The sequence below is a fragment of the Cibotium barometz genome, chromosome 5 (assembly GCF_041138505.1).
Source record: "Cibotium barometz isolate CiBa-2024 chromosome 5, ASM4113850v1, whole genome shotgun sequence".
NCBI classification, from domain to species: Eukaryota; Viridiplantae; Streptophyta; class Polypodiopsida; order Cyatheales; family Cibotiaceae; genus Cibotium; species Cibotium barometz.
In genome coordinates, this window is record NC_141050.1 from 32,654,962 (window position 1) to 32,727,050 (window position 72,089).

At 40.2% G+C, this 72,089-nt stretch overlaps 1 protein-coding gene across 1 annotated transcript; it reads left to right on the forward strand.

Moving 5' to 3' along the window:
• The first annotated feature begins 18,045 nt into the window (after window positions 1-18,045).
• Window positions 18,046-41,691, forward strand: LOC147638369 (sodium/pyruvate cotransporter BASS2, chloroplastic-like). The gene is made up of 13 exons (XM_086798299.1): window positions 18,046-18,280; window positions 18,536-18,626; window positions 18,816-18,948; window positions 19,097-19,138; window positions 19,942-20,055; window positions 20,221-20,283; window positions 20,374-20,501; window positions 39,729-39,810; window positions 39,924-39,975; window positions 40,230-40,327; window positions 40,756-40,917; window positions 41,065-41,154; window positions 41,250-41,691. The coding sequence occupies exons 1-13, from the start codon at window positions 18,160-18,162 to the stop codon at window positions 41,325-41,327; spliced, it is 1,254 nt and encodes a 417-aa protein (XP_086654425.1). The 5' UTR covers window positions 18,046-18,159; the 3' UTR covers window positions 41,328-41,691.
• Window positions 41,692-72,089: the final 30,398 nt, after the last annotated feature.

The following is a 72,089-nucleotide window of genomic DNA, read 5'->3' on the forward strand; positions in this document are numbered from 1 at the left end:
ATCATGGCATATTCTTACTTTTTCTTAACCTCCTAAGTGGTATTTTAATTTGTAGCTTTATTTAAAAATTTGATCATGACATATTCTTACTTTTTCTTAACCTCCTAAGTGGTATTTTAATTTGTTGCATACTTACTCTTATCAATGTTATCATTTGTAGAATGTCATCTAAATACATCTTCTCTCCCCTTCATGTACCTCTGCTTTTTGTGTGAGTTACATTGAAATTAAACATTGGAAACAAACATCATCCTTCGGCCTTTGCCTAGATCATTTTGTTTCCACTACTTGCCTCAAGTGTTGGAAACAAGCATCGTCCTCAGCCTTTTGTTTTGCCAATATTTGTGGGCGACACTCACGGATCAAGGGGAGACTCCTTTCTTTATGAGTGTCCTATTCTCTCTACATAAATCACTTGATAAAGTGAGTGAGCCACACTCTACATAAATCACTTGATAAAGTGAGTGAGCCACACTCTACATAAATCACTTGATAAAGTGAGTGAGCCACATACCTCTACCATAAGGTCCAGACAACAAGGTAAAGAGAATTTCTAAGGGAAATTTAGAACCCTAAAAGAGAAAACAACAACTTATGATAGCTCCATCTCTTGAAAATCTAAAGGACATGTCATCACTGCTAAAATTCAACAACAAGAACAAAGGACAATAAAGGCCGAAGTAGGTGGATTTTCCCCAACAAGTGGTTCAAATGAGGTCTCGAGTCTATTGGAATTAAGAATGACAAGGACATCACCAAGGGAGCAAAGCTTCTCAATTCTTTGGCAATCTTAAAAAAAGGAAACTAACCTCTAGATCTCAAAGGAGCTTGAGCCTCACATACACAAAACTTAAACACAAAGGAGCTAAGTTGGTAAAGCTAAGAGCCACATGCAAAGCACGGAAATGCGCAATGCTCTTTGGTAAAGGCTCTTTGGTTTGGTAAAGATAAGAGCCATATACAAATTTAGGAGCCAGGAAACGAGCAATGCACTTTGGAAGTTGTGCCCTCATTAAAGAATTTACAAATATGAAGCCTATCAGCCCTCAACATCATGGTGTTGCAAATGTATTAGGCTTCAATGAGCCCGTATATCATAGGTTTTTTTATCTCTTTTGTTTATGAATATATTGAGCCTTCTTGTGGTCTATGCGGTGTATTTGGTTCCATATGCCATATTAGGCCTCTAAGGATGTTTATATATATACGCACACCCACACATAAATACATACATATGTACCTCTCTCTCTCTCTCTCTCTCTCTCTCTCTCTCTCTCTCTCTCTCTCTCTCTCTCTCTCTCTCTCTCTCTCATAGCATTTGCGTGCAAAGATGATTAACTTTATTATTATAAAATATTAAAATTTTTAGACTAAGAATATAGATAAACATATGAATCAAGAGCCAAGTGTTAGTGGGAAGAACCACAATAACATTATCATTAGAACTTTGGTTAAGCATATTTTTTGTTTGAAAAGAGCCACAACACTATCATTAGAACTTTGTTAAGCATATTTTTTGTTTTAAAAGAGCCACCACACTATCATTAGAACTTTGGTTAAGCATATTTTTTGTTTAAAAAGAGTCACAACACTATCATTAGAACTTTGGTTAAGCATATTTTTTTTGTTTAAAAAGAGCCACAAAATTATCATTAGAACTTTGGTTAAGCATATTTTTTGTTTGAAAAGAGCCACAACACTATCATTAGGACTTTGGTTAAGAATACGTTTTGTTTAAAAGAACCACAACACTATCATTAGAAATTTGTTTTAAAAAATGTTTGATTGCATTTTAGAGCTTTTAAGTTGCAATGTTGAACAATATAAATGCTAAGGGTGAAATAACTCATAACATCCTTTTAGTGAGAGTGAGAGGTGAGGGTGAGGGTGAGGGTGAGGGTGGGAGTGGGAGTGGGAGTGGGAGTGATAGTGATAATGAGAGTAAGTCGAAACATCCAGCGAGGACTGCATTTGAGCGAGCCTAGAGTTCGAGCAATGCTTTTGAGAAATGTTGTGTAAAACTCTATTTACAATTGATTTTTACATATTGTCTTCACATAAACGAAAACATAGGATGATCATTGGTCCTTTCCATTCACTCATGGAAGTTTTGAATACGTATTCAATAAAGATTAATCCTCAAAATGAACAGGAGCAAGTCATTATGGGATAGACCATTTACTCAATATAATAACACTCCATGCTAGTTCTAGCTCATTATTCCATGTACTCGATATTCCAAAAGATTGAAACATCCTTAAAACACCTCAACCACCACTGTCTTCACACTCGTCATCCACTATTAGACTAGGAATGCATGAATGTCCCTTACTATGTTGATCTTATCGCTTGTGTCTCACCATGGCTCTAGCCATTCCTTCTGCATACATAGGCAAAACACTACAAGCGACAAAAATCAAAGAAGAATAAGTTCATATTGGGAATCGAGGAATACAATGACCAAGAATATAATGATGTTAAGTTGACCATTCTCTTATACCGCAATCACAAGGAAAATCAAACATCTAGGTTTAGGGGAAAAAATGCCATGACAAGAGCCATTTTTTAATCAAACATAAATAAAGCATGTCACTAGACAATGTACATAGTACTGCAAAATGAAAGTAAAGTGTCTCACTAGTCATCAAAGGGATTAGAAGTGGGATTTGCTGAATAATCATCCTCCCCAACCTCTTTGTTATCCCTACGAGTTCTCTTGCCAACGGATGCTTTCACTAGTGCTAACACATGCGTATCCACTATAAGTGCTTCCACATCAAATGAATAACAAGATCTACCACTAGCCTGACATGACCTCATGAGAGGGAATGTGCCACAATCCATTTCCAGGACGACCTCTCGACACACATAGAAAACTCAAAATCATAGAAACAAAACCACATGAGTGCTCTAGTGCGCCCCTAGCACCCTAAAGTGGTGCACTCATAGATGAGATCCCATGAATCCGTTGCACCTCCGGCATGTAGTGGGTCCACATGTCATCGCTCGCTCGCACCCAATGCATCTCAAATAGTGAAAGGCTCTCGGCCACCATGAATATGGGTGACGTGGCTCCATTGTGACATGCAAACACCAACATAGAAGTACGAAGCTGTACAAGAGCAAACACTTCATGTAACACTAAAATCTATTCCAATAGAAACAATTTTCAATAATAGAGATGAAGCGGATGTACGTACACCGACATGTCCTCCCCATAATGTTTAACAAAGCCATGCTCGTTCTTGTCCAACACCACCACTCTTCTCACCACGTGGAGGTCCTGGACTTTGACGTACCTCTCGATCCATGTCAAGCAAGGACCTGGCAATGTGGCGCAGTATTTAAAATCATCATATAAATCAAGAAAAGAGGCATACACTTATCAATTAGCATATGAATATCCTACATTACCTGCAATGGGGCAAAGCATGGCAAGCCATCTACTATCTCCTGAACTAGAAGCAGTTGTGGCTAAACCATATTTGACATGGTCCTCTAAAAGCAAGTTCCAAGGAGGCAATGCAGAGCCGACACCCCAACTTCTCCCCAGTGGGAAATTCCAAGAAAATGAAATCTGCTGCCCATCAAACTACTCTCCTCTTCTTCTTGTACTCCCTAGTAGGGTCACATGCTAGCAAAAAAAAAATCATATATTGTGGCATACATGTCATTTTTTTTGCCACGAGAAAAGTCATGACCCATGGAGATATAGTCGCCTACTGAGCATCCAAATATGGAGATATAGTTGCCTACTAAGCATCCAAATATGGCCAATCCTCCATGGCCTAGTGTCCTATCCAGTGAGGGTGGTGACGTAATAGATAAAGGGAGTGACAACTTTCACTACCCTTTTAGCTGATTAAAAACCCAATGTGACTGCATTCAATGAAATATTCACAACAATCCATCAATAAACATATACATCTACCAAACTACCTATGTATATCACATCCAATTCAAATCTCATGACATAAAATGAGTAGTTAAATTACCATCACCGCCATCATGAATATCAAGAGTGGAATCCCCAGGTAGCGCAGATGGTTCCACTCCACATCCACCACTATCAGAGCAAGAACAAAAAAGAAAGGTTAAACACCATATAATCATACTTCTTTTGGTATACTGCACTCCATGAGCATGTTGCAAACACTGAACAAAAACCAACCTTCTTTGTAGTCCTTCTTATCCTTGTTCCGTGATCTTGACCTTCCAAGAGTATCTTGACCCTTGGGTGGATCATTGGTCTTCTTGGTGGTAGAATACCGTAGAATACCGTTTATAGAGATCAAGCTCTCATGTCAGCACATTTCCACCAGAAAAACCCAACCACCAAGGTCAATTGGCCAACTCCCACTAGGAGCAGCCATGCATGGAGGCTGGATACATGAATGTTGCAGGGGTTGCAATGTCTGTCCACCCCTTGTAATGTCGAGGAAGGTCATCAATCTTGCCTTCACTGTTCAAGTATGTGAGATATCTAGGTCATTCCAACCGAAAGAAACTATTAAATTTATGCATGGCATAATGATAATGAAACTTAAATGGACATTAGCAAAAAGAATGAATGAAGTGCTTACCTAAAGACAACCCTATGTGCTACCTGATCGAGCTCTGTCTTCTTGGCAGCTAAATTCTCAGCCTTCCCAACACCTCTTAATTCACTACTCTCTCTTATCTTCAAAGAGGTGAACAGATACTTTCTCCCCTCCAACTTGATATCTTCATAATAGTGAGTGAGAGTGTAGTCTAGAGGTAGAGTAAAAAACCACCCTATATTTGCTACAGTCTTGACCTTTGCAAGAGCGTGATTTTCTATCTTTCCCAAAAAAATCTCTTTAGCCAACCACCTTTAGTTGCAATAAAGAAATGCATCAGAAGATTGAATTTAACATAAACAATATTTTCAATGTAAAACAAAGACACCAAATACAAAGCTCACCCTCTATAAGGAATATCTGTTGAAGGCATGTAATACATATTCATCATGATAACACTAGCCTCCAACAAAGAGAGCTATCGAATTTTTTTCCCCACCTTAAGGGGAGCAAGTGCAATGCACTTAATTTTCTCTAGAGTGATGACATTATCTACAGTCTCAAAATTCAAGGAAAATAATTTCGATTTCTAGACATCTCCAAGCTGTGAGTCAAGGTAATTTAAGACCTACACAACATTAACTCAAGAGTAAGAAGACTCAAATTTCTCACACTCAACACCACTTACGAATGTCAAACATAGAGTGTAGATACTATACCTTGCCCATCCGATCATATATTTTCCATTGCACTACATCAATCTCCTTCTTCTCTGCAGTTGCTCTCTCCTGCATGGGAACTGCAGCCTTTATCCTCTCTAGTGCTTTCTTAATGTCTACATTAAACTCAACCTGCAACACATTGACAAAGTAAATAGAATGTACCTCCAAAAAATATGAGAATATACCCTAAACAAACAAGAGGCAAGAAAAGGGACGTTGCTCTCACATGAAATACAAGCCTTGCTAAGTACCCTCTACTTAAAGGGTACCAGCCTACAATTCCTTTCACCTCCTTGGTTCTTGCATTGTTTATGACCTGATGCTCTTGGGGCAGGGAGCTCATGAAAACTTGAGCGTCGCACTCACAAATGTTATTAGCATTCGTGAGTCCATCCCTCAAGCTTGGTTTAATCACCGTGTGCTCATTCAATCTACAAACATAAATTTTTAAAATTAAATAAATCAATAAGATAAAAGTAGACACAAACAAGAAAGGCAAAATAGAAAAAGGCTTACGACGAGTTCATCCTTTGTAAACCTATAAGCACCACAATTTCACTTGTCTTCCATGGGTCTATCAAAGTGCACATGACCCGAATATGCCGTGCTCAAGACTCCGCAATCACGGACATCCAAGCCATGGTTCTATGGTTACCCTCCCACACATAGGACATCTTCCCAGAAAGGTATTAGAACTCCGTCTTAACTTCTAACTCCTTCTCGAATAGTTCATCCACCTCCCTCCACATGGATGACCAAGACTCCCTCAATGTTGTCGTAACCTGGGTCTCCTCCCCACTGCTTGTGCAGATAAAAATTATAAATGCACCCTTTTTTGGGAGGTATCCCTCATACTAGAATGCACTCTTAAGTGCAGCAACATCACTTCTCAATCCCCTTACTCTAGCATAGGTAATGAGTCTACACAAGGGGATTCTAGGGCACTCATCTGAACTGAGTATCCTACATCTAGAAATGATGTCACCCCCTCCCACAAGATCCAAGCTAATGTCCTCAATGAAAGACTCTGTCTCATCTCCCCCTCCATCTAAATCATGGACATCTGTAGATGTGTCCTTTGTGCATGTAGGAGTCTCCATCTCGGATCTATCCCCACCATGATCACCCTCCTTAGTGTTTGCACGAATTGGAGGCTTTCTCTTTCTCCCAATCTTCTTTGGAGGTGTTGAGGCTTTGCCTTTGCCCCTCCCTTTAGTCTTTAAAGGAAGAGTTGTACTTTCACCCATATGCATCTGTAGAATTACATACGAAAAAAAGCCTTCATTTTTTTCCCTTCAAAGGGCTCAAACAATGCCTCAATTATGCCCTAATATTTTTCATCAATCCTATGTAAGCCTCTTTAAAGGAAGAGTTGTACTTTCACCCATATGCATCTGTAGAAAAGAATTACATACGAAAAAAAGCCTTCATTTTTTTCCCTTCAAAGGGCTCGAACAATGCCTCAATTATGCCCTAATATTTTTCATCAATCCTATGTAAGCCTCTTTGAATGGCCCTAAAAAATGAGCAAAGGGGCCTCTCAACAAGAGGCCCCTTTGCTCATTTTTTATGGCCATTCAAAGAGGCTAAGAATTTTATACTTGATGCTTAAGTTAAGCCCCATGAAGGTTTTAAAAAATGGGCAGAGGGGGCTCCCAAGAGGCTACGATATCGTGGCCTCCTGGGAGCCCCCTCTGCCCATGTTTTTTTACCTTCTCAATGGGCTAAGAGAAGACAAGGTTGCCAAGGATTTGAAGGTAAAGTGGGTGAGAGAGTGGGTGCTTATGAGAGCGTTATTGAGAGATAGCTAGCACCACCTTCACCTCCTCTTGGTTGCGCCTCATGACTCGACTACATGTTCTTCATTTTCTTGGCTGAGTTATGTCACCATGTGCTTATGAGAGCGTTATTGAGAGATAGCTAGCACCACCTTCACCTCCTCTTGGTTGCGCCTCATGACTCGATTGCATGTTCTTCATTTTCTTGACTGAGCTATGTCAGCATGCTATAGTGTTGCATGGTGACATAGCTCAGCCAAGAAAATGAAGAGCAGCCATTGTAGCATGCTGTAGTGCTGCATGCAACAATGGACATATGGTGCCATGTCAGCCAGTGTCTACTGTTAAGCTTGGCATGAGTCACCTTCTTCTCTCTTATATTGGCATAGCAAAGCCATGCCTTGACAAAGTTGGCCCTAACTCACTTAGCCATGATGGCCCACCTCCACCTTGCTTAGCCACGATGGCCATCACTTCTTTGAAGGGCCCTAAGAAATGAGCAAAGGGGGCTCCTGAGAGGCCGCCATATCGCTCATTTCTTAGGGCCCTTCAAAGAAGTGATGGCCACTATTGAAGTGAAGCGTAGCCAGACATCACTTCAGACAATATTGAAGTGAAGGGGATTGTTACTAGCCGACTAGTGTTCCTCAAATATATATAGCCCCCTTAATGTGGAAAGTAGTGTTCCTCAAATATATATAACCCCCTTAATGTGGAAAGGAGATCATGTAATCACATCTTAAGGTGCATATCGCGGCCTCGTGGGAGCCCTCTCTGGCCCATGAAAGGACAAGGTTAAGCACCTTAAGGTTTTTTAAAAATGGGCAGAGAGTGCTCCCAGGAGGCCGCGATATCGCGGCCTCCTAGGAGCCCTCTCTACCCTTTTTTGGCACATTGTAATTCAGAAAAAAGGTTGGAGTTGGAGAAGACTAACCTAGAGGATGTGCGACCCGGACCCGCTCTGTTGGAGGGCACCGTGTGACCCGCCCAGATATCTTGCGATCCGCGACCCTTGCTGCTGCTGCTGTTGGAGGATATCGTGGTGCGACCCACTCTACTAGAGAAGTAAGGGGAGTGGAGGAGTTAGGGGCGAAGATGGGGAGGAGTAAGGGAGGGTATAGAGCAGTAAGGGGAGTGGAGGAGTAAATAAAATGATGGGAGGCTGAAGACTAAGGGGAGGGAGGAGTAAAGACTAACTAAACTAAACTAAACTACTAACTAAAGACTAAAGACTAACTAAACTAGAAGTAAAACTAAACTACTAAACTAGACTAAAGACTAACTACTAAAACTACTAACTACTATTACTAACCTATATTACTACTAAAGAGACTAACTTACAAGTACTAACTAGAATCAGCTAGAATCTAACAAGTAGTAAACTTATGTGACATATGGTACAACATTATTCACAAAGATCCGATGTGATCTATATTGGGTTAGTGGCAATTAACAGGCCATAAAATGGCAACGCCATTCTATGGTCCCCAATAATCCATTTAGTATAGCCACCATAAATGGTAATTAACGGGCCATAAATGGTAAAGCCATTCTATCCCTTTTTGAGGGGTTGAGGAAATCCTTTCTCGTCCACTAAAATATTCCATGACTTACAGAATTAATAAACGTTATGGAGCACAATCTCCTCACAATGCTCATTGCATTAGATGACGCATACTAAAACATAATTGTTTATGCCTGCAAATTATATGTGAGCCAGATAGCCACCACTTCTTGATGGAGCATTCAATTCAGAATATGGCATTTGTTATCATTATTTGGCCACCATATCCGTTTGTGACATTCAAGTTGGACTATGCCATATCAGCACTTCTGGATACTATCTCTCTTTCTTGGTTTCGTTTGTGACATTCAATTCAGAATATCTGTTTGTGACGTTCAAGTTGGACTATGCCATATCAGCACTTCTGGATACTATCTCTCTTTCTTGGTTTCTCTTCATTGTGTTTCTTTCTCCTAGCCATCCTTGCCTTAGCATTGTTCTTCTCTGTCTCCCTGACATTCCTCATCTTTTTGGATTTCTCATTACTCAGCTCATAATGTCGTCCTTCCTTGTAATCAACCATGGTGCTCAGACTTTGGAAATTAGATACGACAGAACTGTTTGTGAGGTTTCACTGCTATAACTCACTCATTTCTTTAGTTTACAAAGTAGCAACATCGTCCTCCAAGAGGAGATAGGACTTCAAGATGTAGGGATCATTCATCAACCACTTGAGCTGGAAGCTAGAGAATTCGGATTCAAGGTGGAGCCAAGGTATGGTTGTGTGTTCTCTATAGTAACGACACGAGAGGCTACACCTTCTGCCGAATCAAGGGACATTGTGAGTGTGATCAACTTGCTTGAAATGCTCCCACTTAATAGCTCATTTCATGTTGCTTTCTTGAGTGCCACCACTATAGAGCAAGTTTCAGAGTTGCCACGACACTATAATGTCTATATTGTGTTTGAGCTTCCACCATCTCCTCTGGGGTCTGGAATGTTTGGGATGGATCAAAAGTCTGATGGTCAGGTCTGGATGCTATACTCTACAAGCTTGCAAGGCTCTTTCAATGGAATGGTTTGAATACGTAGGTGTGCGGGCTACTTGAGGTTTTGCAATTTAGATTGTCCTTATATCGATCAGACAAAACTATGGAACGAAATGCAATGGAAAGGAAATTTGAGAAAAACATGTCAAGTGGGTCCAATTGATAAAGAGTGTGGTTCCCTGGTATGCATTCATTGTGGTGAGACACTAATATGTGTTGTACAATGTAAAGCTTTCATTTACTACTGCATTCCGCATGATCATGAACATACTTCAAGATGTGCAGTGCATGTGGGAGTTCATGAGCATCCTGTTGATGAGGGGAGCATTGGAGGTAAAAAGAAAGAAAGTAGATGAAATGGTATCAGACCATGCAAGAAAGAACCCTTTCATGTCCTACAAAAATATCGAAGTTAGTGTTGCCAAAGATATTGTCATGGACATGTTGATTGTTGGTAAAGAGGAAGCCACCCACTGAGGAGTTGGTGAGCTTGGTGTTCAGCAGGTTCTTGAGACAATCACACCATTGACATAAAGAAGGAGGATTCAAATATCCGTGCAGTCAGCTAGATATGGATTAGGAGTGGACTGTGGGCTTGATTCATTACTAGATTTGAAACATCAGTGCAGATATCCATTTCTATAGAGTATCCTTTTTCATGGACAGCTCTCAGATGATCAGCAACCTTACGTCTTCAGCATGTCTACTATTGGTCTAGGTTCAGGGCTTGACTCGGTGAATAGAATGAGGCCAAGTGCTAGCTTGGGGCAACAATGGTTGCACTTTGACCATGTCCACCGGGTTAAGGGATGGTCTACCATGGGCATGTGTATGACCCTTTCATCAGAGAGATTCTCACAATTGCTACATGTGAATTTAATCTCGAAGACATTGGTGCACAAATTAAGTTATGACAACTCATTAATGATCAAATATTAAAAAATAGATTCCCTTTGCCATAATTTAGAGGCTTTATGGCAGATGGAGCAGGTGCAAATTGTCTTATAGTTAGAACAGTGTATAATGGTGGATCTGATAATGTGATGGAGGGTAAAGAGAGAACATGTGGTTTTCATTGGGAAATGAGCATGATAGAGAATACAAGGAAATGCATTAGGCCTCCTTTTCAAGAAGAGCATAAGCAGCTGTGTAGAAACTAGAAGAGAGTGACATTGGACGCTAGTGCAGAGATTTGTAAGATGCTTTAAAGAAGTGGTGGACACCTATGGATGTAAAAGATGGTGAGTTGTCTGCCCTTGAGACATGGTTGGCATGGTGGGATATATGGGTTTCCCAATGAGGGGATCATTCATGCAACAACATAAGGACACATGATTTGTTCCTTCTGTGAATTTATCAGAGTAGGGTTGCTCATGGATATGCTAAACACATAAGCTTATATGAGGCCACTACTTCAGACCTGGCATTGTCTGTGCTTCAAAGTACACACTATAATGGCTACACGAATGCCTACATGTCTAGCAAACATTTGGGAATAGGACCTACTTAGGACAAACTAAGGGAGAGGATTATGACAAGAGATTCAAGCAATGTGTTGATAAAGAGACTAGCTGATGTTGCCCATAGTGTTATAGAAGAGGCTGGTGGGCTTGAGACACCTGAAATGCAAAGGCCATCAATGGAGCAAACCCAAATTAGAAGGAGAAGAGGCTCTACCACTCCTGCTGCAGTGATGGAGCATGACAGTCATAGGTCGGAGTTCATTTATGTTACAGGTAAGCGACGAGTTGGTGGGAGGAGACCTACCTCTTCAAATGTACATGAAGAGGAGATTCTATGTAAGGAGAGTGTTGTTCATGACACTGATTGGGCCATCAAAAGAACAAAGCCACGTAGTGTGGTGACATGTTTTGGGTTCATTGCTGCCACAAAGGCTAGATGTGGAGCACTCATAAATACATTAGGTCGAAGTGCAACTTAGGGTGTCCATGCACCTTGCTTCAAAGGGAGAAGACAACATCCTAATGGTATTAAAGAATAGTTTGTGTGGTCTATAGCCCATACATAGAGTGTGACTAGTCTATCCTTGGTGTGCCTGGCCATTCCCCTAGGGTGTGGAAGGTTTCTGTTGGGACTTCCATAAAAAAACATGAAAAGGAGCAATTGTAGCATGCAGGTTTTATGCTTGAGGAGGATGAGAATTTGCATGTGCAAGGACCAAACATGTAGAGGAGTGCAGCAGCATTCAGTCATGTTCAGGCTAGTCGAAGGTATAATAGGATCGTGAAGTGGAGATCCAAGCTAAGTAAAGATTTTCAAGAGAGGATTCAAAAGGCTCAATGTTTGAATGTTGAAGTAGTGCAAGAGAAGATAATAAGTCCAAATGAAATGCATCTTTTCTATGTGCGTACAGAAAGTTCTTTTACAAAGGGTCTGACATACACAGTGACAATATCAGAGTTTCTATGCTGCTCCTACAAGGACTTCATGCAGCGAGATGCAAAGAAAGGGATGTATATTCCATGCAAACACATCTACTTTATCTTCATTGGTGTTTTGGGATTGAGTGATAAAGTGCACGAGTTTATGCACCAATTAGCTCTTACAAAGGTAGAATTGTTCCAAGCACTAGCTAAGGGGAGACTCCTTTCTTTATGAGTGTCCTATGCTCTCTACATAAATCACTTGATAAAGCGAGTGAGCCACGTCTCTACATAAATCACTTGATAAAGTAAGTGAGCCACGTACCTGTAGCATAAGGTCCAAATGTTGTAATAAGAGAATCATGCATTTAAGGAATAGCTTTGTATTCAAGGACAACAAGGTAGAGAGAATTTCTAAGGGAAATTTAGAACCCTAAAAGAGAAAATAACAACCTAGGCTAGCTCCATCTCTTGAAAATCTAAAGGACATGTCATCACTGCTAAAATTCAAGAACAAGAACAAAGGGCACTAAAGATCAAAGTGGGTGGATTGCCCCCAAGAAGTGGTTCAAATGAGGTCTCGAGTCTATTGGAATTAAGAATGAGGTCTCGAGTCTATTGGAATTAAGAATGAGGTCTCAAAGTGGGTGGATTTCCCCCAACAAGTGGTTCAAATGAGGTCTCGAGTCTATTGGAATTAAGAATGACAAAGACGTCATCGAGGGAGCAAACCTTCTCAATTCTTTGGCAATCTTAAAAAAAGGAAACTAACCTCTAGATCTAAAAGGAGTTTGAGCCTCACATAGACATAATTCAAACACAAAGGAGCTAAGCCGGTAAAGCTAAGAGCCACATGCAAAGCACGGAAATGGGCAATGCTCTTTGGTAAAGGCTCTTTGGTTTGGTAAAGCTAATAGCCATATACAAATTTAGGAGCAAGGAAACGAGCAATGCACTTTGGAAGGTGTGCCCTCATTAAAGAATTTACAAATATGAAGCCTCCCTCGACATCATGGTGTTGCAAATGTATTTGGCTTGAATGAGCCCGTATATCATAGGTTTTTTTATCTCTTTTGTTTATGAATATATTGAGCCTTCTTGTGGTCTATGCAATGTATTTGGTTCCATATGCCATATTTAGCCTCTGGCCATGTTTATATACACACACACACACACACACATAAATAAATACATATACCCCCCCCTCTCTCCCTCTCTCTCTCTCTCTCTCTCTCTCTCTCTCTCTCTCTCTCTCTCTCTCTCTCTCTCTCTCTCTCTCTCTCTCTCTCTCTCTCTCTCTCTCTTGTCTATGAATATATTGAGCCTTCTTGTGGTCTATGCGATGTATTTGGTTCCATATGCCATATTTAGCCTCTGACCATGTTTATATACACACACACACACACACACATAAATAAATACATATACCCCCCCCCCTCTCTCTCTCTCTCTCTCTCTCTCTCTCTCTCTCTCTCTCCCTCTCTCTCTCTCTCTCTCTCTCTCTCTCTCTCTCTCCCACATAGCATTCGTGTGCAAAGATGATCAAATTTATTATTATAAAATATTCAAACATTTCTATTTTAGACTAAGAATATAAATAAACACATGAATCAAGAGCCAAGTGTTGGTGGGCTTTTTTGTGTTTTAAAAGAACTACAACAACATTATCATTAGAGCTTTTGTTAAGCATATTTTTTGTTTGAAAAGAGCCACAACGCTATCATTAGAACGTTGGTTAACCATATTTTTTGTTTTAAAAGAGCCACAACACTATCATTAGAACTTTGGTTAAAGTATATTTTTCTTTTGAAAAGAGCCACAACATTGTCATTAGAGCTTTCGTTAAGCATATTTTTTTGTTTACAAAGAGCCACAATATTATCATTAGAACTTTGGTTAAGCATATTTTTTGTTTGAAAAGAGCCACAACACTATCATTAGGACTTTGGTGAAGAATATTTTTTGTTTAAAAAGAGCCACAACACTATCATTAGAAATTTGTTTTAGAAAATGTTTGATTATATTTTAGAGCTTTAAAGAACCATGGCATCAAATCATACTCTCGATCCTTTAAACCAAAGATTTATAGCATTCTAGAGAACTGTGCTTAACAAATGTCCAACCATTGGTAAATTTTATCATTGGCCCTTTCCATAATTAAAAGTTGTTATATCACTTCCTATAAACTAGTTTTACATTTATGATGGTTTTTCCTCCTTTAAATTAGCTTTAGTTTTTTTCTTTAGTGTGAAGCATCTCTTAACACAAAAGCAAGGAGAGGGAGGGAGGGTTTGAGTTAGCTAGTTACATTGAATCAATGCTCCTCCATTTGAATGTTTCATTCACTCTAGGTGAAAAGGTCGAGTGCTTAAGAATATGCATAATTTTACCTTTCTTCGAATGAAATTTAAATAAATATAGAAACAAGGTAGTATTTTAAGAAATTTGAAAATCTAGAATCACTTGTTTGAAAATTCTTTAAGAAGAAATAGTATTTTAAGTGATTCCAAAATCTGGAATCACATGTTTGAAGATTATTTTTAAGAAGATATCCGAAAGATCAATGCAACCTAGGGGGGGACAAATAAAGCATTGTTTTTATCAAGATTTTTTTTCTTTAAAGTTTGCTTATAATGACTAAATTGAGGACAATGACGTGTTAACAAATCCTATTATTGTTAATGATTGGTTCTTTTGGAAATATCGCTACACTAATAGCAAATGAGAGGTTTGAGAAGCTCTTTACTAATAAAAATACGAGAGGCTAGATTAAGAGTCAAACTACTACATAAATACTCATTATCTAAGCTATAGATCAAGACCCTCGTGATTTCCTTAACAAAACCATCACACAATTTTAAAAAACCATTCTTAGCAAATAATCTAAATGAAATTTTGTGAACCTTACATTACTTAAAAGTTTAAGAAGTGCAAGTATTTTTGGTAGAATGTATAAGAAACCAAATCCTTTAAAGGAGTTTCAACAACAACAAATTAAAGTAAACATCACTTGCCATGACCCTCTTTCTTTGAAACTTTGTGCTTATTGATGTGATGTTGCATATAGGGAGCATGGTGGTTAGAAAGGTAAGGTTAAGCTGGCAATACAATAATGGTAGGAAAGGTGTCAGGGACACATATTCAATGCACTTATATTTGAGAGTGTAAAAAGTTATTTTACAAAAAGTTTAAAGGCACCGAAATTTTGTTAAAAGCCATAATTATAGAAAGCCTTTGTATAAAATTTTCTCTAGACTTATTGTGTCATGTTTGACTTAGGAGTAAGGACATATCCATGAGATGAGCATTGTAAAGTGACAAGGGGAAAAAAACATCGAATATAACATGATTTGATAGATGAGTGCGTTGTATAATTTCAAAGGTAGACAAGTGATGCTTTCATGGGGCCTATTAGATCATATAAACCTATATGGCCAATCAACAACTTACACAGGGAAAGGAAATGGGAAACTAGAAATGAAAAACCCAAAATGACGTTTTGACCTTTTAAAAAAATGTTTATGCCATTCTCTCACAATCCCATCTTTAAAGTTTAAAACTATGCTCATATTTGTTACCAAACACAATTCTCGTTGAAAAGGTATAAAGAAGCTATGCATAAGAGCTTCATTAAGCTTGAGAAGAAGTGGGCAAGAAGTGATAAATGGAATTTGTTATTTATTACAAGCTAATGTCCAAAAGATAGAGGAGTGTTAGGAGATGCTTACGAGGTGAAATAAGTGAATAGAAGTTGTGGGTCACCTTTTTCTATCAAACACTATTGAAAACATAAACAAAGACATGCATAGGTTTTATAAGCATGCTTTGATGGTGGATACAAGTGGACAAATTATGTGGTGAAATGTAAATATAGGTCTTATGTGACAACTTTAGAGGATAATGAAGAAGTTCACAAACAAAGGTAGAGGAAGTGAGGGAGGATCGAAAGTGTCGATGCATATGTTTGGGTGGTAGATCTTGGTAGAACCTCCTTGATGAATGCCTTTTCTAGACACATCTTACTCAATGGCTTTCCCATCTTGAGGTAGTGGAAGAGGCATTCATTTTGAAGTGAAGTGTTGCTGTCAATGTGTCCACACCCTTCCTAGATTGCTTTTCTTCACCCCCCCACCCCCAACCACAAAAGAGAAGTGTTGTGTCAAGATGGGCCTAGAAAAACAATTTATGTACTTGGACATGCATGTAAGCCCACCACATACTTGAAAGCTTAAGAAACTAGGGTGGCTCAAAACATATGAGCAATTTCATAATTGGATAATAGCGTGATATACACTTAATTAAGATAATATATATTCTTGGAAATGCATGTAAGCCCACCACATATTTGGAATCTTAAGAAACTAGGGTGGATCAAAACAAATGAGCAATTTCATCATTGGATAATAACATCTTATACACTTAGTTAAGATAACATACAAGTTAATGGATAAGATTGAACTCAAGGCACATGCATAATTTCATTGCTTCACTCACAAATGTGAACTCCAAGTACTATTTACTCTATCAAATCCCTTGATTCTCTCAATTAGCCATGGGACTTTGGGATTCTACCCTTCTTGACTTCTTCTAGATTCTTCTTCAACTTTTTCCATGCTACAAATCGACTTTTACATTTTAACCACCAATAACCAATGAAACCAAAGGTCTATGGTCCCCCTCAACCACATAACATTCCATCACCACAAATTATAACACTCCCCCCTTGGTGATGGAGTTTACACTCATGCGTGCTCACCACCCCTTTACTCCAAGTTATAGCTTTAGTAGACTAGGTGAGTTGGCTCCAGTTGTAGCATTCCTCAAAACTTTGACCACTGGTATATAACAATATCAACCCTTACACTTAGGCGATAGACCAGGACATAACGAGGGTTGAAGCTATGTGACAAGGTCTCCCCCCCCCCCCAAAAAAGAAAAGAAAAGAAAGAAAGAATAAAATATAATAGCGAAGCTAGGGGAGGGCTTCGCTATGTAACAAGGTCTCTCCCAAAACCCCCCACCTCCCCCTGCCCCCTCCAAAAATACATCTTGCTAATCTTTGAAATGGTGCCTTGATTGCTGCTAATAGAGCTCAACATTCTTGTATGCTACAACTTGGGCTGCCAAATGAGCTCAAATATGTGCTAGAGGAGCACTGCCAAATCAATGATTTGCTCATTCATTGATGTAAATGCAAGACGTACTTACAGTCATTAAGCTCAAGTGTGTGCTAGAGGAGCATTGCCAAATCAATGATTTGAGCTAGTAGAGATGCTCTTCATTGATGCAAATGCAAGAGGTCCTTACAGTCATTCAACATTCTTGTATGCTACAATGTATGCTACAGCTTGGGTTGCCAACCAAATCAATGATTTGAGCAAGTAGAGATGCTCATTCATTGATGCAAATGCAAGAGCTAAATATTGGGATATATGTCTACCTCTCCCTAATCTTTATAGAGATGAAGAGAAAAAACTTAATCTAAGCATTAATCCTAGCCTCGAAAACCCTAATGTTTTGCTTAGATTAAGTCCAAGAGGCTCCGAAACCAATTTGGAATCCTAAGAAATTGCATAATAATGTGATCAATACTTAGTTAAGATAATAAACAAGTCAATGGACACGATTTAACTTAAGGCACACCATTACAAATGTGAGATCCATAACTCTATCATTTACTCCATGAAGTATCCTTACGACGTGTATAAGGTCTACATATCCCGCGCCCCCCGCCCCCGCCCCCGTGCCCGCCCATTCGCGAAACGACATCGTGGAGGAACAATGCACAAATTATCAAAGGCAAATATGGAAACCCCTTAAACCTAGTAAGATCAATTGCTTGTCTTCATTATTTATGCACATCAGCTGCTCTTAATCAGTCGTATTTCTTGACTGGCCGGACTACCAGTGTCCGTGACGGTGTGAACACATAATATGCATAGGTGATTCCCTTATCTTTTTAGTACGGAAGGATAATGTTGAAAATTGTGGCTGGTAAAAAAAGCTTAAACAGTAGGTAAATCTCGTACAGTTTTTAATTTGAAAATATAAATAAGCTTCCTCGCAGACTACGCATTTTGTCGCGCCTTCGCCTGCAGAAACAAAAACCCTTTGGGGTTCAGCCGTGCACCCTACCTTGGGCAGAAGAGAGCTCGGGAAAGCTTCATATTCCTAAGCAGCTATGGCGGCTCTGCTCCTCTCTCGCTCCCCTTCTTCTTCCCTCTCTCTGCAGTCCCCGCAGGAGCTTCGTCATGGGCCCTTCAAGCAGCCTCACCTGGCGCTCGCATTCTCTCCTCTTCCAGGTTGTTTTCTTCTTTTAGCTGTCCATTCACTACGATTTCAACAGTGTCTGTTTAAGTCGTTCTCGCGTGGGTTCAGCAGGCTTTTTAGGGTTTCGATAGATTCTGCCAGGTCTAGGCTGTTTTTTCCAAGCGTTCTCTTTTAGGTGATTATTCTAGGGTGAGACTAGTTTTTTTAGCAGGATTACTTCAGGGTTGGATTGTCGATTTAATCGATCCCTGCTAAGGTTTCACCAGAATCACCCTAAATCTGTGCAGGAATATCTTACCCGAGCTCTGGAGGCTATGACGGTGAGAAGCTGGGGTTTTCATCGAAGGAAATGCGTCCCCTGTTTTCCCTTTCATCCAGGCAGGTTATCTGCTTGGTTAGACCAGATTGGATATGTCTTTATGGTGCAAATACATTGAGTCATTAGCTTTGTTGCGGTGTTGTAGTATATGAAGCAGAAGCTAAGGTTTTGGGAGTACCACTGCTCTTTGATATGCTCTCATTGTCTTTTTACATGTGACTCTAAGATCTGCTGGCATTTTTGAGTAGGAGTAAGCAATTCTTATGCAAGGCAGAAGCTAATGCCATCGGAGAATATGGTGGGGGTCCCCCTGAAACGTCTTCTGGGGGTAGTCAGTTTGAGAAAGTAGTTGAACTGCTGACGACGATGTTTCCTGTCTGGGTTAGTATCCTGATCATGAATCTCAACATGTTGGCTTGCTATGATAGCTTGAGAAACAGATCCCGAGTTCTTGAGTTTTGAATGATGGCACGAGTTTGCATGCAAAGGTAGATCTAACAACTGCTCTTATGCCCATGATTTTTTCCAGGTGATTCTAGGTACAGCCATCGGCATTTACAAGCCATCTGCGGTAACCCTCCTCCTTCCCCCTCCCCGAAAAAAAATTAAAAACAATTAAAGAAATCCTTACATGCATGTGTGCTCATGCACAGAAAAGCACACATGCACATGGCAGTGCTAAGGCAATGTGTGATCAAACATGCACTTGAATGCACCCATATATGGGTTTCATGCCTCAAGCCATGCATCAACACATCAAAGCACACAAGTTGTTTAATCCCACTCTATTTCAAGGCATGTAGTACTGAGGGCTCAATGCCTCATGGTCAAAGTACACAGGTTATATCACGTCAAGCTGATCACAACTTGTTTGAAGGCATGAGATAGGTTGTGTGAGCTTGATGCATCAAAGAACAAACTTCATTGCATTAGTCACAGCGTGAAATCTTTTAAAGGCATTCAGTGTGGGTGGATACCTGCACACTTGCTACTTGCACGGGAGGCAGTCCCACATTTTTGCACTCGGACACATGTGGAGGCGAATGCTTCCTGCTCTCAACATGAAAAAAAAAAAAACTATTTTGGTTAGATCACTGCTATTTGAATGTATGTACTCTTGTTGTGCCTAGCTCAACATAAATAGACTATTAAAACATTAAATGGTCTATATGCTACTGTGTCACTGCTTGTGTTGTAGGAACATTGACTTTTGCTTGCTGATGGCTCTACAATAATCAAGTGGTAGTTATTTTTGCTACGTTAACCATAAGTTTTCCTTTTGTCATGTTGCAAGCGGGCATTAGGTGTGGGCTGTTTACCTGAAAAGGTTTATTTTGTATAGCATTGTCTCACAAACAATTTTTCTGTTTGCAGGTAACGTGGTTAGAGACAGATTTGTTCACTGTGTGTCTAGGATTCTTGATGTTGTCCATGGGTTTGACTCTCACGTTTGAGGATTTCAGAAGATGCTTGCGAAATCCATGGACGGTGAGCTGCAGGACTTGCTACATGCTTCTATTCCAAGTCATTTTTAAAAGACTCAAAACTGCAATGACATAGCTTTGATTCCTAAGGAAAAAATTATACCGGGGACAGCATACATTCCATTTCAGCACATTAGTAGGATGGTCTAAGTTGCAACCCCTTCTACAGGTTGGCGTGGGCTTTTTGGCTCAGTACATGGTCAAGCCTTTGCTTGGGTTCCTTATAGCCCTGGTGAGAACATGGCCAAATTTTTTGGATGGTCTTCATTTTATAAAGGAAAGGTTGAGTTTGCTTACTGATATCTTTTGTATGAAATTTCAGTCCCTGAAGCTATCTGCTCCTCTTGCAACCGGTCTCATCTTGGTTTCTTGCTGTCCTGGAGGCCAAGCATCAAATGTGGCGACTTACATATCTAAAGGCAATGTTGCATTGTCTGTTCTCATGACAACGTAAGCTATATATCTAGGGTCTGAGCCTACCACTCATTGTCTGCTTGGATATCAATGTGTTGTTTGCATATTTTGTACTTTCCGAAATTCCGCAAGTGATTTGCATGTCTCAAGGTTCATGAGTCCATTTATAAATTACTTGTTTTGGGATTATGGTGTCGTATGAATGATTTTATGGAGAGGATCAATCATGGCAAACATGCCTTTTTTGGTTAAGGTAGTGATCCTAGCATTTAAAAAAAATGCCTTTTATTTTTTTAAACTGCGTGCCTTCATTGTGGAGCAAAAGTTGCTGGTGTGGTGACCATAGGAATCTTAGGAGGAAAGTTATCACAGGAATGCTCATCATCTCATCATTTGGGGGCACATTTTGTGCTATTCTTTGATAAGTAGTTCTAATATGGGTTGGAGAAGAGTTCCAAGTTAGGGCTGGACTGGATCCTAGGTGTGTGTGCTACCATCCCATCAGTTGCAATTCATTTTCGAGATGCTGCTAAATGAACTATTTCTTACTGTCAGATTGCAGCTTTATGCATATGAGGATATTGGATCTCATATATGACGGCCCTAGAAGGCGCGTGGAGGGGGAACATTAAATACTGGCATAACTCTCAATGAACTAGCTTTTTCTGCTAGATGTTTTGTCACGTGCATTCGTGGCTAGTGATTTTGGGGGAAGGGAGAAACAAAAAACGTTACATCCTATGTGCATCATTATGTAGAAGGTAGGCATTTTTTTGGTCCAAAATGTTACATCCTATGTGCATCATTATGTAGAAGGTAGGCATTTTTTTGGTCCAAAATAGGAGAGAAAACAAGCCATAAATGTATGCAGTAATAGGAAATATTATTGCTGCTGTCCAAGACATTAGCTACTCGGATCATTTTCTATTAGCTTTGGCTTTTATTAAATAATATGAACTTTCCATTGGTATATATTTCTTAGCTCTACTCCATTTAGTAAACCATGTGAGACCTAGACAACTACATTGAAAGTTGATTTTTTGTCCTTGAGTGTCTGTAATATAGTTACATGATGTTTCCAAAACCCTAGTTGGGTAGACTGATAGATCAGTGAAAATGCGGTCTTGTCAGGAATTGATCACTGAAAATGTGGCCTTGTCAGGAATTGACCATTTGAAAAGGTCTCCCTTACTAGTCTTAGAAGCACGAGGCCAAACAAGACACCATTATTATAGACTACTCTTATTAGAAAAAGATCTCCTTTTGAAATGACAATTTTAAGTATCTTAGATGTAGCTAGTGTGCGTTTGAGCAATTGCTTGAGAAGGAATGGAGATTTAGAAGTGCAAGGTTTGTGCATGGAAGCAAAGACATTGAGAGTACATGAGATGATCACAAAAGGGAGTTCAATGCTTAGCAAGATATGCCTAGGGTGCCTTGCAATATTCAGAGGAATTTGACGTGAAGGTAGTTTCATCGAAGTATGTGTATTCTTATTGGGGGTTTGTTGTGACCAAAACCTCTCCAATATTCCCTAAACATAGGTTAAACACATGAATTGAAATTAGATTCGGTAGCTTAGGCTTAACCTTGAGGATAGGAGTTAAGGCTCCCATCCATTCATACAAACCATATTGCTAAGTTGTGGTGTCCCATACCACCCAAGCCCGCCCTAAAGGGCCATCGATACATTGATTGCATCACTTTTGATTGCCAAGAGTGGGTTAGTGCTCTCGTGGCCTAGGTATTGATCAAGGCTACAACAATACAATAACCCACCGATCACATTACCCTCACTTATATAGCTTTTATAAAACAAAGCCATACGTATGAGATTATGCGGTAGGGGCAGATTTGTTCTAGGAGGGAAGGCCTCTTGCTTTTGAGATCAAGAAGCTCAATGAAGCGTAGATGAGATATTCTATTAAGAGGAAAGAGCTTTGAAGCTTTGGAGAAATCATTTGTACAACTCTCAATTTGTTGTCTTGATCGACCTTGTATCTTTTAAGTATGTGTGTGACCAAGTTGATTTGATAGAAAGGAGGGCAAAGTGGATTGAACAAATGCAAGCTTTTAATTTTGAAGTCATGTACATGAAAGGTAGTTAGAATCGGATTGCTGATATCTTGAGTAGGATTAGTGAGGTGAACCAGCTGAGTTTTAGTGGGATTGGGACTGACTTGTATAACTCTGTGAGGAGAACATTTGAGATCGACAGGCATTTTTGTTAGTATTGGCTGCATGTTTAATTAGGGAGCCCCTAGAATCTAACTCTTTCTATAGGGTTAGGCATCAATTCATTATTTGAAATGGGGTGTTGTTCTTTATTGAAAAGGTTTGTGTGCTGTATGTGCTGGAGCTGAAAAAGAGGATCTCCTTGAGTTGTCATGATACTCCATCGGTGGCAAGTCATCCTAGGATACATCAAATCTATGATATGTTTAAACGCTCGATTTATTGGTTGAAGTTGAAGACATATCTAGGACTATGTAGATAAGTGTAAAAAGTGTAGAGTGAATAAGGACGAATATCTTATGATTGGAGGATTGTTACATCCTTTGGATATTCTCGGTGGCAAATGAAAACTTATTTTCATGGACTTTATAGTGGGATTATGTAACATGCAATTGGCTAGGTTGTGTAATGCAAAGCAAGACCTTTATACCTTTATGAAATGTCACATGCACTTTGCACTCAGTGCATGGTGACAAACTGGCTCATCATCAGCAGTGCAACATTTGTACATTATTAGAACCCAATAGGAGGATATTTGTCGTATGCCGTGATCCCATTGTACATCCTGAGTCTAGGATAAGTCAGGCACGAGCTACGTAGGTCATTCCTCAGCCTTAGCGGGTCAGTCCGTCAGTCAAGTCCCTTAACCCATTTGGAGAGAATCATTAGAAAGCACTTTGCATCCGGCATAATATTCATTCATATGCCTGTGCATCATTTAGAACATCCCAAAAGTCTTAGGGAATTTACTAAGATTTATTTGGTATTTTTTTTATATTTATGGTATTTATTTAGCATTTAATGTCATTTATAAACATAAAGTTTATTAAATTATGACCAGCCAACTTGACCAACCCCTATCTACTATAAATAGGCTTGCATAGGGCTTAGTTTCTCATTCAGTCTTCAGTGTGCTAAGAGCTTTCCTCCTCAGCCCTAGGAGTACCCTTGCCTTCAGCACGAGACTAGTCTCATCTAGTCCTTGGAGTACTTGAGTTTGCTTCAGCCAGCCTTGGTTCTCCAACGCATGTAGTTCAGCAGTCCCTACAACCATAAGCGCAGCCATACAGTACATTTACAGGTCCAAAATAGCAAATATACCTGCATTTTTTGCATATAAACCAGCCGCCTGCAGTTTAGTCTCCTACAGTCTGTGTTTACAGATCTATAGCAGCCTACAATCTACGTTTCTGTCCAGCATCAGTCCCTGCAGTTTGCGTTTTAGTCCAGCATCAGTCCTACACCACTATTCAGCCCTACAGACTTGTGTTTGCAGATTCCGAGCAGTTTCAGCCTTGATTTATCAGTCTACATCAGTATCCAGCATTCAGTGCATCATCCAAGCATACACCAGTCATCTGGTAAAGGTATTCTGTCATTCATAAGCATTTACAGCATTCTAACATAGCTTAGAACAGTCCACCGTCTTCTTTTCTCAGCCTCAGGTGTGCAGCCCTTTCTCATGTCCTTGGGAAGAGTGCATAGGCTCGAGATCAATTCATCGAGGTGTTTCTACAGCCGTGTACAGTTCAGCCAAGCTTTCGATCCTCCGAGATCTTGCGTTTGGCTTATCTACAGTCCACAGTCATTCTCTCTAAAGTAATAAAGCAAATACTATCTCATTATCGGGATAGGGGACCCTTCAGTGGGTAATTTGGGACCCAATCTAGTGTACAGTTCTCATATATCTTTCATATCTCTTTAAAGTTTGAAGTATTAAAGTGGATTGCTAAACTCGCGAAACTCAGGATGATACAAAAGACGGTGTGAGCATTTGTGTGACAGGATCTTTCAATACAAAGACTTCTGCTGCATATCACATGAAATGAGCATGAAGCAATCTTTTGTACACAAGAGGTAGAGCTAGAGTTAGAAAGAAGTAAACACCAGATTGGGTCTCAATTTATCCACTGAAGGGTCGCCGTTGCAAGTAGGAGTATAAATGTTGCCCTTTGATCTTTTGTGAGGTTCTTGTTGTTGTAAAATCTATTGATGCTGAACGATTGTTGTTTCCAATTGGTCGACAGGTTTCTTAGTGCCATACAAGCTGTGGACTTGTACCTAGGGCACTCCCATGGGTTGGCCTAAGTACTAATTTAATTACATGCTGTAACTTGCTCTATATATGCATCTAAGAGATTGACTTTTACCATGCCTAACCTCAGATGACCTAAGTGTTTGTTCTCCAAGTGGGTCAAGGGGTTGACTTTGACATCTAAAGTTGGGAGATTGACCTATGTAGCTCATGTTTGACATGTCGTGGACTTGGGTTCTAATTACACACTGAAATATTTTGGGTTACCTTTTGTAATTGATGGGTCCAGTACTCTATTCATAAGTGTGATTGTCACACGCTCAATCTTTTTCTCTTTAACAATTTCACATTCATCCAGTTTTATAACAAACTTCAAATGTCCTTAGCACATTCCATGTCAGTTTGCTTAAGAAGTATGTACCCAACTCGAGTCACGTGCTTGATGATGAACAATTGATTTCTCCGACTCAAGGTCAGATGGTGCTCCAACCTAAAGAAATCCTTGACATTCGGGAGAAGGTTCTAAGGAGCAGATTCCTCAGAGAATTTTTGGTCAAGTGGAAGTTCTTCCCTTTTGAAGACGCCACTTGGGAGAAAGAAGAAGAGTTGGAAAAAGATTATCTCCACTTTGCGAGACGAGGACATCTCGCGTTTTTCAAAATAGGAGAGGATGTAAGATTCCTCCTCAGCTTGAATAATGAATAAGCTTTACCTCAATCTTCTATAATCATCTCCTATTTTAGAATGCAAGAAAATATTGTTTTTTCTTGTTTTGGCCTAGAGAGAAGAAATATTCTAGAGAGAGATAATTCAATATATTGAGATATTTTTGGATGTAAAAATTCTCCTAATATCTAAGATATATTTTTTTGAAATAGAAGTTCAAAATAAATTCTTCAATGTGTACTAGGAATCAATTAAATATGTGTATTAAAGACCTTAGCCTGTGGGTCCACATTTCAAAAAAAATTAGATTATGGTCCAATTAAGGTTCCTATGGGTCAGTAGTCTTAACGATAATTAATCCTCAGGTGTGCAGTCCTTCCTCATGCTCTTGGAAAGAGTGCATAGGCTCGAGATCAGTTCATCGAGGTGTTTCTACAGCCGTGTACAGATCAGCCAAGCTTTCGATCCTCCGAGATCTTGCGTTTGGCTTATCTACAGTCCACAATCATTCTCTCTAAAGTAATAAAGTAAATATTATCTCATTATCGGGATAGGGGACCCTTCAGTGGGTAATTTGGGATCCAATCTAGTGTACAGTTCTCATATATCTTTCATATCTCTTTAAAGTTTGAAGTATTAAAGTGGATTGCTAAACTCGTGAAACTCAGGATACAAAAGACGGTGTGAGCATTTGTGTGACAGGATCTTCCAATACAAAGACTTCCGTTGCATATCACATGAAATGAGCATGAAGCAATCTTTTGTACAACAAGAGGTAGAGTTAGAGTTAGAAAGAAGTAAACATGAGATTGGTTTTGAATTTATCCATTGAAGGGTCGTCGCTGCAAGTAGGAGTATAAATGTTGCCCTTTGATCTTTTGTGAGGTTCTTGTTGTTGTAAAATCTATTGATGCTGAACGATTGTTGTTTCCAATTGGTCGACAGGTTTCTTAGCGCCATACAAGCTGTGGACTTGTACCTAGGGCACTTCCATGGGTTGGCCTAAGTACTAATTTAACTACATGCTGTAACTTGCTCTATATATGCATCTAAGAGATTGACTTTTACCATGCCTAACCTCAGATGACCTAAGTGTTTGTTCTCCAAGTGGGTCAAGGGGTTGACTCTGACATCTAAGGTTGGGAGATTGACCTATGTAGCTCGTGTTTGACATGTCGTGGACTTGGGCTCACAATGGGCCATGGCATATGATAATTAATCCTCAGGTGTGCAGTCCTTCCTCATGTCCTTGGGAAGAGTGCATAGACTCGAGATCAGTTCATCGAGGTGTTTCTACAGTCGTGTACAGTTCAGCCAAGCTTCCGATCCTCCGAGATCTTGCGTTTGGCTTATCTACAGTCCACAGTCATTCTCTCTAAAGTAATAAAGCAAATACTATCTCATTATCGAGATAGGGAACCCTTCCTCAGTGGGTAATTTGGGACCCAATCTAGTGTACAATTCTCATATATCTTTCATATCTCTTTAAAGTTTGAAGTATTAAAGTGGATTGCCAAACTCGCGAACTCAGGATACAGAAGACGGTGTGAGCATTTGTGTGACAGGATCTTCCAATACAAAGACTTCCGCTGCATATCACATGAAATGAGCATGAAGCAATCTTTTGTACACAAGAGGTAGAGCTAGAGTTAGAAAGAAGTAAACACCAGATTGGGTCTCAATTTATCCACTGAAGGGTCGTCGTTGCAAGTAGGAGTATAAATGTTGCCCTTTGATCTTTTGTGAGGTTCTTGTTGTTGTAAAATCTATTGATGCTGAACGATTGTTGTTTCCAATTGGTCGACAGGTTTCTTAGTGCCATACAAGCTGTGGACTTGTACCTAGGGCACTCCCATGGGTTGGCCTAAGTACTAATTTAACTACATGCTGTAACTTGCTCTATATATGCATCTAAGAGATTGACTTTTACCATGCCTAACCTCAGATGACCTAAGTGTTTGTTCTCCAAGTGGATCAAGGGGTTGACTTTGACATCTAAGGTTGGGAGATTGATCTCTGTAGCTCGTGTATGACATGTCGTGGACTTGGGCTCACAATGGGCCATGGCATACGATAATTATTGACTTGCCAGGTGTATGCTTCTTGTGCTTGGGGAAAGACGAGATGCACAAGCTCACCAGATGAGGCTAGTACCGTAAAACATATGGCCATATTGAGAACATATGGATATATTTGAAACATATGGAAGTACATGTACTTGGAACACATGGATATACATGGAACAAATGGATGTGCATGGAACACTTGGCAATCCGCAGAGCGGAGGACAATTGTGATATAAGAGAGGGAATGTAACTATTTGGTTTTTCTAGCTCTATTTCACATGATGAAACCCATGTTTGGATACCAGACAGGTGGAAGAAGACATGGGAACAGGGTCCATAAGGATTGATTAAGAAAAAGCACCATTCTTGGTCAAAAAGCAAGAAGGAAAAAGTCACACAGGATTGACTGCGAGCCAAGGGTACCATTGGAAAGAGAAGACTAAGCCGAATGAAAAAGCAAAAAGTTGCTTTTCCAAAAAGCAGTTTTAGGGTCAAAAAGCAAGGCCTTGAAGCTAGAAAAGCAAAACAAGAACTTTTGACTAAAGTCCAGTAATATTTTACTGTTAAAAAGACCAAAAGTAAAGTTAAAGATAAAAGCAAAGCAAAAGCATCAATTTTTAGTAAAAAGCAAGGCTTCGCTAAGTATAAAAGAAGCATGAGCCTCTCTTGAGCATCAAGTTGAAGAACCTTTTCATTGCGTTGCCATTTTCATTGAAGCGTGTGGAGACCATCTTCTCCATCATTATCTGCTTGATCATGAATCAAATCATGAAATTTTTCATCTTCGCCTACTGATTCAGAGTGCCTCCATCAACTATTGTGCCACGTCCTCACTTGTCCGTACGATCTATGGATCCGTACAATCGTACGGACATGTATGGAGCTTCACGGATTGAAAATTTTAGAAACCCTAAAAATTTCCAAAACCCTAAAATTGCTCTAAAAACTATCGTTTGGAGGTTTTATCGCGCGAAAATCATTTAAACAGATTTTATATCAATTTTCTTGCGAGAAAGAGCTTTTCATGGTTTTCTTCACTGACAAGGCTGTGGGAGTTGTGGAGATTACTCACGGGATGAGCGAGTGAGACTTGGACTTGGATTTGGATATTTGATCTGGTACTAGCCCGGTGAGAGATACTTGTGGGTCATTCCTGTGGTGTGCTCAGCATTAGAGATCTTGTGTTCTTGACACCGACTTCAACTTTGGGATTTTACATTGGCATATTTGTTTGCTTTTGTATTCATTGATTTTTGAAAGGGGGCGAGGCTTGTTTCTCGTTCAATGTGGTGTATTGTGCAAGATCCCTATTCCCTTCTCTCTCTCCTCCCTCTCCTCTCTCTCGTATATCTTTATCTTTTGGATACGTAGTTGAGTCTGTCACAGCACGCCCCGCTGGGCTTACTTGGTTGTCCTGGCCCTTGAAAACCTTTAGCACTTTGTGAATTATGAGATGGTTAAATGACTTTCTAGGTAAGGCTATACAACACTTTCTATGTTGGTCATCTATCAATCTGGCTGCCCACGGACCGGCCAACTAGGGTGACCCACAAAGGTTACCTCCTTAGGCAAGGGTACTATCCCTTTTATGGGTGCATGGCTTGGTATTTGGCTACAAGTCGAACACCCGGAACACCTGTCATCTGTTGGGGTAAAGGCGCTATGCCCACCCTTATAGTGTGTACAAGCCCATAAGTTATAGTACATAGTACACTTAGTACTTTTAATGTACTAAGTGCACTATGTGTACTAGTGCAATATACATGTGTGATAGGGGAGTCACACACATGCATGATGAGTTGACTTATCCCCACAACTCTCTCTCTCTCTCTCCCTTGTTTCTCTGTGTATGTCTCCCACATGACCTAACCCTAATTCTCTCCCATCAACTGGTATCAAAGCCATGAAGAAGACTCGATAAAAAGCTTGTGAAAAAGCTTCTTTCTTATTATTAAGGTTTTGAAGCCTTATAATGGGCGCCAATAGTGAGAAGAGCGGGCGTTGGTGATCGCTTGAGCAGTGCAAGCGTCGGTAGCGAACAGAAGCATCGCTGGTGAGAGCACATAGCAGGTGGGATCGCAGGCCAACAGCGAGCAGCACATCAACAGAGAATCGAGTGCGCTAGCAAGATCGGCCATCGCTGGTGAGCAAGGAGCACCTGGCAGAAGTGTCAACAGGCGTCGTATCATCATCATCAACACAGTGTCATCATCAGCTGCAGACGGAAGGTTGTAGACGAACAGCGCCATTCATAGCCTTAGCAAACATCCGACGTGAGCGAAGAAGCGTCATCAGTAAGCGAAGGCGCTAGGTGACGAAGGCAGCAGCCTTTGAAACATTAGCGTCGGCTGGGCGTCAACCGAGTAGCGCTGGGCGTACACACCTAGGCGTCGGTTGACAGCATAGGATAGCTGGCAACTATACCACACCTTGTGACTTTACGCCTGCAGCAGCCAGTCGGAACAGGCCTTCAACGCTGGGCTTCGTGGAAGAGCTCTGCAGCGTTTGGATCAGCGTGAGCGTGTAGCAACATCAGCAAGAAGCCTCTCTCCCTTTTCTGCAATAGCATCAAATTTTCTGCAGCAACATCACCACCCTCCTTTCCTGCAACAAAAAATCAAAAATTACAAGGTATTTTTCTCAAGTTTTTTTTGGGATTTGCAATTGAGCAAGTACAATCAACAATTGAGCAGATACAGGTGTCGAATTGCTCAATTTTGAGCAAAATTGGCAAAATCGGGTGACATTGGTCACAATCAGGATAAATTTGCAAGAAATTGGTCAAATCAGGATCAATTTGCAGGAAATTGGATGTCGAACTTTGGGGCTTTTGATGTAATTGTGCAATTAAGCACTCATACATGCTGTATGATGTGAAAAATCGCACATTTGGGCAAAATTGCAGCAAATTGCAGTGCAAATCAAGGGGCTTTTGTGCCGATTTGGTTGATTTGCATACAGGCAATCGCATTTGATGCTGTGGATAATGTGTTGATGCCTTACAAGCACTCAATGTGCCTGTAAATCAAGGGGCTTTCATGTATTGGATGTATATGTGGCCAGGGGGAAGCATCGTGAATACTCTGGATGCCTTCATGTGCGTCAATGTACCATGTATGATCAGAAATTGATTTGTAAATCAAGGGGCTTTTCAAGTTTGTATATGCTTGTTGAGCTTGGCAAAGCAGCAGGCAAGACATTTATGCCTTGAATCCTCAAAAATCAGCTTGCAGTCAAGGGGCTTTTGCCCAATTTCTGTTCGGGACTGTTGTATGCAGTGTTCGGGACTGTAAAAGTTTGATTTTCACTCATTTGGACAGCCAGGAGAGCATTTATTGCTATTGTACCTGTTGGTACAGATTTGGCACAGCTTTGTGCATGTTTTGGCATGGCTGTACATTGTTTTGAGTGACCAAAAGGTTCAATTTCAGCTGCTGAACTTGCCGGTACAGGTTTGGTACATCATTGGTGAGCACTTGGTACTGCTGTACAGTACTTTGGAAGGGCAACAGAGCACATTTAAGGTGCTGTCCAAAATCTGCAGCAACTAGATTTTGGTGTATTCATCACATAAAGTGGGAGAAAAGTTGCATTTGTGCTTCCGCAGTGGGAGATAAAGCTTGGGAGAAAAACTGTGAGCACTTTGTGTGCTTTTGGTGCAGTGTTTGCACATTTTGCAGGGAGTCAGGCATTGACAGGTTGCATTTTGCTATGGCAACCACAGGTGAGAGCTCTTCATTGCTTCACATCAAGAAGCTTGAAGGCTCGCATAATTATGATATTTGGCAAACCCAGTGCTACAATGTGTTGCTCCAGAAAAAGCAGCACAAGCCTATCAAAGAAAGGGGTGTAATGCCCGCTTCTCTTACCACTGAAGAGTGGGAAGATATGGATGAGCTGGCAAGATCTACTATCATGTTGTTTGTGTCAGATTCATTACTTTTCAGCATTCGTGAAGAGAAGACAGCTTGGGGAATGTGGCAGAGATTGCAGGACTTGTATGCCCAACAAAGTGCCTCAAGCAAAGTGTATTGGTTGAAGAAACTCATAGGCCTTCAGATGAAGGAAGGGGCGTCTATGACAGCCCATCTAAATGAGTTTAATGGTATTGTCAGCCAGGTCATTAATCAAAAGCTGGCAATGGACGATGAGTTCAAAGCCACTTTTCTGTTATGCACTTTGCCAGAGAGTTGGGACACATTCAGGACAGCCACTAGCAATTCGCATGCTATGCTGTCATATGCAGATGTTGAGGGTGCTCTTCTTCAAGAAGAGATGAACAAGAAAAACAACTCTGTTGGAAAGTCCAATGCAATGAATGCACGTGGGAGATCCCAACAAAGGGGTAAAAGCCAAGAACGGGGAAGGAGCAAGTCTCGCTCCAAAAAGGATTTGGAATGCCATTATTGTGGCAAGAAGGGACACATTAAAAAGCAATGCTACAAATGGAAAAATGATCAAAAAGAAAAGAGAAAAGGCAAAGACAAAGAGAAAGATGAAGCCAAAGATGTAAAGCCAAAGGGCAAAAGTGGAGACAAGATTGAAGAAATCAATGTGTCACATGCAGGTGGCAGTGAGGATGAGGTCCTCTTTACGTCTTCACTTGATGCCCATTCACTTCTTACAGGTGGTCATGGTATGCACTCATGGATCATTGATTCAGGTGCCTCCTTTCATGTCACAGGTTGCAGAGACTTGTTTGTCAGGTATACTGCTGGCAATGAAGGAGTGGTTTATTTGGGTGATAACCATGCATGCAAAATTCTTGGCAGAGGTGATGTGAGGCTTGTATTTTCAGATGGCTCACAACTTATGCTCCATGATGTCAGGCATGTGCCTGAGATCAAGAAGAACCTGCTTTCTACTGGACAGCTTGATGATGCTGATTATGTTACCACATTTGGTAGTGGAAAGTGGAAGATTAGTAAGGGCTCATTGGTTGTTGCCAGAGGCTCTAAGGTGGACACTCTTTACTTTATGCATGCAGGTGTTTGTCACCATGCTAATGTAAATGCAACCTAGCTGCCGGAAATTTCTATGTGGCATAGCCGGTTGGGACACATGAGTGTCAAGGGAATGGAGCAATTGTCTCGTTTGGGTTACTTGCCTTCTCTAAAGTTTTCAAGTTTTCAGTTTTGTGAGCATTGTATATATGGTAGGCAACTACAGTGCCCCCACAAGAAAGCTCTTGGACAGAAAGATGCTCAGTTAGAGCTTGTGCATACAGATGTATGTGAGATGCCTCAGCTTTCTTTGGGAGGGGCAAAATACTTTGTCTTTTATAGATGATGCCACACGCAAGGTGTGGGTTTATCCTCTTCGTTTGAAGAGTGATACATTCTCAGTGTTTGAGAAGTTTGTTGCTCATGTTGAGAATCAAGCTGGTAAAACACTGAAAGCTTTGCGTTCCGACAATGGTGGAGAGTATATGTCCAAACAGTTTCAGGACTTTTGTGATGCTAAAGGCATCAAGAGGGAGCTCTCTACTCCTTATGATCCTCCACAAAACGGGACAGCAGAGAGGATGAACAGGACCATTCAGGAGAAGGTCCGTTCTATGTTGTCACATGCTGCATTACCTCATGGTTTTTGGGCTGAAGCTGTTATGACAGCCGTTCACCTTATAAACAGGTCACCTAACACGAGGCTTGGTGGGAAAGTGCCAGAGGAAGTATGGACAGGGAAGCCTCCGTCATACAAGCACTTGAGAGTGTTTGGTTGCGTTGCGTACGTGCACATACGCAGGGAAATGCGCACCAAACTTGATCCTAAGTCTCACAAATGCATATTCCTAGGATATGGTGACAGAGGTGAAATGGGGTATAGACTTTGGGATCCCATGAATAGAAAGATCATACGCAGCAATGATGTCATTTTTGATGAAACATGCATGTATAAGGAGCCTGCAAGGCAACAGGAGCCTGGCAGAGTCATCTTTGATGATGATGGACATCATGGACAACAACAAAGGGCTGTAAATCAGCCATTACAGCAGGAAAACCAGCCCTTAAATGGTGCTGAAAATGGTCCAAATGGACAGCCAGAGATGGCAGAAGATATCCCTATGGATATACCACAGTTAGAGGAGATACCGGGCTTTATATTTCAGCCTTATGGCATGGAACAGGAGCCACCAATAGGTGATATGCAGGCTGGACAGCGACCTGCAAATGATGGTCATTGGGTACGGAGGTCCACAAGACCCTCCAGAGCCCCTGACAGGTTTGTTCCAGGGGTTGACTACTTGATGCTTACTGACTGTGGAGAGCCCTCATGTTATAAAGAGGCTTTACAGAGGGCAGACAAGGCTCTATGGGAGCGTGCCATGAAGTCAGAGATGGATTCCAAGTGCCATTCTGTTCGATAGCATCGAGCTCTGCTTGCATAGCACGACGCCAAGGCTCATGTGAAAGAGCCTCGTCCACAGAAGTGGGATCAAAAGGACCATTAATGATAGAGAACATAAGAGCATAGTTAACAAATATGTTACCCTCATGAATTTGTTTCCCTCTAACTTTGGAAGAACGCCAGAGAGAACCAAGCGAAGGAGCAGAAGGAAGCTCACGTAACCCAGAATCACGAACTGTCTGATAATACCATCCAAGCACATATCTGCCCGAACTCGTTGGAGGAGGAGCAGAGTCATCATCATCTGACTGAGAGCAGAAGGAAGCTCACGTAACCCAGAATCACGAACTGTCTGATAATACCATCCAAGCACAGATCTGCTCGAACTCGCTGGAGGACCTCATCCTTGGTCTTCAGAAAGAAAACCCAAGTATATTTGGAAAAATCATCTACCATCACGAGCATGTACAACGCCTTACTCAAAGACGCGGTACTCATAGGACCTCATAAGTTTGCATGAATGAGAGCAAGTGATGTCGAAGATTTGTGTCGCCTCCTTCGGAAAGGCGGCTCGGTGTTGCTTCCGTTGTAAACAAGAGGAACAAGCAAAAGACGAAGCCTTGATGGTCGGTAATCCCTCAACCAACCCATCCTTTGAAGCTCGTTGCAGAAGTTGATAGCTCAAATGGCCAAACCAAGCATGCCAAAGAGTAGAAGAAGCACCAGAAGAAAGCAGAGTGGTCAACTTGTAGAGACCACTATCTTGGACTCCATGAGCCAAGATGCTACCAGTCGCCTTATCACGAATGGTAATCTCATAACGAGAAAAGATCACCTCCGCATCTTGAGCTGTAAGAGCACTCACTGACAAAAGGTTAAAAACCAAATCTGGAATATACGGAATGTCAGAGAAGTACCTCTTGTCCTCGAAAGAGCGGAAGATGGGGATAGTGTCATGTCCATGCACTGGCACGGAAGAAGAATTGCCCAGAGTAATCTCGCCTGACCTAGCAGTGAAGTCCTCGAACCAATCTCGATGGGGTGTCATATGAGCAGTAGCACGTCTATCCACAATCCAAGACCATGACTGAGAAGTCAGAAGAGCAAGTATATGCCGCCGAGTACCTGCTAAGAGAAGGATGCCATCATCCTTCTTGGGTTGAGACACTGCCGTAGAGGAAGAGTTCTTTGTTGCTTCATCACGCTTCTTCTTGTGACATTGGGGTGACTTATGACCCTTCTTGCCACAATAATGACATTCAATGTCCTTATTCTTTGAAGATTTGTTGTTGTCTTTATCCTTGTCGGAATTCTTCGAGTTCTTGTCAGAACCCCCTTTCCCTTTCTTTTGTTGATTCTTCCCTTTGTCTCGCGTTGCCAAAGCTCCATCAGGGCCACCAGAGGTGCTAGTCCGCTCCTCAAAGCGAGACTCAATCTACATAACGGAGGGGAGAACCTCCTCCCAAGTAACTGGAACAGGACGAGGAGAAGAAACAAGAGATGGAAAGTATGCATCAAACCTCTCGGGAAGCTTGGAGGAGAGAAGCCGAATAGCCATGTCCTTGCCACAAATAGCAAGCTCGTCCCGGAGATCCTTTATCTTCGAGATAAAAGCAGATAAAGATGGAAAGGTAGAAATTGATTAGTTCATAAGTTGCTTTTCCAACGCCAAAATCCGACCTAGAGACTTGATCTCATAGAGATCTGTAAAAGCCTTCCAAACTTCATGTGCAGCATATGCTGTACGCACATGAGAGAGAACAAAATCTTGATAGTTCAACATCTGAAAGGAGAAAACGCTTCGATCATTCGATCGCCAAATATCAATCTGTGCCTGAGTCGCACCACCGGAAGCAAGGGTGGGAGGGGTGGCATTGGCCGGTGTAACAAGCCAATCCCAAAGATCCACGTCACGCAAGGCCGATTTCACCTTCACCTTCCATAGGGTGTAGTTGGAACCATCCAACTTTGCAAACTCAGAGAACATATGAAGAGAAGTTGGTGCAGCCATCACAAAAGCTTGGGCTCAATCTCAAGAAATATGCGCAAACTCTAAAGAAGAGGTGTCCTCCACAGGTACCAAGAGTGCCACCAAAGCCCAAAACACCACAGACCCTCTCTGTAAAGGGAAAAGAGCACTGGAGAGGAAAACACAGCACAAGAAGGGCTGCTGTCCTGAAAAAACAGGCCGCCTATGTCCAAACTCCACGTGAAAAGAAAAACGCTGATCAAATAATAACTGATGGCTGCAATCGGTGAAGCCAATCTGTAGGAGAAGTGACCAGCAGGTGCTGTCCAGAAAACGCAGCAGCAAAGGGGCTGCGAATCTGAGAAAAACGCAGAGGAGAGGGTGCTGAAGATAGGGCTGAATCTGGGGCAGCAGAGAGGTTGCTAAACCGGTAGCGATGATACCATGAAAGAGTGCACAGAGCGGAAGCAAAGGAGCACTAGAGTGTGCTGAATAGAGAGTGCAAGAGAGACAGATATGGACCAAACTATGCTGAATATACTGAAGCAAAACAGTCCCAAGCAAGAGACACTAGAAGTCTCATAAGTGAGGGAGCAAATATGTACAAGACCGAATGAGAAATGAGAGGCCAGCACCTCCTATTTATAGGTGAGGTATACTAGCCGACTGGAGCATGTATGCTAAAATGCCAGAAAGGCTGGGAAAAATCCTAGAAAAATAGGAGAAAAAAGGGGTGGCCAGCCCACAATCAAGGGCCGTACAAAAGGGACCAAATGGGAACCAGAAGTGAGCAGAAACTGGGGATGAATGCGCTAACAGTATTTGCTTTATTGAATGATGAGAAAAGACTCAAATCTGTAGATCTTCGCATGGCTGTAGACTTTGAGCCTATAGATGATCTGACTCTTGACCTTCAAGCTTCACCTTTGCTTAGGAATTTCCTTGGCTGTCTTGGCCCTTGAATACCTTAAAACACTTTGTGAATTATGAGATGATTAAATGACTTTCTAGGCAAGGCTTATATAGCACTTGCTATGCTGGTTGGTGGGTGCAAATAGGCTATCGGCTTGTTGGATAACTCCCTCCTTGATCTGAATAGTATACCATTTATATATGCACCTTCTTTCTTTTGTTGGCCACTTTTGCTCTTCTGTTGGCCAAGCTGCTTGGCAACCTTTGTGCATTGGTAGCCTACCAGTCTGGCTGTCCAATGGGACTGGTTGACTAGCCACAGGGGCTGGCCGCCTTGCTGCTTAGGTCTTTTAGGCCTAGCCGACAGCACACGTCTCCTTGATCCTAGGATGATGCAAAGGTCACCTTCTTAGGCAAGGCTACTCTCTCTTTTCTAGGGTGGCCCATAGGGTTGTCCTTACCTTCTACATGCAACTACATGCTCTACTCAAATGCTTGTTATCCGGCTACAAACTGAACTCTCAAAACACCTGTCATCATTCCAAAAGGTGACTCATAGTACGGATTTGCATTGCTTCATGTGCGGGACTTGCACACATGAACAACAAGACCATGTATTGGACTTGTACACTTGACCTTGGACGCTTTGAGTTGAACCTTGGCTGACTTGTCTCGGAGTGGGACTCACAAGGGACTGGTTTCCACTCTAGGTCTTGCACCTGCTTGTATAGATAAGTCCACGTGGTATCCAAGTGCGGGATGAATGTGAGAAATTTAGTCCCAAAGTTATTAAACAATCCTCTCCAAAAATGAGAAGTAAATTGTGGATCTCTATTTGAAGTAGTTGTCCTTGGCAAACCACAATCTGGATACCAAAGATGAATGAACAAGTGAGCAATATCTTCAGTTGTGACCGTCTGTTTGCATGGAATGAGCATGCATCTAGGGCTCCTGAGCAAAATCTAGCTTTTGCGAAATCCCCTCTATCTTGCTGCGAATCTCCGGGTTTTGAATGAGGCTATCTGGAATCTGGGTAGTCGTTCGTGCCTCTAGGGGTCATCCAGGGAGAGAATAACTGGAGCGTGGTCGCAAAGAGTAGTGCCAACCAAAATACCAATCATGCCGCCACACCCACAAGCCCGCACATCAACATAGAACCAATCGAGTTTGGATAGGTTAGGCCAAGATCAACTTCTCCCATGCGGTGTACTCTGCACTTGATATAGTGGCCATGCCACCTCCGAGTTTGTCACCGGTCGACTCCAGCATGTAAAAGTCCCTGCCCATACACCAAAAATCTGCATGTGGGCAAGGATTGATGGACTGTACTTCAGAAGGTGGCTTTGTCGATTGTCATGTTTGGTGTGTAGACATTCAAGAAGCCAACACTGTCCTTCCTTATCCTGTTGGTAACCCACTGAGCCCGTCTAGTGACAATGGTGCGTGAGTTCACTACTGCCAACAAAAGCTACTCGGCTCACACCCTTGCGGAGGCTGTGGTTCAAGCCTCCTTGGTACGAGTACACAAACAGGTATTGGTATGCGGTGTCAACAGTAGGTACTCAAACACACACACACTTGGTGCCGGCTCGCAGCATGTACATCTGGAACTCTCACACACACACTTGGTGCCGGCTCGCAGCATGTACATCTGGAACTGTAGATGTAGGATGATATTCAGCCTGTACTTGTAGGTACAGTAGGGTGTTCAGCTTGTACTTGCAAGTACAGTTAGGGTTTCAGCTTGTTCTTGTAGGTACAACTGCCTCCCTGGAGGCACTCGGCATTATGGAACCTCACTCGCAACGTGGGAGGCCTAACGTGCCTACCCGGTGCATGAGTGCTTTTATGTGCCTAATACATAGTCACAGGAAACGATGGACCGGGAGGTAGAAACGAGTTTCTACATATCGAAAATGCAAAAACGGGAGGACGGGTGCAAAAAAAGGCATCTCCCAAAAAAAAGCGGCTAGCAAAAAGACGACTTGGAAATATTAACGTGGTTGGGCACTTGCAAAAAAAAAACGGCCACCTGCAAAAAGGCGACTTGAAAAAATGATGACGTGCAAAAAGGTGGCGTGCAAAAAATGGGACCTGCAAAAAAAAATCGTTGGCCAAGCCCAAGCCCGTTAGGAAAAAAAAACCTTAGCAAAATATGCCCATCAACAAAAGAAAACGTTAGCAAAAAATGCCCGTTAACAAAAAAATGTTAGCAATAGTTTGTGTATGTTTAATTATACGAGTCCTATGGGCCTACTGAAGTATTTGTTTTTCGTGCATTAAGTTTTACACTCGTCGTTTCTTGGCGTTTCCGTTTCCTTTATTTGGCCCGGTCTCGTTTCCTCTACCTGGCCTGGTCTCGGTCCGTTTCTTGGTCCGGGTGACTAAGGCCTAATATGGGTCCGTGCTATGCCGCTCCCTTGCACCTCATCCCATATAGATGCATACTTTTCGGCACGGGCTAGCATACCTCCAAGGCACCATGGGGCCTTGGATAGTATTCCCACCATCACATAAGGGTTTCAGCTGGTACAGTAGGTATGGAGTGTGCCCACAGCATGTACATCGGGTACAGCAGGTACACATTAGGTACACTAGGTGTGCAGAGCACATTTACATCATAGGTGGGTTTGGTAGCAAGCACCGACACATCTTTGCCATAGATTCTACACTGGACTACACTAACTAATCAAGGTGATTGGGAAAGTGCCAAAAGTTTGACCAAGTTGACTGATAAGTTGGGGCCCAGTTGCCCGTCTGTACAATGTGAAGTTTGAACATGCACCCTTGTTTTCTAACAAAGGCTTTCAAAATAGCTGCCCACCATTGTCCATGCCACCTGCCTCTGCTTTTGTCCAGTCCTGTTATAAACATGCACATATGTTTCAACTAGAGTTGCAAGAAAAGCAAGAATTGAAGGTCCAATTTCAAGGCTGAATTACTTTTTCTCAGAATTAGGATTTGAAGTACATGTTTGATGGGGTAATGTTATGCTTCTTAAGGTTGGTGTTAATGCATTGAACTGTTTGCAGATGCTCAACAATTGGTGCGATTGTGATGACTCCTTTGCTTACCAAAGTCTTAGCTGGGCAGTTAGTACCAGTTGATGCAGCTGTGAGTTGTACCACCCACGTGCCTTTCACGATTCCCTACCTCTAGATCTAGTTGGTGCTAAGTAAGATATCTTTATTTTTGATAGTCTAATGGATTTGTGAAAACCAAAACAGGGCTTGGCTCTCAGTACATTTCAAGTGGTTCTTCTACCCACAATCATTGGAGGTCAGTTCTGATTATATTGTTTTCTATGTGTACCTGCTTTTGATGGTTAAGTATAGAGGCTCACTGGCCATTGTGAGCATCGATGCATGAGTACACCATCAAAATGTGCCCCTACTTTCGACACAAGAGCTGATAGGCTTTTTTTGTCCCTTTGAATACATTACTGAAGGCTTATGCAAGGGACATGCGGCTTCATGTTGAGATGTCGTATGGTTGCCTAAAATTGTAAAAGCTTTTTTTTTGGGGGTGTGTAGTTCTGTCTCATGAGTACTTCCCAAAGGTTACGGAAAAGCTAACAGCATTCACCCCATTGGTTGGAGTGATGCTGACAACACTCTTGTGTGCAAGCCCGGTGAGTCTTTATCCATGGCTGTTATATCATGTCACCCAAATTAGTATGCCACAGAGCTCATACATGCATGCATCGTACGTATGCAGGTATATCTCTATGTACATGCATACCTACATACATACATGTCATATACATACCATGTACATACATACATGTTACATACATACCATGTACATACATATGTAGATACTTACATTGATACATACATATGTAAACGTGCACATACATGCGTACATACATACATATGGAAAAACACACACACACACACACACACACACACACATTGTGATTCATCAAGACATTATTTTGTAAAGAAGAACTATCCCTTAAGATGTGGTTGTTTTTGTATTAAATAGTTATTCAGCACTAATTGTAAGAGAGTGCGGTCCTGAAAAGGTATGATGTCTTGTTATTTTGGGTGTCTGAAGATAGGGCAAGTCTCGGAAGTGCTTAAAGCACAGGGTGGACAGTTAATCCTTCCGGTGGCCATCCTCCATGCAGCAGCATTTTTCTTAGGCTACGTGTCCTCGAAATTCTGTCAGTTTGGAGAATCTACATCTCGCACGATTTCGATTGAGTGTGGCATGCAGGTTAGCTCAATTAGACAAATTACTGAAGGCTTTCTAAGATGAGTACTTGGAAGGGTTTGTCAATGTGTAGTCTGTTCCAAGGACAGTTATGTACTGTACATTTAAGTTTCAATCATGTTAAAATTTGGAGTCTCTATTCGGCCACAGAGTTCGGCTTTAGGCTTCCTCCTGGCACAGAAGCACTTCACCAACCCCCTGGTGGCTGTCCCCTCTGCTGTCAGTGTTGTCTTCATGGCGGTAGGCTGGCTTTTTGGTCTTATTGGTGTATTTTTTGACAACTTATGTGTGTTATTATCCTTTTGTCTTAATTGTTTCTGATTGTCTCTCTGCAGCTTGGAGGAAGTGCTCTGGCAGTGTTTTGGAGAAACAGACCCATCCCTCTCGATGACAAGGATGACTTCAAGGAGTAATAAGCTGAGTTTAATCTTGTATTATTAGATTTGCTTCATATGTTACCGAGGCTGCCCTGCGTTCACTTTATTCTTAGAGCAATGAGATGAGCAAAGAAAGTTAAGGTTTCACCCTTATTTGGACACCACTGGATAGGACAAGTTTGTAATTTACATTACCGTGATATACACGGTGCATGTTGCGAGTTCTAAATTTTGTACCCATCTTAGGCCAGGAATCAAGTTTTACTAAATCATTCAGAAGGATGCCATCAACACAGCCTTCCTTACTGGTCTTGCTCGTGTTAGTGACATTTTTCAAGTTGGCTGGTCCCATGTCCTTCAATAATGCAGTGGTTGTAATGATATTCTCTTTTTTCCCTCAGTGCAGATATTACAGCTCTTGGCAGGATACACCCACACCCACCCCCCCCCCTTCCCCCCCTTCTTCACACACACACACTTTTTTTTTTGGTAATGTTCTTCACACACACACACACAGCTGTTGCCTGTTTTGCAAATTCTAAATTTTGTACCCATCATAGGGCAGGAATCAAGTCTTACGAACTTGATCAGAAGGATGCTGTCAACAGAGCCTTCCTTACTGGTCTTCCTTGTGCTTGCTCCATTTTCAAGTTGATGGGCCCTATTACCTTCCTGGTGCATTGGTTGTAATTATGTCCCCTAATTCCCTCATGGCAGATATTACGGCCCAAGTGGCAAAAACATGGATCAAGAAGCCCAGGGTAGCGGTGTCCTGTTAGTGGTGCCACGGTCGCTTTTGGTCCATCTGCCTGCCCACACATGAAAAGCATGCAGAAGGCCACATAGATCCACTGGCTAGAAACAGAAGGGTGGATGTGTTTGACCCCATTTTGCTCTGGGCAGTCAAAGTGTGGTGTAAGGGCAAATACAAAGCTATGAATATGTGCATGCGCCCGCAGACACCCTACAAATGTTAAGCTATTATGAGCTTTTTGAACGGTATGTAACTGCAGATTGCTGTACAGGGTCTTTACAGACATAACCTCAAAATGGAGATTACAGGTCCCTCGTACTCCCCCCAGGAGCTATTGCCTGTGCCCAACGAGTGGGGGATTTCATTGTAAAGACCCTAGTTTCTTCTTCATTGGGATTGAGGTCTCCTTCATACAACTTCAATGTTTCCAGTCCAATCTTGTTTTCTCTACTCTATATTTTTGTCATTATTTGGCTTGGCTGCATGGGATGTATTCATGTTTTGCACCATGTTTGATAGGAACACTGGGTTTGTTAATGTCATGTGTGTCCTTGAATTTTTAATGCTTTTGCGGACATGTCAGGTTCTCACTAGTTAGTATTGATTCGTGGAAATCAAGACCTTTCTCTGGAGGGTTTAGGCACATATTTCAAATCAAGAGTTTATTGTTTCTCGGTTTGAAATTTACCTTAAAAACTTGTATATGCAATCAAGCCTAAAGAAGGCATAAATTTAAAACAGAAACGAAAGTTGTCATAAAGAGTTCACAACTAGCTTGTGTAGTCAACTGTACAGATAGCTTGTGTGGTCAAGTGGATGGAGTGAATGAGTTTCAACACATCAGTATGTACATGCTGTATCTCATAGGCCTATTGGGTCTTTATTAGACGTGCAATATTTTGTTCTGTTGCCTTCTTACTCGTGTAGCTCGTTGCCCTAGGGGGTGCTGGTCTCTTCGTTTCTCACAGGGCCGGAGTGGGCTTAGTGCTTGCTCACTCACAGCTGGGAGGGTCGTAAAGGGACAGGAGATTGGCCATGCACGAAGGGATTGAGGCGCTGTTGCTCTCCTTCTCTTTTTCACAAAAATATGGGTGGCACCCCCCCCCCCCCCCCCGCGCCTCGCAAGTTTGGTTATCAGTAGGTTGGGCAAGCTGTACAACCTCTCTCTCTCTCTCTCTCTCTCTCTCTCTCTCCATCAAAGGTGTTGTAGAGGTTCTTTTTGAAGTATCAAGCAACGAATTCCCATGGAATAAGATTTCAATTTGCAACAAAGTACAACTATATACAACCTTACTTTTTTCAAAACGTTGGAATTCCTTCAATTGCTTTACACTAGACTACAATGTTTAGGTAGGCCTCAATATGGAAAAAAATTGGACAACTGAAGACTACTTGTCGTATGTTTGTTAATGGAGCGTCCTTTTTTTTATTTTGCTTTTCCAAAGAGATTTTCTATGCCACATCTTTTTAAAAACGGTGGACTAGTTCTCCTTTGTGAGTAAGTGCTCAGGTAGACTAGCTATTCCAATTGTAATCATGAATGGCCAAGAGCTTAGCAACTGTGGAACCCTAGTATGAATGGATTCATGGTTATTATTCAAATACTGAGAAAGGTAGTTTTGTTCTAAGAGTTGCACCCCTTCCCACAATCTTCCTCATTGTGACTCGCACTTTGGAAAATCGAAGAGAATAGAGGAATTTAAGGAGGCTTTGTGTTCAATAATGGAAAAAGAGTGTTAACCATGCTATTATTGCGGCCTACAAGAGGATGAGAATTATGTAGAGCTAAAAGATATATTTCAACGAGTTTGTGACAATGTGTCCTAGAAATGCCACCCGGTTATTTATCAATTAAATAATCGAAACTGTTAGGTTGATGAGGCCTATGATTCGTTGCTAGGAAGGAGTAAAACATATTGGATTTGGATTGGATTTGTTGGATGCCATTTACAAATAGAGAGATTGATTCAATCCAGCAAAAATGAAAAGATTTAGTATGTTTCATTCATAATCATGATTCCACAATCATTATTCAGTGTGTCATCATGCATTAATGTAGGTATTAGAAGATTCTCTAGACTTGCTATTTTGGGAGGGGGGGAGAGAGATTTTGAGAGGAGAAAAAGAGGCATTTTTTTTGGATTCTTTTAAAGGTTAACTAAGGTTGTTTTTCAACTATTTGATGAATATTACCAGCAATGGATAGGTGGGTTGGTTAAAGTAACCTGAGGTAATCGGTTTGATCCATGGCTGCCTACATTGCATTGTGCTACCTTGTAACTCTTGAACCCGTAGGAAGGCTATGGGGGACCCTCATGTAATAAAAATTGCAGGATTTTTTGAAATTATTTGTTGAATATTAATTTTCGACACATTTGGGCTAGTATATTGGACATTCCTTTACAAAAAGGAAAAGTCTTAGGTTTTTGATTTTATATGAATCAGCACAACTGTTTTCGCTTTGAGTCCAATGAGGAGTGATTTTTAAAAGAAAAATGGTAAAATGGAGACAAATTTCTATTATTTACACTATTTTTTATGTAAAAACTTCGTTTGACGTCCTCTAGTTGGTGACTCTACCTCGAGATGGCAGATGCCTACATAACTGCCAAGGGTGGTTACTTCCTCTAGGTTTGGATCCTTAAGAGTTTACACGAATGCTCTTACGCCTTTACATTAAGGCCATGGTTTAGTCTACAATAATAGTGGCAAACATCAACTTCTTCTACTACTACTAATGTTATGAACCTTAGCCTGCTATTGTCCCTCTCTCTTAATTAATAGGAGTAAATCTTTTTTTTCATCATACTAGTAACACATCCATAGGTTTTTTTTGTGTGTGTGTTTTTTTAAAAAAAGTATGGATGCTTGCCCCAACATTAAATATAAAAAGCAAGCCAACAAGAGTACACTCTAGGCATGAGCATAGGAAAACCTCTCACAAGTCGAGCATGCCTCATCAACCAGTCCTACTACTAGAGTTCTTTCAAAAAGAGATTGGATTTTGTTAGACCATTTACACCCTCAGCAAGGAGGACTTGGAATGAATATATGCTCATAGCAAGAGACTACTACACTAAATGGGTGGAGGCAAAAGCCCTCAGAGATAATTCAGCCAGCAGTAGCCAAATACTTGTATAAGAATATGATGACAAGGTTTGGATGTCTGGTGTAGCTAGAGTCAATGATCAAGGAGGACACTTCATCAATAAAGTGATTTTGAAGCTGAATTTTTTTGGAGGACTGGTAATGAATATATCCTCATATCAAGAGACTACTGCACTAAATGGGTGGAGGCCAAAGCCCTCAGAGATAATTTAGCCAGCACTAGCCAAATTCTTATATAAGAATATCATTGACAAGGTTTGGATGTCTACTGTAGCTAGATTCAATGATCAAGGAGGACACTTCATCAATGGAGTGATTCAGAAGAAGATCAGTGAGCCAAAGCGTTAAGAGAATAGAGGGATGCAATGCACTAGAAAGACATGGTGTAACAACAATCCATCAGAGTACAAGAGGAGGAGCTCAATTTGGGAACTAAGGAGCACTCTCAGATGGTAAAGATCAGCGTAAATCTAGAAGAGACAAGGAAAGAGAAACTTTAAGAACTGCTGACCTAGTACAAAAATGTCTTTTCCTGGAGCTATATAGATGTGCTTGGCATTGACCCAAGTTTTTGCTAGCATAAGATAATTCTGAAGGAAGATGTAGTTCCGATCAAGTAGCAAAGGTACATAACGAATCCCAACTATGATAAGGAAGTAAGGGAGGAGATTGACAAATTGTTGAAAAAAGGATTCATGCACCAAATTTAGAAGGCAACTTGGCTAAGCCCAATAGTGATTGTGCCAAAGAAAAATGGGAAGCTAAGAGTCTGTGTAGATTACAGAAAGTTGAATGCAGCTACCACACCAGATGCATTTCCATTCACTTTCACAAACTCAATGTTGGATGTTGTATCCGCCCATGCGATATATTCCTTCCTAGATGAATTCAGTGGATACAATTAGGTTAGGATGGCACCTGAGGAGACAAGGAGAAAACTGCATTCATAACAGAATGGGGATCATTCGTTTCAAACGCCATTCGGACCCTGGAATGCACCTGTAACATTCCAACGCATGGTACAAGAATTTTTTAATGATTATCTAACATAAATTATACGTGTGTTTGTGGATGACTTCAGTGTCTTTTAGAAGTGCATGGAGCATCTGCATCAGTTATACCTATGCTTGGAAAGATGCAAACAAACCTAGCTAAAGCTAAACCCGATAAAACGTGCATTTGCTGTTACGAGTGGATTATTGCTTGGACACATGGTGTCCAAAGATGGAATTGATGTTGATCTGGCAAAGGTTAGGAGGATGATTGTAAAGATGAGTCCATCTCAAAACCTAAAGGAGCTCAGGAGATTTCTCAATCAAATAAAATGGCACAACAGATTTCTTAGATACCTTGCTAATGTGGCATAATCACTATATAGTCTCACAAAGAAGGGGGTGGAATTCCTCTGGTCAAAAGAACGCAAGGGGGTATTCATCACAAATCTGAAGAAAATCTTGCTAGTGCACCAATAATTGAACCATCAAAACCACAAAAGATGGTCCATGTGTTTGTGATGCATCGGACACAGCATCGGAAGTGTGCTGATGCAACAATGCTATGCTAATCAGATGCTGAAAAGAAAGACAGCACCACTGAAAGGGAAGCTCTAGGACTAATTTACTCATTCAACAAATTTTGTCGTTATTTATTGGGCAATCAATTTGTGTTTCATGTAGATCATCAGGTCGTATTGTATTTGGTAAATAAGCCAGGTCTGACAGGGAAGTTAGGAAGGTGGATATTTTTATTGTAGGAATTTCATTTCACCATTGTGTAGACTCCTAGCAAGCAGAATGCAGTAGAAAGATTTCTATAGGGAAATAGACACATGAGAGAAGCCTACAAGAGTAGCTGATCAGTTTCCAGATGTAAGCTTGTTTGATGTTCAGTCTGTACTAGTGGAAATAAAATGTTATTTTGATATGTTACCAAAGGCACATTACCTGATGACATGAGTAGATATATGAGGGAAAAGCTAGCTCTTAGATGTAGGAGTTTCCTTGAAATTATAGGGGTAGTGTACAAAGAAGTCATAAACCAAGTTGTCCGCCGCCCTGGTTATGTGTCGAACCATGAACAAACAGTTGTGCTGACAGAAGCACATCAAGGAGTGTCAGGTGGACACTACCCTGGTGAAACAACATGAAATAACGTACTACAGGCCGACTTATGGTGGCCCATAATACTCAAAGATGCATGGATTCATGCAAAGCGGCGTGATGTATGTTAGAGGATTGGTCAGCCATCCGTTTGCTGATCAGATGCCTCATCAACTAGTCCTACCACTAGAGTTCTTTCAAAGGGGATTGGATTTTGTCACACCATTTACATCCTTAGCAAGGAGGATTGGTAATAAATATATCCTCATAGCAAGAGACTACTGCACTAAATAGGTGGAGGCAAAAGCCCTCAGAGATAATTGAGCCAGTAGTAGCCAAATTCTTGTATAAGAATATCATGGTGGCAAGGTTTGGATGTCTGGTGGTGTAGCTAGAGTCAATGATCAAGGAGGACACTACATCAGTGAAGTGATTCAAAACCTGACTTTTTTTAAGGACTGGTAATAAATATATCTTCATAGTAGCAAGAGACTAATAATGAATCCTAACTATGCTAAGCAAGTCAAGGAGGATATTGACAAATTGTTGACAGTAGGATTCATCCAACGAATTGAGGAGGCAACTTGGCTGAGCCCAATAGTGATTGTGCCAAAGAAAAATGGGAAGCTAAGAGTCTGTGTAGATTACAGAAAGCTGGATGCAGCTACCATACCAGATCCATTTCCATTCCCTTTCACAAACTCAATGTTGGATGCTGTATCTAGCCATGAGATGTACTCCTTCCTAGACGAATTCAATGGATACAATCAGGTTAGGATGGCACCTAAAGACAAAGAGAAAAGTGCATTCATCATAGAATGGGGAGCATTCGCTTCTTCAAATGACATTCGGACTCCGGAATGCACCTGCAACATTCCTACGCATGATACAAGAGTTTTTTAATGATTATCTAAAATTATTCATACATGTGCTTGTAGATGACTTCAGTGTCTTTGAGAAGTGCATGGAGCATCTACATCAGATATACCTATGCTTGGAAAGATGCAGACAAACATAGCTAAAGCTGAACCTGATGACATGTGCATTTGTTGTTATTACGAGTGGATCACTGCTTGGACACATGGTGTCCAAAGATGGAATTGATGTTGATCTGGGAAAGGTCAGGATGATAGTCAAGATGGGTCCACCTCAAAACCTAAAGGAGCTCATCAGATTCCTCAATCAAATAAAATGGCACAACAGATTTTTTCAGATACGTTGCTAATGTGTGGCACAACCACTATATAGTCTCACAAAGAAGGGGTGGAATTCCTCTGGTCAAAACAACGCAAGGGGGTATTTCAAAATTTGAAGAAAATGTTGCTTGTGCACCAATAATTCAACCATCAGGATGGGAAAAGACGGTTCATGTGTTTGTGATGCATCAGACACAGCCATCGGAAGTGTGCTGATGATATAGTTAGAAGAAGGGTGGTACAAACCAATATGCTATGCTAGTTAGATGCTATCAAATGCTGAAAAGAATGACATCACCACTCAAAGGGAAGCTCTAGGACTAATTTACTCAGTCAAAAAATTTTATCATTATCTGTTAGGCAATCAATTTGTGTTTCATGTAGATCATCATGTACTATTGTGTTTGGTAAGTAAGCCAGATCTGAGGGGGAAGTTTGCAAGGTGATGCTTTTCAATTTGTGTTTCATGTAGATCATCAAGTACTATTGTATTTTGTGAATAAGCCAGACCCGACAGGGAAGTTAGCAAGGTGGATGCTTTAATTGTAGGAATTTCATTTCACCATCGTGTAGACTCTTGGTAATCCGATTTAGTAGGCAAATTTCTGTAGGGGAATAGACACATGAGAGAACCCTACAAGAGTAGCTGATTAGTTTCCATATATAAGCATGTTTGATAGAGTGAATGATCAAGGTGGACACTTCATCAATGGAGTGATTCAGAAGAAGACCATTTAGCTAAAGGGCTAAGAGAATGGAGGGATGCAATATGCACTGCAAAGACAAGGAGAAGCAACAATCCATCAGAGTGCAAGAGGAGGAGCCCAATTTGGGAACTAAGGAGCACCCTTAGATGGTAAAGATCAGCGTAAAGCTAGAAGAGACAAGGAAAGGGAAACTTAAAGGACTCCTGACCTAGTACAAACATGTCTTTGCCTGGAGCTATATAGATATGCTTGGCATTGAGCCAAGTTTTTGCCAGCATAAAATAAATATGAAGGAAGTTGTAGTTCCGATTAGGCAACAAATGTACATAATGAATCCCAACTATGTTAAGCAAGTCGAGGAGGAGATTGACAAATTGTTAACAGTAGAATTCATCCACCAAATTAAGAAGGCAACTTGGATAAGCCCAATAGTGATTGTGCCAAAGAAAAATGGGAAGCTAAGAGTCTGTGTAGATTACAGAAAGCTACATGCAGCTACCATACCAGATGCATTTCCATTCCCTTTCACAAACTCAATGTTGGATGCTGTATCTGGACATGAATTGTATTCCTTCCTAGATGAATTTAGTGGATACAATCAGGTTAGGATGACACATGAGGAAAAGGAGAAAAGTGCATTCATTACAGAATGGGGAGCATTCGTTTCAAATGACATTCGGACTTTGGAACGCACCTGCAACATTTTAACGGATGGTACAAAATTTTTTTAATGATTATCTAACATAATTCATACGTGTGTTTGTAGATGACTTCAATGTCTTTGAGAAGTGCATGGAGCATGTGCATCAGTTATACCTATGCTTGGAAAGATGCAGACAAACCTAGCTAAAGCTGAACCTGATGAAATGTGCATTTGCTGTTTACGAGTGGATCACTGCTTGGACACATGGTGTCCAAAGATGGAATTGATGTTGATCTGGAAAAGTTCAGGATGATAGTCAAGATGGGTCCACATCAAAACCTAAAGGAGTTAAACAAATTCCTCAATCAAATAAAATGGGACAACAGATTTCCCAGATACCTTGCTTATGTGGCACAACCACTATATAGTCCACAAAGAAGGGCGTGGAATTCCTCTGGTCAAAAGAACGCAAGGGGGTATTCCAAAATTTGAAGAAAATATTGCTAGTGCACCAATAATTCAACCATCAGCATGGGAAAAGACGGTCCATGTATTTATGAAGCAGGGGACATAGCCATCGGAAGTGTGCTGATGATACAGAGAGAAGAAGGGTGGTACAAACCAATATGCTATGCTAGTCAGATGCTGTTAAATGCTGAAAAGAATGACAACACCACTAAAAGGGAAGCTCTAGGACTAATTTACTCAGTCAACAAATTTTGTCATTATCTGTTGGTTGGGCAATCAATTTGTGTTTCATGTAGATCATCAGGTACTGTTGTATTTGGTAAATAAGCTAGATCTGACAGGGAAGTTAGCAAGGTGGATGCTTTTATCGTAGGAATTTCATTTCACCATCGTGTAGCCTCCTGGCAATCAGAATGTAGTAGGCAAACTTCTGTAGGGGAATAGACACATGAGAGAAGCCTACAAGAGTAGCTGATCAGTTTCTAGATGCAAGCCTGTTTGATGTTCTAGATGCAAGCCTGTTTGATGTTCAGTCTGTACCAGTGGAAATAAATTGGTATTTTGATATGTTACAGTTCATCACAACGAAAGGACATTACTTGATGACATGAGTCGAGATCAGATGGAAAAGTTGGCTCCCTCTTAGAAGTGGTAGTTTCCTTGAAATTACATGGGTAGTGTACAAAGAAGTCATAAATCAAGTTGTCCGCCCCCCTGTTGTGTATCGAACCATGAACAAATAGTTGTGCTAATAGAAGCACATCAAGGAGTGTCAGGTGGACACTACTCTCGTGAAAAAAATAGGCAAGAATGTACTAGAAGCTGGCTTACGGTGGCCCATAATACTCAAAGATGCATAGAATCATGCAAAGCGGTGTGATCTATGTATGAGGATTGGTCAGGCATCGGTGCTAGTCCACCTCAAAACCTAAAGAAGCTTAGCAAATTCCTCAATCAAATAAAATGGCACAACAGATTTCTTAGATACCTTGCTAATGTGGCACAACCACTATATAGTCTCACAACAAAGAAGGGGTTGGAATTCCTCTAGTCAAAAGAACGGAAGGGGCTATTCCAAAATCTGAAGCAAATTTTCCTAGTGCACCAATAATTCAACTTAGAATGGGAAAAGATGTTCCATGTGTTTGTGATGCATCGGACACAGTCATCGGAAGTGTGCTGATGTAACAGATAGAAGAAGAGTGGTACAAACCAATATGCTATGCTAGTCAGATGCTGTCAAATGTTGAAAAGAATGACCACCACTGAAAGGGAAGCTCTAGGACTAATTTACTCAGCCAACAAATTTGTTATTATCTATTGGGCAATCAATTTGTGTTTCATGTAGATCATCATCTGCTGCTATTGTATTTGGTAAATAAGCCAGATCTGACAAGGGAAGTTAGCAAGGTGGATGCTTTTATTGTAGGAATTTCATTTCACCATGTTGTACACTCCTAGAAATTAGAATGTAGTAGGCAGATTTCCTTAGGAGAATAGACACATGAGAGAGGCCTACAAGAGTTAGCTGATCAGTTTCTAGATGCAAGCATGTTTGATGTTTAGTCTGTACCAGTGGAAAGAAATTGGTATTTTGATATGCTACAGTTCATCATGGAAGAGACATTACCTGATGACATGCGTAGAGATTATAGGAAAAAGCTAGGTCTTAGAAGTAGGAGTTTCCTTGAAATTACAGGGGTAGTGTACAAGGAGTCATAAACCAAGTTGTCCGCCCTCTCTGTGTGTCGAACCATGAACAAATAGTTGTGCTGACAGAAGCACATCAAGGAGTGTCAGGTGGACACTACTCTGGTGAAACAACATGCAAGAACGTACTATAGGATGGCTTATGGTGGCCCATAATGCTCAAAGATGCATGGAATCATGTAAAGCGGTGTGAGAATGGATTTTGACTCAGGACTGACAAAGAAGGAAATGACATAGGGGACGTCAAACAATAGGTCAGGTGGACATAGAGGCAGAAACATTGGAGCAGTGCATGGTAGTAGTAACGATCCCCATCTACACAGTGCAACTAGATGACACATGTGGAGCACTCTAACCAACAACATCAAACATAGAGAAAATGCATGATGATGAGGAAAGGGGTGTAAACGTGGCACGTAAAACAATGCAAACATATGTGGGAATCATAACATTTTAGGTGGTTACCTTGCTTTTAGGGAAAAAACCATGGAAAGGAGTAAGAGCCTCAAAATTGCATCCCTAATCCATTGAATCCCAGATAGGCTACCCTCATTCTTGTGGAATTATTTGCACCTTGCTCTCTCGCTATCTCATGTATTTCCTTCTCCTTGCAAACCCCAACAAATCAAAATCAAAATCAGAATCAGCAATGGGGCAGGAGCAACAACAAGCAAGTGGAGTTTGACCCCTGCTATACCATGTTGGATCCTCCGTTTTTCAGCAAGAGTGGTTGTAGAAGGTCGGATTGTACGGTTTCACAGTAAAGAATTGGATAAATTTGCAAGAAGACCTAGAAGCAGAGGTGCAGCTAGCAGATTTAATGAAGAATAACATAGTGAAGATGAAAGGGCACATGGCAGTGCTGGTAAAACTAGAGAATATTGCCAAAGCATTCAATTTTCCTGCTCTTAAGGCATCATCAATGCCGACTCTTATGATGCTTACATCAAAGAGGAGCTCTCCAAAGTCGATAAGGGATACTTTGTCTCCACGTGTTGATGTAAATAGAGCAAAGGCAATTTAGATTTTATTTGGACATGATTTGTCTCCACTTGCTCAATTTACATTTTATTTGGACATGATTTGTCTCCACCTACTCTGATGCAAACAGGCAAAGGCAATTCACATTTTATTTGGACATGATCTATCAGTTCCTCCTCGCCAAGAATACCAACATCAACAAAACCAACTATAGGCTATTGGCAGCAGCATAACACGGACAGAAAGTGAATTGAGCAGTGGTGGTAACCAAGACCATGTAGTAGAAAGCTCAAAAGCGTACACTATCAAGAGGTCACACAAAGATGGCTGGTCACTTAAGAGATTTGGCATAGCTAGGTGATCTGGAGAATGATGACTTAGCTAAGGATTAGGAGGGATTGAAAAAGCAGTAGGAAGAGGAAGCAGCTAGAAAGAGACAAGAGGATGAGTCCAAGAGGCAAAAGCAACAAACTCTGGCAGAGGAGGCAGAGAGAAAACACCTTGAAAAGCTGAATCTACCAAACGTGAAGAGGCTCAAATCAGAAAGGAGACAGAGGAGAAGGAACTAGAGGAGGCAAATAAGTACAGAGGGGAAGTAGCATAGAAGGCTTAAGAAGCAGCCTCCAGCAAAGATCCTCACAAAAGAAAGTTTGATTGACATAGGAAAAAGGTGATCATCAGAGGATTATCCCCCGTTCAAAGAAGAACCAACAAAAGAGACAACATAAGAGGAAATCCAACAATCACCACCACCATCAAAATTGAGTGACAGGATGAACAAAATGATGCAAAGAACTAATTCGGCCACTCAAAGTATTCTCACAATTGTGTGATGGTGGACAAGCTGGAGAATGAAGAAAAAATGGCTAGGGTGGATAAAATAGAAGAACAAGTCCAAAAGTTCTTAGCTCAGGTCCAACAACACCATCAAAAGCTGTTGCACACGACTTGTTAAGGTAGCAACTAGTAGGACACCATTGGCAGACTATAGGAGGAAGCAACAAGACTGCAGAGAAAATGAGATGAATTAGAAATGGTGGTCTTTGAGCTCATAGCTTCATATCTTGAATGTATGACCTTTTGGTGTATCTACCTTGACTCCTAGATATAAGATTATGGCAGTAGCTCTTGTTAACCCTAGGAATGAGTTAACATATATATATAATGTGTATATATATGTATATAATCTTTATAAATATATATTTATGTGTATATATATCTATATACAATGTGTGTGTGTGTGTGTGTGTGTGTGTGTGTGTGTAATCTATATATATATATAAGTATATATATCATGTATATGTTGAGTTCACCACTACACATCCCTAAATTGTTGGATTTTATGGCCTCACAAACAAGGACAATGATAACCACTCAATTGAGTTAAGATCCTGAATTGTTTGAAGCGATGAGAGCTCTCCTTAATGGAGACATCAATAAGGGATTACCTACATTTGCTGATATGCATAAGGCACATTTCCACTATACGATGGAGATACCTCAAGTTGTGCCTAAATCAATGGTCCTAGTGAAAGAAGAAAATGCCAAATCTATGGTGGTTCCACTTAATAAACTAGGATAATAAATTGAAGGTAACGAGTCTAACGCATTATTACCAATCACCGCCTAATGGGAGTCCTAGATGGTGGTGTGGAAGTGTGCATAGTCACCAACAAATGCTATGAGAAGATGGCCAAGCCACATCTAGAAGTCTCATATATCATTGTCAAGATAGTTGATATGACTATCGCCAAACCTATTGGGATGTTAAGAGATTTAAAGATCAAGGTTCTTAAACATTAGGTTAAACATACCTTCATTGTTATGGACTTTTCCAAACAACCCAAATTGTATGAAATGATCTTAGGATGCCCCTTCATAAGAGAGGCAAAGATGGTACATGACTAGTCTAAGAACCGTGTCTACTTCCAATTCATTGATTCCATTATTAGGGTTGATCTTGTGACTAGTCGCATACATCCTATGGGTAGTGGAGGACTTTTTGAAAATCATTCAAACCCCACCACTCATTTAGCGCCATTGTAATATTGCTATACTTACAGAGAAGGGACCGATGTAGGGAAGGACCCATCTTACAAGGATACTGAAAAACAAGCTATTGAGCTTTAAGATGATCTAAATTGGATACATGTGATGGCGTACAATTGATACTTGGTGGATCAAAGGATCTACATGAGTTACACCTAATGGTGAGGAGCTTCCCAAAGTTGTGCCATTACAAATGATTTATGCTCTAGCTTTTGATGTTAAGGGGATTGATTATAGTGAGCTTGAGTCCACATGGGATGACTCTACAACAAGCACTAATTGTGATAAGGATTCTAAAACAGAGATCGGAAGTGACACCAACTCTCCTCAGCTACTACTACTACGAGCAAAACAGAACCGATAACATTAAGAGAAACAATGGGAAGTAAAATAGAAACTGCAAGGATTAGCTCTCAATGTGATATCGAGTCCCAATCTGAACAAAGGGATAAAGTTCTTCAAAACACCAAGGAGAATCTCCAAAAATGGCAAAGATGTAACCGCTATGCAACCAATCATCATAGAAGGCTGTAAGAGAGGATAACTACTGCCCAATGGCTAGAATTGTTGGTGCATTCAATGCACATCGCAAGTTTATTGATAACTGGGGAAAGGAATTACAAAACGTTATGTATTTCAACTCTCCTCCCACTAAATTTATATCCAAAATCGATGTCATCTCAATGAACCAAAGCGTAATCGCTTTGCTAGGCGAAAGAAGAACAAAGAGTGGGGCTAAAAAGAGAAGGAAGCGGAAGTTATGGCTAAGATAGTTGAAGAAAATCAAGATCCAACACCTAACTCGCATCCTATCCCAAAGCACTATAAATCTTTTATGATTGGGGACCACAAGTTAGTGTTTGATAATGCCACACAAAAACCAACAAGTGAGGCAGAATGAGTATATGATGGTCCAGCGAGACTGAAATAAAAGTAGACTTGGTTGATGAACCTGGGAAGACCCTAAGACACTCTTTATAGCAAAAGACCTCATTCTGAATTAGGAAGCTGAACTTATTTATCTCCTCAAGGAATATAAGGATTGCTTTGCATAGACTTACCATGATATGAAGGGAGCACCTCCTGAGGTTGTGCAGCACACAATTCCCATGATACCAAATGCTAAACCTGTCCATCAACGACCTTATCCAATGAATCCAAAGTATACTAAAATTATTAAAGAAGAGATAGACAATCTCATCGAATGTGGATTTATCTATGATATTAAACACTCGAACTGGGTGTCACCCATCATGGTTGTGCCTAAAAAGAATGAAAAGTTGTATGTGTTGATCTCAAAAAGGTCAACATAGTAATAAGATGAGATCATTACCCCTTTTCGTATTCAGAACACGTACTCGAATGAGTGGCTGGCAAGGAAGCATACAACTTTTTAGATGTTATTCATTACCCCTTGTCGTATTCAGAACACGTACTCGAATGAGTACGTGTTCATTACCCCTTGTCGTATTCAGAACACATACTCGAATGAGTACCTGGCAAGGAAGTATACAACTTTTTAGATGGGTAATCAGGATATAACCAAATTTCCAGTGCTTTGTGGAGAATTAAGCTAAAATTGCTTTTTTTTTCGGAACACAAAGTTTACAGTTATAGAGTTATGCCATTTGGCTTGACAAATGCACCAACCACATTCCGACGACTTATGTGAACACTACTTTTAAAGATTTTCCAAGGACGTTTCTTGAAGCTTTTTAAGATGATTTGTGCATTCATTCTTCATGGGAAGGAGCATTTATCCTGCATACTAAAGGTATTTGAATGATGCTACAGAATTTATTGCTTATCTCTAAACCCATTCGAATGTCAATTCTGGGTTAAACACGGAGTCATCGTCGAACACAAAGTCATCTTAGGACATTTAGTGTCCAAAAATAGGATTTTCATAGATGAGAGTAAAATCAAAATTATCTTGGAATTACCCCCACCAACAAACTACAAGGGAGTTTAAAGGTTTATGGCACATGCAAGTTGCACGATTCATCCTCTTCTATGCCAAGATTGCATGTCCCTTGGAAACAATCTTTGGCTAGTGCCCCCATACTACGAGTGCCAAACTGGGATGTTATATTCCATGTGCATATTGATGCTTCTAACTTTGCAATTGGATGCATCCTAGCTCAAACAAGTGAACATAAACTAGACTACCCCATAAGTTTTACCAACCAACAGTCGTGTGAGGCTGATATAAATTATTCCACCCCCACGAAACGTTAACGTTAAGGAATGGTATATGCCATGAAGAAATTTTGACCTTACCTTTTAGCTAATAAATTTGTTTTCTATGTCATCAAGCCTTGCTATACCTAGTCAATAAACCTTACTCCAAAGGAAGAATCACTAGGTTGTTGATTCTTCTAGAATTTGATTTTACAATGGTTGTAAGACCTAGCAAGAAACATGTCGTAGCTAATCATCTATCTCGTGTATCTAATGGTGAAGCACTAATTGGAATAGATGATGATCTACCTGAGGCTACACTGTTTAAAGTTTAGGCTATACCAGAGTGGAGTGAGAACATCGTTTACTTTCTAGCTAATAGTTTTCTAGAGGCAAAGTAGCTAAGGAAAGATATAGCAAGGAAGTTGCTTAAAGAAGCAAAACCTTACTACTTGATTGCTACGACTCTTTATAGAAGAGGTAAGGATGACATATTAAGATGCTTCCCCAAGGAGGAGGATGAATACTTATACATCATCAAACAAGCACACCAAGGGGTAGTTGATGGACACTTTTCAATAGATATTACTATAAACAATACTTCAATAAGGGTATTGGTGGCCCACACTCTTCAAAGATTGTGCACTATTTATGAGAGGATGTGACGAGTGCTAATGATGCGTTAAACCACAAAAGAAGGACATGATGCCCTTGCACCTTATTAAAGTTTTAAAACACTTTATGAATTGAGGCATTGATTTTGTGGGACCCATACATTTGTCCGCACGTAGCACCTAAGCAAGGTACATTTTAATAGCTATGGACTATGTCACAAAGTGGGCTGAAGCAAGAGCTTCAAGAAAGTGAATGTTGTGGTGGCTACAACTAAGTTTCTTTATGAGAATATCATTACCCGCTTTGGTTGTCCTTTCAAGTTGGTGAGTGACCAAGGGAAACATTTTATAAATGATGTAATCCAACATCTCACCCACAACATTCATGATCTTACACCGCAAGTCCACTCCATACTAGCCGCCTTCGTAAGAAAATGGTCAAGTTGAGAGCACCAACAAGTCCTCATTTCCATATTCACAAAAATTGTTGAAGCTTGACACAATGATTCAAATTCAAGCTCACAACAGCTTTATGGGCTTACCAAACCTCTTACAAAGTTGAAATTGGTTGCACACCATTTAAGATGGTAAAGGGGGTTGAAGCAGTAATGCCCTGGGAATTCATGATACCCAAATTAAGGGTAGCATTGGGCTGAGATACTTGAGGGTAACGTGTTGGTCAATCAGATGTTCATTCTTGAATAACTGGAGAGGAAGAAAAATAAATTAATGTATAAAACATGTTAACAGAAAAGGATCGAAGAAACAAGTGGTTTGAAAATAACCTCAATGATAAGGAAATCAATGAGGGAGACCTTGTGCTTATGTATGGAGTCCACAATGAAAAAAAGAAACTTAAGTATACCAAAAAAGGACCATTCTGAGTCTGTGAAATAATACCACACTGTACCATGTATGCTAAAACCCTTGACGGGGTTAAAACCATAAACTTCCTTAATGGTAGTAAATTCAAAAAGCATTATGGTACTCTTACCAAGGAAGCCTTGCGGGTTGCACATGATAAGAAGGCAGCCAAGGAAAAGAAGAATTAAAGAAAGCTCAAGCTCGACAAGAAGCTAAAGAAAGGCAAATACAACAATAGAAGAACGACAAGAAGCTATCCTTGGATCTGCACAAGTCTTTGTGGGAGAAGTTGAAGGAGACAGAGAGAAGCACATAGTACCTATACAAACATTCATTCAGTTGCCTAGCCCTTATGGTAAAGTGCTCTACAATGCATTGCTTGACATGGGGCTAGTCACAATTTAATTTTCTTCAATGCATGGAACTAAGTTGTTCGGAAAACCTCAACTCATAAACACCTCCTTGGAGGTGAAAGGTATCAATGGTATGAAAAATAAGGTGCTTGGGCTACTACCAATAGAAACATATTGTGACGGCAACAAGAACCTAGTGGGAGACTTCCCAGTTATACCTGCCAACAAGAACATTATTGGAATCGATAATAGTTGGCTGCACATAGATGAAGGTTGCTGGATGTATGATTGACTCGTCAATGGGGCGTGTCTCCATGGGTGAAGCCACTGTTGAACATTCTACTCACTCTAACTCTTGTCGAGTCACACGACGAGGAGGACGCTTCAACATCCACAAAATCTAAGGAAACCCCCTCCAATTCATCGTCCACTATTCAAGGAACTCTCGATTCTTTTACCTCCACATGTGGCGAACACCTCCATGTCATAAGGACAAATAGATATAATGGGCTAAAAAGTGGCAACCCAAATCGACCATCATAAAATGGGTTCCCAAGATTTCTCCATCTACACCACTTCAACCAACTAAGCGAAGAAGGCCTCAACATAATAATCGGCATAGGAAATCCAAACTACAGGTTATCCCAAAATGGATACCTAAATGCTTATTGAAAGGTCAAGGCTACTACAAGAGTAATCGTTGTATTTGGATCCCAAAACATAAATATATACCACTACCCTCACTATTGTCGGTTACAAATTCTCGAGTCTCCTTAGTGATGATCAACACCCAAACAAGTCTGGAAAGAGAAACCCTATCACCAAGAGGCAAGGTGATTTATGGGGAAGCTTTTACAGTACAAAATGTTGCAAAACCATTGTTGGCTATCCAAGCCCCAACCCCATTGGTTTCCCTAAAGCAACCCATTACGTAAGTACAAATTGCCTTGCCCTGCAAGTATCAGCTCCATTGCTCATTTATAAGGGAGAACCCATAAGATCCATCCGATCTTATGAAATCCCCTTACCACCCTTAAAGCTAGAAATTGATATGCCGTAACAAGTAACAAAGGGCGCTCCTAGCCAACAAACATTGATGGAGCAAAGTTGGAAGGAATGTTCACATAAAACCTCTATGCACATAATATAAATCCAAATAACAATAAAAAATAAAAAGATGATGAGAAAGAGCACATACCAAAATAAGACAACGAAATTATGACTCTGCTTACTACAGACTTTGTGCATGGACTTTTCATAAACTAATATGAGTGATCCTATCTTGGACCCAAATTGTCTAGATTGGTACTATTAAGGGATAGCTAAATATTCCTTCTTTTCAAACCCACTCATGATATTTTTATGTACCATTAGAGGAGAAATTTTGTAGAGCCACCTTTGTGGACCTATTCTACCTATAGTTTTATCCCCTTGCACCATGTCTTAGCTGTGGTGAGCTTTGCATGTTGTCTGCATCATCCTAGTTATGCTGGCACTATACAACTTATTTTAGGCGTTATAGGATAGGACTCTTGCAGTCTATGGTAGGAGAGACACCACCACAACATGATGATGTGAGTGTAATTTACCCAATGGGAGGACCCTACCAAGTAAAGAATGCATAGGAAGAACTTGTAGAGCAAGGGAGGAGGGTAAGAGCTAATGCACTGACACCATCATTATATGAAATAATGTTACCGAATCCTTTTCCCTTCTGGAACATGGTTGGTCATTTCCTTGATAGTTTAGCTAGTGGTAGCTACTTAGCTCACTTGCTCATAGTACCCATGCCATATCATAGTGAGGATGTGCTCAAACCATTGCCTCGTACACCACAGGAGGCAATTAAACCGTAAGGATGATGAGCTTAGTGACACCAAGTCTGACCTAGCGTATGACTTATGGCTATTTGATAATGACCTGGCAATGATTTTTGAAGTTTTTTTTTAGGTTCACAAGAAGCAACAATGGAAGGTCTCAACACTACAAGTACAATTCTACAAGGCCGGCTTCCCAACCATACAACTAACCAGGTGTATTCTAAATCTACCTTCAAATGTTGCTATTGTTTTTAATTTCAATCTTTTTTATAAGTTTCCATTCAATGTTTGTTTGAGTGCTTGCTTGCATCATTTTGGTAAATATTTCTTCTAGTTATTACTTGAATAACCATTAAGGATTTGGTCCTAGTTCCATCTTTACTTAGGTTGGCCTTAAAGTATGCCAAGTAATCCACCTTCCTTAGTATGCCCTCTTTGGTTAGAGTAGAGCCTTCTAGGTGAATTGTGAAAGTGAAAGTAGTTTTAAAAAATTTAAAAATTTAAAAATTTTAAAAAAGAAAAAGAAAAAGAAAGGCCCAAGAAGATAACCATTGCCATGTGAGATCTTGGTAGGACTTTTGACTCTTAGTGATAGAGCCTTAGGACTATAGCCTTGATCTTCATGGAATGGAACCTTGTGTCTAAAAAAATATCAATAAAGGGCTTAAAAAACCATCGTTGTCGAGGTACTTATCGGTTCTTAGATACTCTTGTATGGGGTCTCAGGGCCATTGCTTGGGTCTCTACAAGGTGGTGCTCTACTCTTACTTTTTTATCTTAGGATTAAAAGTTATAATTTTTTTAAGAACACAAAACGAAAGCTTGTAATAAATCACTCATAGCAATTTCATTTATGCAGCTAGATAATAGTTAGAGATGGTTTCACAAAAGTGATAGTGTGAAGAGACTAGGGACATAACCCAAGGCATGTTCTTTGCTCCGTCTTGGTTTAGAGCGAATTTGGACTAACCTTAATATTACCCTTGTCTTAACTAGAAAAATTTGTCCAATCACAATAAAATTTTCTCACTACTTGATTAGATGTTTACATTGTGCTTAAATTTCAACTATTTTTCACATGAACTCCTTATTAGTTATACCATATTGCCTTGCAGATCTTACAAGACCTCTGACATTTCCAACGCCAACATGCATCCAGCATACAACCTCGACGCATCTTTATCAACATACTCTGAGGAAAAAATCTGCATCAAGAAGAGGGGTATGTTAACCTTTGGTACTGGAGACCTCTACGTCGTCTTGATGTAGGCCACCTTACAATCTTCAATACTTTTGGTACTCAAGACCTCTACGTCGTCTTGATGTAGGCCACCTTACCATCTTCAACACTTTTGGTCTAAGTTGCTAGAAATGTCATATTTCATTCGAATGTTCTTATAATGTATTATTTTGCATGTGTGATTGTTGCCACTTGTCTATTAAAGGCACACCATGGGATCTTAGGAGGAGAGTACTATTTGTGAATTAGGTGTTTACACAAGCTAGAGTGGCTGAATGAGCCCTAGGACCTAATTTTTAGCTTTGGCCACCCAAGGGTGTAAACACTAGCAACCACATATAAGAAGCAAAGAAACTCTCACCACTCATTACTTTATGCATAATGATAGAGTTCTCTTCTTCTCTACTCTCCTATACTATTACTTACTTGTTTGATCTCTTATGTGTGCTTGCTTGCATGTGTGTAAGAGAGTGAGTGTGTAAGATTGAGTGGCATTGGAGTGCAGGGGTGGCTGACAAACGACGGAGTGGAACTTTCAAGTGTGGCTATGTGGCAACATCATCTCCTACAAAAATCCTAGACAACCAGCTTTTACGAGGTGAGTGACACACCCTGACTATGCATTTGTGTGGTAGGCCATGGGAAACTAGTTTCTCGGTTGAGTTGTTTGTGCTCCCCGAGTGTGGCTGGGCAAAACCCCATGACATTGAGTTGTTCCCTGCATTCTTTCCATGGCGCCAGGACTTCCCAAATATATTTCCAAATATGAGGCATTGAGCAAATTGGTGAACCTACTTAGATGTGATTTTTAAGGATATCATATAGCTTGTAGATACCCCCAGAGTTATGTCTTTTTTTAGCAAAGCATGCATTGAACAATATATTTTTGAGTATGAGTCGTTGATATGTAGGTGAAGTGGATTATTTTTTTCAGGGTTGATGACTTCTTAAAAAAGGTGAAAGATCCCGACTTGTTACACAATGGTAATCCGTGCATTGAGATGGCTCGCTTGGTGTGGGTAGATTTTCCCACAGGTTTGATAGTGGAGCTCAGAGGTAATTTTACAATGGAGCTTAGAGGCAATTTTACATTACCAATGGAACAAACTCTTCCCCAAGCTATTTTCATAGTTGTCACACAACTTGCCCACAACTTCATGGAGTAGATGATGGATGGTACGTGACATGATTACTCCTAAAACATTTTGACTACATATTTGTACATGCGAGGAAGGTTGAGTTCAAACTATATCGGTCATATATAGTGCTTCTAAACTTTGTTATGTATACGACAATGGAGAGGAGGTACACGATATCACTTACATGTCTATTTGTCCTGTTCTAGCAAAACTATGTTTGGATACATAGAATGTATCTGGTGTCATCCATTAGGTCCATAGTTTACAAATGGGGGTCTTTTGTGGTGCGGAAATTCTAACCTCCCACACATGGATCAAGAGGCGGGTGCAAAGGTCTCTAAACAAACTCTTTCTAGAAAAGAGATTAGTACTCTGATGCCAAATGGACACGAGGTAAAATCTTACTTACAAGGAGGGGCAGGGAGATTAAAGTACTTGCATGGGTGAGGTCCTATATAGGATGGATAATAATCATAATTAACTAAATTTGTGGGATGTAATTTAAGTTCTTTCAAGGACAACAAATATGAGTTGTATGTAAATGACCATCATATATCCTCTAATACCCTGCTTCTTTTGACATGTGGATCAAAACATTCACCAAGGTTGATGATTATTGCATCATCGATGATTGTGGTGGGATGGCAAGGCTTTGGCACGTCTTCAGCGCAGTGAGTAGATTGTTGTTCAACTCCTACCATAGTAGCTATGCAAACACAATGCCCTTAAATTGATTTTCTCTAACCATACTACATGTTGTGGATTAGATGTATCAAAGTTAATGATCACATCTCCCATCTTGACTGATATAGCAAGTGTGCAGAGGTAGAGGGATAAGACGGCGAGTGTGCAATAAAAAATTACACAAAGTATGAGTATAACCATCTGCGCCTTTCTCCTTCCAATGTCAACGATTGTTGTTGAAGCCCATGTTCCATAATCTTTAGTACTTAGCTTGTCTCATACAACAACTTGCAAGTTAGGCACTACAATTTCCATGGGAACAATTATCTCTCTAATCCCCATAAGTCAATTGAAATAGAGTTTGGCATGTGGTTACTTTTATGTTGTTCCCCATAAATCTGAGTCAGCTTCTAATCCCAATAAATTATGTTTTGGTTCACTATCTTAGTCAAAATTCTTTTCAGACCTTGATTTATAAATTTGGTGACCATTAGCACGTGGATGATATTTCTTATATATTATTTCTAATCCATGAGTCAATTGAAATGGAGTTTGGCATGTGGTTATCTTATATGATGTTATTCATAAAGCTGAGTGTAGCTTCTAATCCTAATCAATTATGTTCTAGTTCACTATCTTAGTCAAAATTCTTTTCAAAGCTTGATTTATAAATTTTGCCAACCATTAGCCTATGTATAATATGTTGTAGACTTTTGTATATTATCAGATGATGGTTGTCTATCAGCTTCTTCACCACATCTCTTGTGAAATTCTTTCCTTCGTCAGACGCCATTGCTACAGGGCATCCAAACCTTGTAAAAGAAAATATGTTCATATAGAAACTTGGTTGTTTATGTAGAGTTTTCCTTCAAGGCCTTTGCCTCCACCCACTTAGTGTCATCCTTCAAGGCCTTTGCCTCCACCCACTTAATGTCATCCTTCTAGATTGTGGGCCACCATAAACTTGCTTGTAAGATTTTTCTTCCTGTCACTTGTCCTCCAAAGTGACCTCCACTAATTCCTTGATGTTCTTTTGTTAGCACAACTTCCTTTTCATGATCTAGGACACACCTCCTCAGAATATCTGATCATTACCCATCTTGCATAACTACGGTAGTGTAGCTCGTGCTCTTCATAGAGCTAACCTTTTCTTCTCATCCTTAGTCATACCTTTAGGGAAAACACCATTGGTTAGAAATTCATACACATTAGTACCAGTTTCCTTTGATATGATGAGTTGGTGATAGCAAACACGTCATTATCGGTTGGGTGATCGTTTGACCTTATCAGCATGGTGATAGTAAACATGTCAGTATCAGTTGGGTGATCCTGGACCCCATTAGAGCAGCTTCCCCATTTTCCACTCTTGAGAGAAATTCTATGAATGCACACTTATTGCTTAGGGTATTCACAAGACTGAAGTCAAATTCTTGTAGCATCAACATTCACCAAGTGAATTTCCATGTTAGCTTTGGCTTGCTGATAATGTAAAGCAATGCTTAATGATCCATAAGAAACACCAACTTGTTTCCTAACACTAACTTGTTTCCTGATAAATAATGCATATACTTTTAAATGGAATAGATAAGACCCAATGCTTCCCTTTTAGTAGTGTTGTAGTTTCTTTCAACTCTTGAGAGCATCCTGCATACATATAATGCACTAGTCTATACCAACCTTCTTCTAATTTTTTATTCATACACTACTACAACATCAGATATATCCACAAAGACATAGAAAGGTTTGGTCCAATCTGGCACCTAAGATTGGGGATGATGTAAGCATTTTCTTTAGTTGTTGCAAATCTTTCTCACATTGCTCTATCTATGCAAAATCAACATCCTTCTTTGTCAGCATATATAATGGATAATCAACATGACCTAGGTATCTCAAGAACATGTTGTGACATTTGATCGTCCTAAGAAATTGTTCAATTACTTTAAGTTTTTGGGTATGCTAAGAGTGTTGATTACCTTAATTTTCTTTGGGTTGATTGCTTACCCATCTTGTGACACCATGTGCCCTAGTAATCATCCATTTACAATAGTCAAGGCACATTTTGCTGGATTTAACTCCAGCCTTCCATATCTGCATCTAATACAGCAATATAGCTATTTGAGATGCTCATTCCTCTCTTCCCAAAAAAAGGACACTATAATCATCCACAAAGACTTTCATGAATTCAATCAAATAGTCATAGAAGCCTTCTTGGACCATCCTTTGAAATGTATCTAGAGCATTTTTTATGTCAAAAGTTGTCACATTTGATGCAGATATCCCATTCCGTGATGAACGGTGTTTTCTCCTTGTCTTACAGTGCCATCCTGAGCCCTAATGATGATAACCATTTAATCCATCTAAGAAGGAATACATGTCATGACCTACTCTTTGATCAAGCATAGAATCGATAAAGGGCATGTGAAATGGGTTAGAGATGGTGGCAACAGTTAGTTTGTAGAATAAATGCATACTCTAAACTTGCCATTCTTTTGGATATAATGACTATGGGGGTGAGATCTAGTTAGCCTTTTCAATTGGATAGATGAAACCCACATTTAGAAACATAATGATTTCTTCTTTGACCTACGTAACATAGTTGGGATTCATCATATACCCTTGTTGTCTCATAGGGATTGCATCCTCTTTCAAGTTGAACTTGTGCTGACACAAAGTAGGATCAATACCCTCCACATTAGTGTAGTTTGAAGCAAGCACATCTTTATATTTCTACAGTAGCTATATCAAATGATTTTTCAATGATTGGTGTCTAACTTTGCACAAATCTTCATAGCCTTTGGGCCATCCTTTGCTCCTAGATTTACCTCTTCTAGATTATCTTATTCCACTTTGACATACTTCGGAGTGGCCTTTTCCTTGGCCTTTCATTCTCCATCCAAGTCTTCAACACTCGTAAGTCTTCTTGATTGACTTCTTCAGGCTAGTTGAGTAGAGTCCTTTTTCTTTTTTTTCCTTGTTAACTCAATGAGCTCTTTTGGCTTCATGACTTTTGGTTGTTGCATGTTTAGCGCTGCTTGGGTGTATTTGGAGGCTAGCATGAATAGTGTGACTAATTCTAGATTTTCTCTCATAATTATTTCCTCTTCATCATCTTCTACACCATCCATGAGGTTAAGACATTCAGCATCATACAATGGCTTGTCCAATAAGTCTATACCTCAATCTTAGGGCACACTAGGAATTTGATCTTTTTCTTGCTCTTCTTGATGGTGGTGATGGTGTCTTTCTTAATTCTCCTTCATCTTGCCATGTTTGAGCCATGGTCTTCCAAGAAACATGGGGTATATATTAACATCATTAATCATTCTCATGACCACCAAACTAACTTATGTCTAATATCCTTGTATCTTTATTGCCTTGCCCTCCAATTATTCCAAAAGGTCTTACTTGTCTTTAACATACCACTCTAATGTTGAATGGGGTTGGTATCTAGTTGTTGTTGAGACCTAAATGCTTGGAAACTCTCTTTGAAATGATACTCACTCCAGATCCAGTATCCACAAAAGCACATCAGACACTTTCTACCCTCTGATTACAACTATGACCTTAGCATTCTGGCATCTGTTATGTTAGGCAGCTTCTTTGTAGTGGCTACCTTATAATCCACTTCTTCCCTTTGAAATGATACTCACTCCAGATCTAGTATCCACAATAGCACATTAGACACTTTCTGCCCTTTGATTACAACTATGACCTTAGCACTCTAGCGTCTGTTATGTTAGGCAGCTTCTTTGTAGTGGCTACCTTATAATCCACTTCTTCCCTTATAATCTGACCACTAATCTCTCAAGAAGTTATCTTCTATAGTTGGGAACATGAGATAAGAATTGATATAACATGATATTGAACAACATGTTGAGGTCTCCCCATAGGCCATAGGATTCTTCCTTGCCTGTATGTACCACTTTAGTCAAATCATCTAGCTACATCTAGTTGTATACCACTTCAACTGAATCATCTTGAGCTGTGCCACTTCAGCCAAATCATCTCCAGCTATACCACTTTAGCCAAATTATCTAGCTAAAAGGCATCCTCATGATTTGTGTTAATTACATTACTTAAATGACTTTTCTCTTTCTTACGATGGATGTTTCTTCTGTCAGCTACTCTGCTATTTGACTGGAGGGCTTATCTTACTTCCTCCACATCTATCTTCTCTGTAGGGATAACCTTCTTGGCATTTTAAGCTATAGCACTTCTTGGTCACATTCTTTCACTTCTTTTCCTTGATGGTGGCTACACCGATGATTCAACCAACACTTCCATTTGGGTGGAAGGCATATCTTGGTTCCTCCACATCTTCTCTGTAGTAGAAGGATGGAGCTTCTTGGTCTTTTCAATTGGCACTTCATGGACATATTCTACCCCACCACTGATTTTCCCCCCCTTACTTTTAGCACTCATTGTGCTTTCCGTAACACTTTGGCTAACTCTTTTTAAGTTAGTCTTCATATCATAATCAGTCATTTGAGATTGGACGCTCTCAATCTTCTTGGCTTGGTCTTGTGCTCTTCCTACACCATGTTCTAGGGTGCATGCTCTCTCTAATTCTTTTTTTGGGCTCATCCCAAATAACCGCCTTCTTGAGTTGTGCACCTTTTCACCTTGAGTGGCTCCTTTTCACGTCTTGGTTGACACATTAATTACTTCACTAGCATCAGCATTTCTGTTTCTTCCATTATATGTACAAAATTTAGTTTTGTGAGTGAATGTCTAACGGTCCTCCATCTTGTTTGTTGAACAAGGTCTTTTCACTTTTGCCTATCTCTTTGTTGCCTTTGTGCTTCCCCTTTATCTATGTGTTTAACCCCTCATCAAATCTTCTTGCCCTGACTCTCATCCCCTTTGTTACTATCAAGTTTTATAAATCCTTTCAAAGGCTTGGGCTTACCCATAGAAATGTGCCAATGGGAATTCTAATTTTAGAGGATAAAAAAGACAAAAGATCAGCAACACCTCTGTGTTTGTATTCCCCTTCACTAGGAGCATAACCTTAGGCTAGAATAGTGGAAGGAATATCATTTTCATGCCTCTTCAGAAAAAGGGATGCTATGCTAGCATGAAACTCTCTTTTAGAGCATACGTTGTGCATTTATTAAATCCTTGTTTGGATTTTTGGATTTTTGTGAATTTCTTGACAAGGTTCTCATAAATGGTGGCCTCATGCACTTATCAAAATTTCTTGATACGTGGGGACTCAAGCTTTTCTCTTTCACCAAGGAATAGGTGACAAAAAACAATTTCCTTCTTCCTGCTAAAATAGGAGGTAGAGTTTTTTTGTAAATCATTGATACTCCTCTATGATGAATTTAAAATAGGAGGAGGAGTTTTTGGTAAACCATCGATACTCCTCTAAAATGGATCTAAAATAGGAGGTAGAGTTTTAATTTGTAAACCATCAATACTCCTCTTATTGATGAAGGGGATTTTGCATGAACCATGTGTGGTGCTCCTCCTCAATGGGATTTGGATAGTCAGCCAAGTGTTTAGAAAATTTGTCTAGACCACTAGGAACTGTTTCTCGACGACGAACGTTGGATTAACTAGTGATTCTTCGCAATCATCACTCGCAAAAAAAGACACTAAGTCTTGGCTTTATTTAGATCCACACTGTATGGTAACTCTACAGTCACCTTTTCCAACATGTCTTGGAGATTTTTTCTTTTGTGGTGGTCTTAGCGTTGTTTGCACAAGCTTATTTTAAGCTGGCTTTGAGACTGAAGATTTTATGTCTTATTTTGACCATTGCCTTCTTTCGTTTTGGCATGAATTCATGTGAGAACATTTGATGGGACAATAGTTATCTTGTTGTGCTAAACACTTAACACATCTAAGGTCCTTAAAGGCAAGCTCTTGAGTGTGGATTTGGAAGTTTCTCCCAAGGGGAAATCCTTGTGGAAGTGATCTACCCCATAACCATGACATAATGGCATCAATGGAGCATTCTTTGAGGCATTCAAAGTGTTCTTTGTGGAACACTAGGCCACTCTATGAGATCCTTACAATGGAAATAGTGTAACAAAGGTTGGGTGCACTCATGGTGTGCACAAGATTTTGGGTCCATTTGAGTTCGTAGATTTCTCTTTGTGAGAGTAAGATGTCGTTGCACAACACGTATCTTAGGATCCCAAAGCGCCTAGACTCCTTTGTTTCATCACTTTGGTAATGCATTTGTCTTTCTTGGATCACTATTGGTTACCCTCAAGGAAGGATATTGAACCAACAAGGCAGAAAGCGAGGTGGGCACACTAGGCAGTTCTAGGATCCCGGTTCGCAGATTGTTTCTTATGGATGAAGCCACAAACAATGTATGTTGCATAGGGGAAGCAGGAAATATCAATGGTTGGTGGAAATATTAATGGTTGTTGGTAATGGGTTAGGGGAAATGGTTGTGTTTAGATTCGAGCTAATGCAATGTGGTAGTTGACACAGAAGGATCTATTTATTACAAGCAAGAGAGAAAATAACATAAATAAAAATGCATACATATCAATAAAACCCATAGCTCAAATATTCAACATAAAGTAGAGTAAAGAGATTAAATAAATAAATAAAAACAACAACATACACAAGAATGGGTATAATCTTTCGTCCCCAATGCATAAAGCTTTCTCCTATGCATCTCACGTATCAGTATTTATATTATTGAAGCCAAGCCAAGCCACTTTAGGCGAAGCATGTACATTTATTTTTACAAAGGAGTATCTTGCACATGTTCCACTTTTGCATACATGAGTATGAGGCTTGCATGCCTTATCTTTTACGAGTTCAATCATAGCTCTTGCTTTTTCTAAAAAGGTAGGATAACTATTTTTAGGCTTGGAATTTAGCCTTTGAATATACAAAGGGCATTATTCAAAAATGAAAGGTATACTAGACTAAAGTAAAATAATTATTATCCAATGTATCCATGGCACATATTTGCTTATTATGCAATGTCTTGAACTTTATTTTACGTGCACCTATGTTTTCAATCACAATCCTCTTCAACCATCTCAAAAACACACATGTTAGTTTGTCAATTAATTAATAAATTCAATCAATCCTAACAAATGCATTATAGGTAAAAACTATACACCAATCAATAATTGCTAGCAACATAAGTACCCAAGGTATCATCTTGTCATACAAACTAATTTAGCAATTTTATCAAAGCCATGAGCATACACCACTAAGATTAGTTTGTACCATCCTGTACCACAAACTATTCTAGCAAGTTTATCAAAGCCGCAAGCATACACCACTATAGTCACTAAAAGTATTTAATGTTTAAATCTACAATCACCCATGATATTAATTTTATTTATCATGGTGCACAGATAAATTAGTCATCCCAAAGATATCTAAGAGAGCAATCATGTGCATCCCTCTTTCTTGAGTTAGCAACCTTAGTTGCGAGTTTTCTTCTTATAAAAGTCAAGAATCTCAAGATAGGCACGGAAAAATCGCCAAGACATCCAACAAGCATCTTTTTTTGGATGATTTTTGAAAGTCAACAAATACTACTAGTGTGGGTTAAAGTAATTTATTAGCTTTGGGTTCAAGAACTTCTTCTTCTCCTTTTGATAGGGGGTGGTTATCTTCATATACAAGATGAGAAGCAAGTGAACCTTTAAAATGTTCCAAAAAAAGATAGATATAAAAAGAATTATATATATTCCAATGGGGAGGTAATTCCAACCTGTAGGCAATATCATTAATTCTATGGATTACCTTAAAGGGTCCATAAAATCTAGGTGGGAAGAAGTACATAATCACCTTCTTTGAATAAAATGTGTTTATGTTTTTTGTTCTCTCTTATGCAATAAAATTATGTCTCAAAGAGAATATGGCTAAATTCAACATTGAATTGGTTAGCAGCTTTGACTTTATGGTAAATTACCATAGGTAATCTCAAAAGGTGCACGACCATTAATAATCGTGTATGGAGTATTGTTATAAAGCAAACTAGAGAAGATGAATAAACTGATCCCAAGCAGAAGGTTGTTGAGACACATAAGCTCTAAGTAGGTCCAAGATAGTCGTGTTTGTTACTTAATTTTGTCTATTTTATCTTGGATGGAATGCTGTGGAAAATTCTAACTTGGTGTGACTAGGTTAGAGAATAGTGTCATGCAAAAGTTAAAACTTGGAAACTATATCTAAAACAATAACCTTAGGGTAAGCCATG

Excerpts from the sequence above, each read along its gene's own strand:
- LOC147638369 (XM_086798299.1), top strand. The coding sequence starts at position 18,160 with ATGGCGGCTCTGCTCCTCTCTCGCTCCCCTTCTTCTTCCCTCTCTCTG. Across the intron at positions 19,139-19,941 it reads GCATTTACAAGCCATCTGCG|GTAACGTGGTTAGAGACAGA; the intron begins GTAACCCTCCTC and ends TTCTGTTTGCAG. Across the intron at positions 40,328-40,755 it reads CACTCTTGTGTGCAAGCCCG|ATAGGGCAAGTCTCGGAAGT; the intron begins GTGAGTCTTTAT and ends GGGTGTCTGAAG.